We start from the raw sequence: 71496 nt of genomic DNA, 5'->3' as shown, positions 1-71496 counted from the left end.
GATGGGGAAATGCATTGAAAAATGTGGAATGAAAAAATGATGAACAGGAAGCTGTATTACCACCCCCACAAGCAAATCAGGATGAGTGCACAATAGATGATGTCCCCAAAATAGGGCCCATCGGGACTGGCAAGTTGGAAAGGAGGAAGATCAACAGTAGGTGGCGCCAGAGCCAATGCTAGCCAAAGCCAATGAGAGGCAGAGCCAACTGATTCTAGTTTTGAGACTAGAGAGGAGGAAGTTAGCAGGTAGCGCCAACCCCTTGGACTGCTTGTAAGTATGAAATCAGACAGGTGAGGAGTGACTGGGGGCAGAATGAGGCTGGTGGGGCAGTGCCCTATTTCCCCCAAGTACTCCCCGCAAACAAATCAGAATAAATGCTCAATAAAGACTGGATATGTTCTACCTCTTTTAGGACTACGAGTACCCCCTTCATTCCCATGGAACGCCTTACCAGAAGAACGACCGCTGCCCCCCTCCACCGCAGACGCTGCCTGACCGAGCGTGCGAGGTGCCCAGCTGTCGCTCGGACTCCGAGTGCGAGAGACACAAGCGCTGCTGCTACAACGGGTGCATCTATGCTTGCTTGGAGTCGGTGCCCCCACCTCCAGGTATGCCAGCCCATAATATGTCGTGCTGGACCAGATGAGGGGTGAGAGAGAGAAAGGGTGTTATTGATTTCTAGCATAAAATATTTGATCAGAGGAATACATGGAGGTCTGCCTTTGGCAGATCGGAATATGGTAAGTGCTGCTTCCAGCTTCAGCTGCATGGTATCAGATGTTGAGTGTTAAGGCTGAATTCCCACAGCAGTTTATTCTGTTTCCCCAGTGTTTCCCTACCTGTTAATTCCCACTTTATATTTGACCCTGGATAGCTCAGTGTGGTGCTAATGATGCCAAGGTTGCAGCTTTGATCTCTGTAAGAAGCAGCTGCATATTCCTGCATTGCAGGCGGTTGGACTAGATGATTGTCAGGGTCCCTTCCAACTTTGTGATTCTATGATCTATGAGATTTCAAATGACATAAAAGCCACTTCTGGAAATCTAGCAGAACACAGTGGAAGCTTATCGCTCAGTTCTGTGTTAATTACTTCCAGAAAATATCCATTTGGAAGCCCATAAACCGAGAAAACCATGGGAATAAAGGCCTTTCCTGTTTTTTTCATGGGGGGATAATGGGGGAACAGAAGCACACATGTGCTGAAAGGGTGTGGGAGAACACACGTTGTCCAACAGTGTGTGTCAACGTTGTTCGTCGCCATGTGAATGACATTTAGCATGACCTGCAGGTATATTGATCAAAAAGCCACCGTTCCCCAATGCTACAGGTACTGCCATGTGAAAGCAACGTTAGAAACCAGAACAGAAGCACTAGCATTATAATCAGGAAAACTAGTGCAATGTTCTGCATGTCTGAATGCAGTCAAGGAGGAAAATACCACCACCATCCCCCTGCTCATGAACTTCCCTGGAGTATCCATCTGCCCACTGTCAATTGACAGATTACTGAGTGGAGTGGCAGTAACCAATGATCCATCATAGCAAAGCAATCCTTGAGTTCTTCTATTCACTTTTCAGTGTTCTCATTCTCCATAACAATGTCTGGTTTCTTGGAACAGTTTTGGATTGGTTGGTTCAGCCCAAGCCACGCTGGCTGGGTGGAAATGGCTGGCTTCTCGACGGACCGGAAGAAGTTTTACAAGGTCAGAAAAATGTGTGCATCATTTGGAAGGTGTCAGAATATTGATAGTGCTCTACAAATATGTTTCCAAATTTGGTTATAGCATTGTAGGATGGTGAGGATTCTGATAAAATGGTTAGACCAGTCTCATCCTTAAGTTCAGGACTCTAGCTAGGCCTGCAAAGTATTTCTTTGCATGTCTAAACAGTACAAATACTACTAGCTAGAGCAGGCATCCCCAAACTTGGCCCTCCAGCTGTTTTGGAACTACAGTTCCCATCATCCCTGACCACTGCTCCTGTTAGCTAGGGATGATGGGAGTTGTAGTCCCAAAACAGCTGGAGAGCTGAGTTTAGGGATGCCTGCGCTAGAGATACTTCCAGGAGGCAGGGCTTCTCCCCTCACCTGTCTGGGGGTGATGCAATAAACAAGTGTAAGACAACAGACCTGAGCTGGTCTTGACTGGAGCTAGGAAGACACAGAGGTCTGGCTTGCTCTCTGTGCTGAACCCCCCAGCTGTGGCTTTGGGCACAGACACACACCCCGCAAGAAACCTAGTGGAGAAGCAAAATCTGTTAGAGTTTTAATACTATGAACTCTTCCATCTTATGCCCAGCTTGTGCATATGTGTAAACAAATAAAAATATACCATCATCTCTAGTGACCTTCATTCCAAGGAAACCCAAACTGACCAATTTGCTGGAACCCCTGAAATCTCCACTTGGAGAGTGGAGTGTGTGTAACAATAGGAAGTTTCCTCCCATCCAGACCAGTAATGTCTACTTTGACTGGCAGGCAAAGACTCTGTCTGCTCTCTGGTCCTTTGAAGTGGAGACACTCTGACACTGCATGAGGGTTCTCTGCTATGGCTCCCCAGAGAAAGGCAGCAAAAGCTAACTTAACCTGGTCTCTTTTCTAGCAAGATTCTCTCTCTCTCTGTCTCTCTCCCTCTCTGATGTTACCAGTTGATCATGAAAAAATGAATTGGCATGCTCTTGTGCTTTTAAGCACACTTCAGTATGCAGAATCAACTCACAAAACTTTTCACAGCACAGAGAGAAACGTGATCCCCTGCTAATGCCCACACACCAAGCAGCTGTTAAAAAGCAGAAGAGGCTGGGGCAGGATGAAAGCTGGCAACCTTGTACTCTTGGGCCAAGGCTTTGGACTTCCTTTGGAAAAGCTACTTTAATTCACACAGCCTAATAGAGATGAACAATCAGGGTTATCTAATGACTAGGAAAAATGCCCCCCCTCCCCACAAAGCCAATTGATTTGCAACTGTCCCTGGCAGAGATCTGAGTTCAAGGCTCAAGGGAGGAACATTAAAATACATAGTGGGCCAATAACTGAGCAGAGAGGTTTTGTGGGCACATAACTGCATCCATGTCATGTTCTTGTCACCTGAGAAGGCAACCAGCAAACCAAGCCAGCAGGGAGGATCCTTGAACATGGCTTGGTCAACTCAGCAGCCTCAACACACTAAGCCAGATGGACCTTTGTCCTGGCCTGGTGGGGGCCTTCTCATGTTCTCCTATGACTCTTTCCATAGCCGAAGCATGCAGCACCACAGAAGATGGAGATGAACCTCTGCACTGCCCAACAGGATATGAATGCCACATCATTAATCCTGGCAATGCCGCTGAGGGCATTCCCAACAGGGGCCAGTGTATCAAGCTTCGTGGGAACTCTGGTAGGTCTACACCTTCTGGGGATCACATGCCCTTGACCTTCTGAGGGTCAAGAGGTGGAACAACAACAAACGTGACTCTTGTGTACAGCAGGGTACATTTCTGCCAGACACAAATCAGAGGTTTCTATGCACACACCTCTCCATTTTGGCAAGCAGGATTGAAGACACATTCCAGCAAAAGTGCTTGAGAAGAGCACAAATGGAGGGTGGGGTGGCCTGGGGGCCACATGGCCTGAGGTTCCCCACCTCTGATCCATACACATAATGTGCGAGTCAATGCTGATCTGTTCTGATTCTTCTGTACTTCTGGCTTCCAGACACTAAGTGTGACTGTAAGTGTTCTGCAGATCATTGAGAAGGAAAAGCCAACATGGTGCCCTTCAGATTTTTTGGGACTTCAGCTTCCATCATTCCCAGCCAGCATGACCAATATTCAGGGATATTGGGAGTTGTGGTCCACAACTTCTGGAGTCCACTGCATTGGCTACACACTGGTATAGAGGAAACTGGGTAAGCTCCCTATATTGTCCGGAGTTCAGATTTGTTACTGCCTCATTTCTAAAGGGCTATGCAACATAATGGTTTCAACAAAGTCAGGAGAACATCCAGCCAGCATGTTGTGGTCAATGCAAGATAGTCATTCCAATTTTACTATCTGGAGCTCATTTTCATTTGTTTTTCTCCCCAGATGGGTGGAATCTAAGGCCTAAGTATTACAAGGAATATTTTGGTAAGACTCCACCATTGCGATTTGGATCATGACAAATTCAGCTTAAATGCATATTGCTGTTTGTTTGTTTGTTTGCTTGCTTGCTTGCTTGCTTGTTTCAAAACGTGTATATATATTGCTTTTTTGGTCCTGAAAAGTGCCCCCAAAGTGGGTTACAATAGAATAATTAATGCATAATAAAAGTCAGTTTAAACACACACACACACACACACACACACACACAAATATATAAACCAAGAGCAGAATGAGATAACCAAGACATATTAACAATCATCCAATGGTCCACTTGAACCACCACGAATTCCTTCCTAGGATTCCAAGCCAGTTGCTGGAAACTACAAGTGGGGAGAGGGCTGCTGCTTTTGGGGTTACCAAAGACTAGGCCCTATGAGAACAGGTTGTTGGACTAGGTTGGCCTTTGGCCGGATCCTGCAGGTTCTTCTTCATGCATTGCGTGGTTAAACTATGGAAATCATTCCAGGGGAGGCAGCGATGACCATTAACTTGGATGGCTTTAAATGAGGATTAGAAAAAATTATGCAAGAGAGGGCCATCATTGGCTATTAGTAATGGTAGCTATGCTCTGCCTTCACAGAGGGAGGCAGCAATGCTTCTGAATACCAGTTGCTGGAAACCACAGGCAAGGAGAGGTCTCTTGTGCTCAAATCCTGCTTGCAGGTTTCCCACAGGCATTTGGATAGCCACTGTGAGAACAGGATGCTGGGCTAGATAGGCCATTGGCCTGATCCAACAGGGCTCTACATATGTACCATAAACAGCTGCTATTCTCTTCCTATCCCACTCTCCTGCCCACGAAGCAGGTCTTCACCTTGTAATTCTATAAGGCCATTACACTGTCAGGAGTTCAGCCTACACTCAAGTAGGACTTTGGCAGAGACACATGCCCATCTGGCATCTTCCCTCCCTCCTGGTCGATCGTTCAGGAGCATCATAAGCTTTCTTCTGCCCGAACATCACAGCGACTGATGCCAACCGACACTGGCACACTTAGGGATCTGCAGAGTTTGCGCATCATGCGTGTGACAGATCTCAGCAACTCAGTATGTTGGCTAATCTACTTTATTTACATATAAACACACATGGAGCACTGCAACATGGCTCCCTCTCTCTCTAGCATCAGACAGCAGAGAAAAAGGACAAAGGACAATAGTCCCACTTCACGGAACACAGTAACACAAACATCCTGTCTCCGTCACTTCCCACTCTGTGGAGTCAAAATATATCACGTCATGTGAAAGACAAAAATCCCATGACTGCAATCATAGATCAGGAATTCTAACATACACCATGATATTCTTGAATGGATTCTTGAATGTTTCCTGCTTGGCAGGGGGTTGGACTCGATGGCCCTTGTGGTCTCTTCCAACTCTATGATTCTATGATTCTATGATTCACATTCTTAAATGTTCACGTTTAACATCTATTCTGCCCATTGTTGTTTTACAGGAGGCAGTTCCAATAACGTGGTGGGCTACGTCAAACAACAGCAGAAACACCTTGGTTAATTCCGGCAAAGCCTTCAGGGGGTTTCTCCCAATAAATGGGGACACGGCGTGAAAATGCGCGGCGATGCCTCTGCTTTCTGCTGCAGCTCTCAGGTCTTTCCCACAATCTAAGATCCAGACCAAACAACATGGCACCTTCGAGATGTCGTTGCACTAAAGCTCCCATCAAACCCCAGTGGCCAAGGACCATGGGAGTCATATAACAGCATCTTATTGAGGGCACTGCATTAGATACCCCTGTCCTGAATTCCTGGTGGTGCCCTAACATTGTTAGACTCCAACTCCCATCAGCCCTGGCCAGCATGGCCAATAGTCAAGGATGATGACAGCTGTAGTCCAAGTACATCTGGAGGGTCCATCACTTTGGCTAACGCTGGCCCCGACCAGTGATAAGACTCAGATAGGAAACCATGTCTTGTAGAGAAATGCAGAATAAACACAGACCTAAACTTCTAGTTTCCTGGATCACACTTTCACCTGTCACTTTGCACTGCATTCTTAAAAGCCACTGTATTCTTTGTGTTTTCTGAGCTTGACCTTTCGCTATCATTCATATTTCGATAATAGAGTTTCTGATTGGCAGTAACGTCTTCTCATCTGCACACACCAAATAAATGCATCTTGTCCAGGGGAACTGCCCTGTCTATTTATTTCTTTTGGTGTATTTCAAATGGAGCGGCCCTATATGATATAGGTGAACAGATTTCCATCCCCCTGCCCTTGCCCAGATACCAACTACTTTCGAAATACAGCTAATCTGCACATGCCAAGTGTATTATCACCATTCCTTCTATTTCCAGTGTCCAGGCTGTGATGGCAATATAGGAACAGGTGGTATGGTATTATGGACTAGGACTATGAGACCAGGGTTCAAATTCTGCTCACAGGGTGATTGTGGTCCAGTCGTTGTCTCTCAGCTGAACAGGGTTGTGAGGAAAGGATGGGGAGAGGGAGGACTTGACCTCCTTGGGGGAAAAGTTAGGGCAATAAATGTTAAAATAAATGCAAATAAAATCAGCAGCATTTGCACAGAAGAAAGAAGTTATCAGCAAGCTTGCGGAGATTCCAGATCTATGTAAACATACACATAACCTTTAGGAAAGGTTGGGGGCAGGAATAATAGCCCAATGAGGACTGAGCATGCTCAGTAGCCTCCATGCTGATGGACTATTGGGGCAGGGCAATGAAAAATGGTGGTGAGAAATGGAATGGAATGGAAGGGTGAAATCCTGAACAGCATAATGCCCCACTGCCACATTTTGTGTCAATGACCTGTTTGCAAATTCAATCCATTTGTATGCAGATGATTCATTTATAAAGGAGGTGGATGTCAGGCACCCACTTTGCTTTGTCCCAGCTCCTGCCAACCTAGCGTCTGAAAGCATACCAGTGCACGTAAATAGGGACCGCTGTGATGGGAAGGTAAACAGCATTTCCGTGCACCCTGGCTTCTATCACTGTGTTCCGTTGCACCAGAAGCAGTTTAGTCATGCTGGCCCAGAAAGCTGTCTGTGAACAAATGTCGGCTCCCTCGGCCTGAAAGCAGAGATGAGCACCGCACCCCATTGTCGAATTTGACTGAACTTAACTGCCCAGGGATCCTTTACCTTATCCCCAACCAAGGACCCTCCAGTGGTGGCAGGTGCCCATTGAGGCTGGTAGGGTGGCAGACAGGGAGCTGAACAGTAGGTGGCGCCAAAACAAATGAGAGGCAGAACCACTTAATTCTAGTTTTGTTTCCATCCTCCCTGCTGAGTTCTATGAGGGCAATACTGAGACTAGGAGGAGGAGGAAGCTGACAGGTAGTGGTGCCTCCCAGATTGGGTGTAAGTAAGAAGGCAGACAGGAGGGGCTGCCCAAGGACCCACTGCTCACTGATGGCTAGGGTGGCCATGTGCCCTGCTTTGCAGAGGTCACACCTCCGTGGGAAGACATCTCTATTTGGAGGGCTGTTTGATGCTGGGTACATTTAAAGATAAGCCTAAGAAAAGGGCTGCAGCTCAGCAGTAGAGCTGCCAGTCAGTGTAGACAACACTGAACCAGATGGACCAAAGTTCTGCTTCAGTATAAAGGCAGCTTTCTGCTTTTCTTCTAAGGGAAGACAGAAGCTTGGCTGGATCAATGCTGGATAAAGTTTCCTACAGAAACCTTTCAGGAGGATATTTTATGACCCATTCTGCTGCATGCCTCATCATTTTACAGAATGACTTTCCTTCCTTAGAGAATCTTCTCTTCTGTGCCCAGAGGGAAAATGCCTTTTGTGCAGACATAAAGGAAAATGAGGGGCAGTGACCCCCCCCCCCCCCCGCAGCTCAGAAAACCTGGTGAAGTCTTGTGGCATCTTGTTCAGGTTCTTAACTAGGAATGCAACCTGGTTTAGTCAATGAATCGATCAAATATGTTTGTAAACAACTAAAAATTATAAGGAACATTTATTAAATCTGTTAGATGGTTGTTATGCAAAAAGGTCTCCCAAGAGTTGTACACAATGAAACACACAATTACCAGAAACATGTGCAATTCATAAAAATAAATAAATCCCAAAGCAACCTCCAATTAATGGCTCGAGCCAACCTAGCAGTTCGAAAGCACGTCAAAGTGCAAGTAGATAAATGGCGTTTCCGTGTGCTGCTCTGGTTCACCAGAAGCGGCTTAGTCATGCTGGCCACATGACCCGGAAGCTGTACGCCGGCTCCCTCGGCCAATAAAACGAGATGAGCGCCGCAACCCCAGAGTCGGTCACGACTGGACCTACCGTAATGGTCAGGGGTCCCTTTACCTTTACCTTTACCCTTCCTGGCCATGCTCTACCTCTGCCCATTTCTCAGTCCAACAGACACACAAATTGCTGGAGAAAGGAGAGCTGCTTTATCCTATATAGTGAGAGTGTAAAGGCAGCCCACACTCCTTGGGTCTCACCCAGATCTCAGAAGAGCATGCTGGTCTCTTACAACTCTGATCCTAAGCTTCCAGCAGCATGAATGCCAAGCATCAAACCCGAGGTTGGCAATCACACACTTCAGCGCTTCAGTCAGGAAATGTTATTAAAAATAAAAGATACAGTGGTGCCTTGCAAGACGAAATTAATTCGTTCCACGAGTTTTGTCGTCTTGCGAAGCACGGTGTCGGGAAAGTTTTGGAAAAGCTTCAAAAATCACCAAAGTCTTTAAAAACCTCAAAAAAGGCTCCTCGAAGTCAAGTCGCAACTGTATTAACGGTGTTAAGAAAAAGGAAACAAACTTGCAAGACGTTTCTGTCTTGCGAAGCAAGCCCATAGGGAAAATTGTCTTGTGAAGCAACTCAAAAAACCAAAACCCCTTTCGTCTTGCGAGTTTTTTGTCTTGCGAGGCATTCGTCTTGCGAGGTACCACTGTACAAGGAAAAGCAGGAAAAAGTTCAAAACAGAATGCAAAATAAGCCAAAGAACTTTGGCTCTAAAAATCTACTAGTGTTAGCCCATTTACTACACCCTAGTTGGTCTGGTTTACTCTCAAGGAAGCAGTGAGGATAGTCAGCGTCTTACAAAGTCCATTCTGGATACCTGATGGTGGTGGGAAAGGCAGCTATGAATTTTTTTCAGGATCCAGACTCAGTTACTCAGGTCTCTCATGTTTCTCAGGTAGGCATCTGAAGTTCCCTTCTTTCTTTGAAGAGGATGTCTGGAAGATATGTGACAGCTTAACTTGGAGGACACCAAATTCCTGTGTGACAGTAACCACAGCCTTTTTCTCTCTGACATTTTCCCTCTCCCTCCTTCTGTTAAGTGAGTAAAATACCTGCTTTCTCTTGAAACAACATTCTGCTACCATCTAGTGACAAAATGTTGTAAATGCAGCTGCTTTTTACCTACTGCTGCTGCCCTGTGACCCAGTACCGTACAGTTCAGTGGTACCTCAGGTTAAGTACTTAATTCGTTCCGGAGGTCTGTTCTTAACGTGAAACTGTTCTTAACCTGAAGCACCACTTTAGCTAATGGGGCCTCCCACTGCTGTCGCATTGCTTGCCAGAGCACGATTTCTGTTCTCATCCTGAAGCAAAGTTCTTAACCTGAGGTACTATTTCTGGGTTAGTGGAGTTTGTAACCTGAAGCGTTTGTAACCTGAAGCACATGTAACCCGAGGTACCACTGTATTGCAAAATTGCTTTCTCTGTTTACACGCTGCTGCCACCTGGTGGTACAGCCTCTTTTTACCCACAGCTGCCATCTGGTGGCATAATAGTGCAAACTGCAGCCTCTTTCTACATGCTGCTGCCAGTTGGTGCTTGCTGGACAGGTTTCCCCAAAATGAGCAAGAATGTGGCCCATCAACCAGGACTTCAAATAATGAACAAAAATGTGACCCATGATTTTGTTTGTTTTTCAGCTCCTACCCAGGTGGGTCACATTTTCACTCATTTTTCAGAGTCCTCACCCATGAGTCATATTTTGGGATGAGTTTATTGCTGTTTTTATGTTTGATATCAACACCTTTGCTCTTTCTATTTTTATTGTGTAAGTTGCTTTGAGACACCTAATAAATATTTATTTTTATTATTTGGGTTGTTTTTTTAATTGTAGCAATGCAATTGCTATTAATCACTTCCCTGCTCTGCTCACATAACTGCAATGGAAGACCATGGAGAGCTACACACTTGACTCAGCAAGGATTTCTGCCTGAGAGCCAGTGAAGCACACTTCAATGGTCAAAAAGTGGTATATTTAACTGCTAGTGTCCAAGCCTGGATTTAAAGTGTCCCACTAGGACCGTACTTATCAGTTAATAGGTAGGGGTTTCAAATCTACTCTGCTCTCACCTTGAAAATCAACATGGCTGTAGTTGACCTAAAAAGGTAACAATATCTAGGGTTGCCATACGTTTTGAATTTCCCAGACATAGCCGGTATTCGGCCCTCGTAAACGGCATCCGGGTGGAAAATCAATGAATGTCCAGGAAAATCCGGATGTATGGCAGCCCATGCATGACGGAAGTGTTGAAAGACCATGACAGAAGATGAACAATGAAAAACTCAATAACTTTTGTGTCCAGATTTTTGCACTTTGACATATGGAATAAAACTCATTATCTCAAATCTAAATTATCTCAAATCTAAATCAAATCTCAATCTCATTGACCCATCTAGTCTTGCCAGCTGTTCATTATGTCAAAGATAGAAATACTTCGGCCAACATGCTTTCCTAGGAGTAAAATTCACAGAACCCAGCGGGGCTGCTGTTCTGAGTAAACATGCAGAAGATTGTGCTTCTCAGGGATATTTTAAACTGCGATTTAACCAACCTAAAGTAGGGTGAAGGGGAACTTCTGGCCTTGGGGCCGAAGGCAGCCCTCCGGGCCTCTCTAGGTGACACCCCTCCTATTGCGACGGTCAGCAGGACATAGAGACCTAGGAAAGATAGGGAGTCAGACCATTGGTTCATTGAACTGAAGTCTCTTCTAGACAATCTGTTTACTGAAAAATTGCCCTGATTTGCTTGCACAAAATTCTCGGGGAGGTTAGGCAGCACCACCTATTTTTCAAGCATTCATCCTGATTTGTTTAGATCACATTTGTGTTAAGCAAATGTCATCCCACACTTTCCAGTACATCTTTCCATCACTTTCCTTATTGCAAAAGTCATTTTTTTAAAAAATAGGGGAAGCAGGTTTGTTGTGCAATGAGAGCTCAAAATCGACTCCAGTTGCACAATGTGAACTTGCTGCTATGTGATTGACTGCCATCCGCAGAACAGCAGCAGTCTGGAAATGCCATCAGTACTGGGACTTGCAGGAGCAGCTTTCTGGGGTTCACATAGGAGTCTTTTCCCAGCCCTACCCGGAGATGCCAAGAACTGATTTTTTTTCATGCAAAACATTTCTTGGGAGACAGCTGTTCATTTGAACATAGGAAGCTGCCTTACAGTGGGTTACACCATTGCTCTTCTGTTTTTCTTTTTCTCTTACAGCATTGTACACAAATCATAAAACATGGCATTGACAGAAAATGGATCATTGGGGTGGGGATAAAATTCTAAACATATTATTTTGCAATACATAATAATGAGATGATTACAGTAAACCACTTCAGTGGATTCCTCAATAAATCAACTCTGAAAGCACAAGATAATAAGAGTGAGCTAAAGAGTACTGACTGCTTATTTACACCATATTGCAATGTCAATTGTAGGAATTTCTCATCCATGTGTTGTTTCATCTGTATATTTAATGAAATCATACCATACAGTGTAAAAATGATATTGTTTTCTCTCTCCCCTTGCCACCTCCCGTTTTTGCGACAGCTTTTCCATTATGGCTGTTTGCCGGAACAGTGAACAATTCATTAATTGCAAGGTTTTCCAAGTTCTATCCCTATTCTAGCTGAAGTTAATAAATGTGCCTTACTTCTTAAACTCCATTGCTCTCTCCAGCTCAGTACTGTCAGCAGTGACTGGCAGTGGATCTCCTGGGTTTTAAGACACTGTTCTCTCTCAGACTCACCTGGCAATCTCAAGTATGGGACCTGGGATGCTCTGCATGCAAAGCAGATGCTCTGCCATTCAGCTACAGCCCTTTGCAGTGTGTCACATTGTCTAGGGTTGAGAGATGGGATGTGGGGAGGAAACCTGGGCATGCAGAGGCGTGACAAACCAATTTATTAGTTGTTGTTGTTTTTTTTTAAAAAAACTCTCAACATTAGGCTACTTGGCTCGTTCTTTTAAAGTACAGTGGTACCTCGGGTTAAGTACTTAATTTGTTCCGGAGGTCCGTATTTAACTTGAAACTGTTCTTAACCTGAAGCACCACTTTAGCTAATGGGGCTTCCTGCTGCCGCCGCGCCTCCGGAGCACAATTTCTGTTCTCATCCTGAAGCAAAGTTCTTATCTTGAAGCACTATTTCTGGGTTAGCAGAGTCCAGTGGCGTAGCGTGGGTTGTCAGCACCCGGGGCAAGGCAAGTAATTTGCGCCTCCTAACCCGTGGATTTGTGCCCCCTAACCCTAACCCCCAGATGTTGCGCCCAGTGCGGCCGGGCCCCCCTGCACCCCCCACGCTGCGCCACTGGCAGAGTCTGTAACCTGAAGCGTATGTAACCCGAGGTACCACTGTACTGATGTTCAGATGTAAAGAGTTTTAAATGCAGTTTTTAAATTAAAAAGAGTATCTGCAAACTTCTTTTTTAAATCAATCTCTCTGCTTTTATTCATCTTCTTTTAAAATTTGGAACTGGAACAAATGAATAGCAATCCCTGCCTGTCTACCCTGCCTGTCCATCAAGAAACCAGCAGTAAGTCCAGCTGGAGAAACGGAACAGACGGAACCCACCAGCCATCCCCTTTACGTGCTGAAAGGCTTTCTATGCCTCCATACTGCAGCCAATCGCTAGCGGGGGCTAGGCCACATTTTATCCAATTAAAACCCACCCTCGGCTCCCCACTCCCCACCCCCGCAACTCTGACAACGACTAATGGCAAAGGGACGTAGGCGGGAGCACTGATGATTCAGCCAATTTAACCAGCGCATCTCTCCTCTTATAGGTGGGAGAGGTGCACCCGCCTTCTTCCCAAACAACCACTGAGCAGGCAGGGACCCGCCGGCTCAGCCAATCCGAGGGGGCTCTTTGGTTTTATTTATTTATTTTGCTGCGCCTGCAAGCAAGCTTGGCCTTGGAAATTCCCTCCGTCGGCGGAGAGCAGGGGCGGGGGTTGGCTTGGGCCAGGCAGCCAATAGGCAGGAAGAACCGGCAGCGAGCGGCCAGGAGGCGGGAGGGAGAGCTGGAATGGCAGCATCAGCGGTGGCAAGAGCAGGGTAGGGTGCGCGTCTTGAAGCCGCTGCCTGCGCCTCTGAGGGGACGAGGATGGGGAAGGCGAGGAGGTGGAGGAGGCGGAGGCGGCGGGTGAGGAGGAACCCCTGAGGCGGCGGCGGCGGGGAGACGGGAGGGGCAGCGGCGGCGGCTGCGGCCTGAGCCGCGAGGGAGCAGCAGGAAGATGGTAATGCCGGCAGCGCCGCTGGGCCGGAGGCGGAGCAGGGGTTGGGGTGGCGGCGGCGGGGAGACGATTGCAGCCTCTTCTGGGGTGGGGCTCCGGCGGCGAGTAGCATTCGCGGAGAAGGAACGTAATGGAGCGCCCATTGCGGGTCCCGGGAGGGAGGGAGGGAATACCTGCGCTGCCTCCCCCTTCATATTTCCTTTCGCTTTCTGTATTATCCTTATTATTCTTAGTTACGGGCCAATGTTGGTGCTACTCAGCGTAGGCGCATTGGACGCGGCTGGTCCCGCTCTGGACCAGCCTCTGAGCTTGAATTTTAGCCAAGTGCACATGTTTACCCGTGATGCTGTTGATGATGACCATAAAATTATTATTGGCTTAGTTAGACGGTCTTAATCCTTGGCCTAGCCCTAGACCATAAATGGCCATGGTTGGCATAGCAGGTTCATTGATTTCAGGGAGTCTTCTCTGGAATAGAGAGTGGTTGTACAGTACTGGCCATTATTATTTTATTGTTACCAGTATAGAATAATTACTAGCCTAGTTTTACTCAGAAGGAGGCCCATTGAAGTAAGTGGCCATGGCTGCCTTAAAGGGTCCAGTCGTAGCAGATTCTGGGGTTGTGGCGCTCATTTCACTTTATTGGCCGAGAGAGCCAGCGTACAGCTTCCGGGTCATGTAGCCAGCATGACTAAGCCGCTTCTGGCGAACCAGAGCAGTGCACGGAAACGCCGTTTACCTTCCTGCCGGAGCGGTACCTATTTATCTACTTGTACTTTGGGGTGCTTTCGAACTGCTAGGCTGGCAGTAGCAGGGACCGAGCAATGGGAGCTCACCCCATCGCAGGGATTTGAACTACCGACCTTCTGATCAGCAAGTCCTAGGCTCTGTGGTTTAACCCACAGCACCACCCGCATCCCTATGGTTTAACCCACAGCACCACCCGCCTTAGGTTTGTTAATTTCAGTGGGTCCATTCTGAGCTGGAATTGAATAGTTGGGTGTGGATATTATATATTACAATCAAATTATTATTGCTTGTAGACGATCTTAGTCCTCTTCAGACTTGTCCTGTTGAAGTAAGTGGACATGGCATAGGTTCATTAATGTCAGTGAGTCTACTCTGAGCTAGAACTTGGATACAAATACTACCTATCATCCTCACCATCATTGGTTATAGACAATCCTAGTCTTATTCACAGCAGATCCACTGAAGCAAAATGGACATGGCTGACAAGTTTATTAATTTCAGTGGATCTGCTCTGAATGAGAACATAGTTGGATACAAATACTACTCATTATTATTAAATAAGTAATATTGGTTATAGACAATCCTTGTTCTACTCAGCCTAAACCCATGGAAGAAAATGACCACCAGTGGCATAAGAATTTAGTTGGATACCTCAGCTCCCACTTCCCTTCCGTAGTGTTGAATTTTTAAATTTTTTACTGTATTTAGCATATTAGCTGGCCACCATGTCAACAAAGGCCTCTGAGTGGTTCACACAGGCTTCAGGCAATGTACAATTATAGCATTAAAATGCTAAACTCAGTTTTAATTGGAGACGTCTTCAGGGCAGGGACCTGCCCTCTTGCACTTTGTAAAGTGCCATGCACACTGATGTTGCTGCTTCATGATCATTGTAGTAGTAGTATTGGCAACAAATATTTGTTTGTGTCCTTACTTGATTTTTATTTGGGGGAAGTAGTTTCTTATTTTTTCTTATATAGTTTGGCAAATGTGTTCTTATTTTCATGTGCTTTTTTTGGGGGGGGGTATTTTTCATCTGTCTTCTACAGTATTTAGTTATCTTACTTTGGTGATTCTTTTACATTTAATTCTGATATCAACTGCCAAACAGCTTTTTCCATACAACATGCATAGTTAACTTGTTCCAAGTGGGTAGCCATGTTTGTGTGTGTTGCAGAAAGCCCACAAAATTGAGTCCTTTTTCACTTCAAAAGTCTGACATACTTGTGGCAGAAGCTTTTGTGGACTGGTTCAGATCCCTCTTTGTAAGATGTGTGAACTGTTTGCCTGATTTATTTATTTAGTTTGCATTTATATCCCACCTTTGCTACAAGGAACTCTCCATTCTATCATCACAACAACCCTGTGAGGTAGGTTAAGTCATGGCTGAGTGAGGATTTGAACCCTGCACTTCCAGGTTCTAGTCCAGCACTCTAGAGCTGGTATACCCAACATGGTGTCCTTCAGATGTAGTTGGGCTACAACTCCCATCAGCCCCACCAATCTGACTAAGGGTGAGGAATGTTGGGAGTTGCTGTCCATCATGTTGAGAGATGCAGACAGATGCTGCAAAGGAGTGTTTAACAATGTGCCCCGTAGGTCAAGAAATTCATTGGGTACAGAGAGTGTGTACCATTTCTACACAGAAATCAAACATGTACAATCACAGTAACCATTTCCCACAGAAATATCTGGCAGTAACATATTCCTACCTTTGATTCTGTGTTATGGCCAGATCCTGGCATGTTGCACTATTACTGTGCTTTTCCTATGCTTTGCATAGAGGTACCACAGACAGTACAAATTTTGAATATTGTAGCCTATGGGGCTGAGTGTTTCCATCCTCTCCGAAGGTGTGCGCCTACATATATGTGCATTCATGTTATACATTCACTGATAATGATACTTCATTGGATACACAAAGTGAGTTATGCTGCTATACCACAGTGGTGCCTTAGTGTTGCAGCTCGGGCTGGGGAGACCTGGGCTCTGATTCTGCCCTCAGCTGAAGAGCTGACCTTGAGACTGAGCATCTTTCATGCCAACCTACCTCACGGGATAAAATGGACAGGTGGCCATGTTTGCTGCCTTGAGTTCTTGGGGTGGGGAGAAAGAAAGGTTATAAATGTAGCTAAAAAAATAAATAGCAAAAGTGTATGCCACACAGTAATTTTTTAAGGAAATAAGAGTCTGAGGAATTATATCCCACAAGGTGTGGTGATGGCTTGCCTAAGTGGTTATTTTAAAAAATAAACAAATAAAAATAGAATTAGGCATATTTATGGAAGAGGAGGGTAGATTTATAAATGGCTGTTAGCTGTAGTAGCAAAATAGAGCATGTTCAAAGGTTGTTTACCTCTGAATACCAATTGTGATACTAATAAATAAAATGAGGGAGGGCTATTGCCTTCATGCTCTTGTTTTCAAGTTGTCCTCTGGGTAATGTATGACGTAGCATAAGAGAACAATGAAACCAGAGTATAATTAAACATGATACCAAAAATAAACAGAATAAAAATCATAAAATTGTAAAGCCTGTATAAACATCAAATTGCCAGCAAACAAAGCAACCCCAGGTTATTAAAATGTAACTTTGCTGTGCGCTCCCAAATGCCTGCTGAAATAAACTTTCATCAGTTTCATAAAACAAACATTAAGTCTGGCCTGCTAAACTTATATAAGGGAGAAAAATCTATAGTGAAGGTGCATCTGCCAAAAAGCCTCATTCATACCCCACCCCTGTCACTTGTGGATTATTTTTTTTAAAAAAAACTCTTCTAATATACAAGACAAGGGCGATAAAGAAAGAGTCTACTGTACTCATTAAACCACTTCATCATCAATATGAGCTGCCCATATGTCCTAAATGCTCCCCAAACGAAGAGAGAGAGCAAGTCATAGTTCAGAGGCAAAGCACACACTTTGCATTCAGAAGACCCGAGGTTCGTCACCTGGTACAGCTGGGGAATATTTCTGTCTTAAACACTGGATAGCTGTGGCCAGTCAGTGTACAGCACTGATGGGGGAACTTTGGCCCTCCATATGTTACTGATCTACAACTCCCATCAGCACCAGTAAGCATGACCGTGCTTGCTAGGGATGATGAGAGTTGTCGTTCAGCAACATGGGGGGTGGCACAGGTTCCCCATTTTTTGTACAGACAATATTGAGTTAGATGGAACAGTGGTATAGGGCAGTTTCCCTGTTCAGAAAGAAACACACAGTTGAGTAGTATTTCTGCTCTATATTTTCTCTGTTTCTTGTGTCAAAAGATTAAGAACTGTCTTGCTGTATCAGACCATAATTAAGCATCCTCCTTCCAACAGCAGCCCCACCAGATTCTTCTGGGTCAATCAGAAGCACAGTGATGACCTTTTCCCATCATTTGTTCTCATCCTGCAGCCTTCTGTGCAGTAACATTTAACCACCATGGCAAATAGGTGTTAATACGTTTGAGGGTGCATATGTAACAAATAACCAACTTTCCCTCATATAGCTTGCTTTAGGTGTGTACATAAAAAACAACCACCCAGGGACATTTTTTGGGGAAGGAACAAGTTGAAGGGCCAAATTTGACAGGTGGATGGAGCCACCCACTTGTCAGGCACCAAACACCATAGTGACAGCAGCTGATGCTGCCCTTTGAAACCCTGACTGTCAGGACTTCAAAGCAAAGCATGAGGTAATTGAAAGCACTTTTGCAAACAGCCCCGCACAGCATGGGAAGAGTCGCATAGACAAACTGAGCAGTTAAATAAGCGTGTGTATATTATTTATACATGGTAGTGTTTGTTTAATGGTCTTGTAAGTTGGGGGTGGGGATCCAAACCTCCCTTGATTCTCATCTTAGAGGATCCTTTTACAGCCAGTTTAGCTGGAAGGCACCTATAAAGAACTTTGGTGCCCTTTTCAATCTCTAATAGTTAAGTATTTCGTCTCTGATTTATTTTGTTCTGTGCTTCTTTGGGAAACATGTCATACTAAGAACAACTTTTGACTCAATCTGAGGATGACTATTGAGTTCACTGCCACCAAGCTATTTCTGGAAATGGTTAATCCACTTGCTGCTTTCGTGAAACTGTATTGTGAATTGCTTTTGTGTGCAAAAAAATAGAGCTGTACTGTGAACTTGCATTGTAGTCCTCTGTGCGGTGATATATTTCTTGTTGTCTGTCTCTTTCCAAAACAATAAACAAATGAATCCTGTATATTGGGTTCATTCTTCTTAAAAATGGGGAAGCTATTCTAGTCTGCAGTAGCAAAGCAGAAACAGGTGTGCACTTGTTCAAGTTTTAAATAAGGATTATATAGACCAGATATCTCCAGTCACAATGAAGGTGAGGCTGCAAATATAGCATTAGGTCAGTTTTATTATGCAGATGAAATCTTCAGCATGACCTTTGTAGCTACCCAAGTATCTCTCTCTTGCCAGCTGGTTGCTGTCATAGATCTATAAAAACCTTTGAAAGTGGTTTGTTTTCTTTTGCTTTGTTCTTACTATGACATCCTTCAGCTGCCACTGATACTATCTTTTATTTTTGTGTCCAGGTCATCCGTTCTGGATTTAGCTCATTAGGACATGGATGAAGAATCATTAACTCACTATGGGAAATCGAACAGGGGCCTTTAGTAGGAGCATCTAATTCCTTGGCAGTTATGTTGGCAACTTGGCTTTCTTGAACGTTTCTTCTTTGTACTCATACAAAGCTTGAACCATATTGAATCTAGGTTTGTGGAGTTAAAAAAAAAAAGGCAGCATGTCCTATTGGGAAGAGCGTATATTTTATTTGCTTCTCCAGGAATGCAGCATTGTAGACAAACAGACTCAAAAACTGTTGAAAGTACCCAAGGGAAGCATTGGCCAGTTCGTTCAAGACCGTTCTTCAGGAGGACACACCAGAAGCAACCCTTCGTCAAAAAGCAAAAAATTGCAGATAGGAATCAAGATTTTGGAGCAGCCCCATGTGGTCCTCTTCGTGGAAGAAAAAGAAGTTGTTGATATAGATGAGAAGCGAGCAGAACTGCTGTTGGCAATTACCAATTGTGAGGAGAGATACAGTATATTTAAAAGTAAAGGTAGACTGAGCAAGGGTCTCCACATTGATGTCGGCTCACCGGTGAAAGTACAGCTGCGATTAGGAGATGAGAAATATCCTGGAGTTGTTCGCTTCAGAGGACCATTAATACAAGAAAGATCACTCTCTGGGATATTTTTTGGAGTGGAGCTTCTGGTAAGTTTTCTTCTTCTAAGGCTCTATACATTGGGTCAAACAGACGCCGTGTGTTGCTGTAGAAACATTCTGAAAAGGTGCATAGTATGAGTCTTTTTATTTAGTATATTTGTATCCTATTTCTCCTCTGAGGAGCAGAGGCCAAGGTTTATTGATCCCCACACCATTTTATCCTCTCAACTAACTTGTGAGGTAGGTTGGGCTCAGAGTGTTGAGCAACCATCCTAAGATCTGGATGAACCTCATGACCAGGCATAGGTTTCAACCTCGGTCTCCCCGAAGACCAACATTTTAATTACTCCTATGACAGTTCTTAATGAGCTATGTTTTTTTCTCCTGCAAACCTAGGAAGAAGGCCGTGGTCAGGGTTTTACTGATGGACAGTACCAAGGCAAACAGCTGTTCAGATGTGACGAGGACTGTGGAGTGTTTGTTGCACTAGACAAACTAGAGCTGATGGAAGATGATGACAATGAGCTGGAGAATGACTATGCAGCTCCAGTTGACTCAATGCAGGTAGAACTTCCTCCTTTGGAGCTCAACTCCAGGGTTTCTGTGAAGATAGGAAAGAATATAGAGTATGGGACAGTTATATTCTGTGATGTCTTACCAGGAAACGAGAGTTTAGGATACGTTGTTGGAGTGGACATGGTAAGAAATTAACCTGATTCTTAACTTTTTGCATGTGTGTTAAATAGAAGTACATGCAATAGTGGTGGGGAGAGATGGAATATTGGCAAGCTACTTATGGCTCTCGATTGCTATGTATAATTGCCACCCAGCAGCTTTTTTTAGCATTGGGTAAAAATGTATTGAGTTAGGCTTGGGAACAGCCACTTGCCTGATCGTGCATGGCAAGAAAGAATCTCCTCCAGGGGATCAGATGGTGCAGCTTTACTAAAGTTTTATTTCTCCCTTGCTGAGCCATAAATGATTGCCCATGTGTATCCACATTAGGCAGGCTAGTAAATTTATTGTATGCGCTAGTAACTTATGTGGGCTTATTTACAGGGCCTTACTAAATCTTACCTGACACTAGCCAGGCAAAATACCCGTTTTCTTGCTTCTAATGACCAGCCTGCTTTGCTAAATAATGTTCCAGGGTTGGCACTACTGATCTTTTATAGTTTTCCTCTGAAAATACAGCCACGTCAATTTTTGCCTGCAAGGAAAATGCGAGGCTCTGGCGTAATGTAATTCTGTATGTTGAGTGCAATTCTCAAGCACTACAGTAACATATGCTGATCCTCGTCTTTCTCCTACTTGTGTTTTGAAACCAGAAGACTTACTGAGGTTTGAAATAAAGAGAATGAAACTGAACTATTACACCCTTAGAATATTAGTAGGCATTCAACATGAAAAAAATTGCACCTTAATGTACTTGTTCACCCTTGCTCTTTAAGGAGGTAGGCAAGTCTTCCCAGTGCTGGAAGCTGCCTCTTAATGCCAGAGAGATGAAATATATCCTTCAGGCATGAAAGCCATTTATGTACCTGTTGTGAATGGCTTCTTCAGTTGTGAAACTTCTGTGCTGCTGACAAACTTTGCTTGGCTTTTCTCCCACCACTTGGGAGGAGTGTTTTTTGCTTTTGTTTCAATGTTGCCATCATCAGTGTATTAGTGTCTGTGGCACATTTGTAACCAAACAACATTGCAGAATGCAATCTGTTTCTCTAAATGTGGAAGACGAAATGACAACACTACAAGTGTGACACTTGAAATGTTGTTGCAGAGCAAGTGTTTGCATTTCTTGTGAAAGCTCGTGCTTCCTGTCTGGGCTGCATGTAGCCAAGAACTTTAATTGAACCATGTAGATGGTTTCTTGAGTATCTTCACTTGGGCAACGTGTAATGGTGTTTTAAAACGATTTTTAGGATAATCCAATTGGAAATTGGGATGGAAGATACAATGGACAACAGCTCTGCAGTTTTGCAAGTGTTGAAAGCACACTTCTCTTGCATATCAATGATGTTATCCCAGGTACAATTTGTATATTTTGTCTATAAAAGAGAAAAGTGAGCAAACCCCAGTTCTTAGCACACATCCTTGTGTCTAATCATAGTTTTAATGTTGCTCAGGATTCAATCATTTTGCTTTAGTCTTAAACATATATGGGAGTGGGGTGGGGACTCCACTAAACTATTGATTGGTTATATTATTGCTTTGCTGCCTTGTCTTGCTTTATTTCTGGATATGCTCCTGTGACTCCTACATGCTTCTGTATAGACATCTCCCTTCTTTCCCTCTCACTACGATGTGCCATAGTAACATAGTGCTGTATTTTGGTATTGGTGGTTCCTTGGCCCTTTCCTGGTGTTAGAATTTGAAGGTTGAAGGCTTATGGTCACTGCAATGTGGCACTGGGTTTTCTCAGTTGATGAATTTTACTGCTGTATTGTAGTACAGTCATACCTCGGGTTACAGCTGCTTCAGGTTGCGTTTTTTCGGGTTACGGATCGCCAAAACCCGGAAGTACCAGAATGGGTTACTTCCGAGTTTTAGCAGTCGCGTATGCGCAGAAGCGCTAAATCGCACTATGCGCAGAAGTGCCGAATTGCAGCCTGCGCGCAGATGTGGGTTGCGAACGTGCATCCTGCACGGATCACGTTCGCAACCCGAGTGTCCACTGTATTGTATGTGGTAGGGGAAAGGCAAAACCGTTCTTATTTGCCGCTAATAGCTGAGTCTACATAATTACTTGTCTCCCAGTCAGTATTTTAAAGGCCGTACATAGATAGTGAAAAATAGCACATAAATGCAGTAATATTTGCTTAATCAGAAGGGCACTGTGCACTGGATTGTTTTCTTACACTTTCTTCAAAGGAATATGTTCCACATTCATATTCACATTCAAAGGAATATGCCCACATATGCTCCGACAAAAGAATTGGCACTTGTGAGCAGTGCTTGGAGCCACAGGCAATCTGTTATTTCTTCCCTGTTATTAGAGTGCTGCATTTTCTGTTCAGAAGCTCTTGCTGCATGGTCACTTCTATGCTGCATATGGGGCTACAATATGGAAGCTTTTGCTGCTTGGCTTTTTGGCTGTGTGGCAGGGTTAACAAATGCCCTCCCTGAACAGGGAGAGATTTGGTGGTTTGCCCAGTCAGGATCTACCAAGTTGAACCACAGGGAGGAATAAGCATAATGCTAGTTTGTTGGACAGACCTTGTTTTGACCCTTGCACTAAACAGAAAAAGTCATGGCTAGGCTGCCGGGGTGGCTAGAATTTTGTACAGCAGTCTTGTGAGATGATGGTGTCAGAAATCTAGAGTTTCACCAGGGAAAGGGGAATTGGAATTTAAAAGGGAGGCCAGGCTGCTGTCCGAGGAGAGTTTCTTTCCTGCAGCAGGAAGTTCCAGGTGCAACTAATGCTGTTACATTTGAGCTAATACCGCTTTGAGTTAACTGAGCTGGATGGGTCACTGCAATGTATTACTCAAGTGATAGGATGCAGCAGGATCTGTGATGTACAGTACATGAACATTAGAGAACATGAGAGCAAATATTACCGTCTTTTTCGCTCTATAACACACACCAGACCATAACACGCACATAGTTTTTAGAGGAGGAAAACAAGAAAAAAAATATTCTAAACGAAATAGTGGATATATGATTTTTGTGGTTCATGCTGTGGCCACAGACATGTAATCTGATGGTGAGTTTGGAGTAGCCCAATGCAAAAATCCTGAGGATCCATGTGGATCCATGCTTTGTAACCACGGAGGAGGGAAGGAAGGGGAACCATGGATCCTCTGCTCACGACTGCAGCAGATCCCCCCCGCTACTCGCAGGCATTCGCTCCATAACACGCACAGACATTTCCCCTTACTTTCTAGGAGGAAAAAAGTGAGTGTTATGGTGCAAAAAATACGGTAATTTGGAAACAACACACTCTTCAAAGTGGTTTTTTAAAAAATGAAATAGGACTTTTAATTGTAAGGAAGATGCTATAGACAGATTGCCATTTTAAGCATAATTGTCATATTGTACAAACTTGAGGCAGTGCTTTGCTCCTGCTACTTCTTTCTTAAAGAAACCTACTAGGACAGTTTTCTTGAAGGATCAGTCTTTTGAAAAGATGCTTTCTTCACTTTCTGGCTAAAGATGAGCTCCAGTGAAAGTAACTGAAGTGTTTTAATAGAGTTATTCCCCAGGGGCAACTTGGTTAAAATGCAATTGAACAGCTATATTCCGATTATGAAACATGAAGACACATTTCATTTGAACTCTTTAGTGAATACATGGCATGGTTAAAAATCCTCAGATGTTATGCAGAGTAAATGGCAATCTTCTGTGGGTATGATAACCATACTATTTTGGTGAGGAATCTAATTTAGCAAAAAGCACAATATTTTCTATTTGAATTACTGCTTTTTTATGCATGCCTAGCTTTCTTCTCCTCAATCTTTTTCTTATTGTTGTTGCTGCTGCTGTTCAATCACATCTCCAGTAAAAATATTTTTTTTAAAAAAAGTTTCAGTGATGGGGGCTTTTTATCTTTTTTTAAGTTTGATAAGTATTTGCTTCTTCCAAACCACATATGAAGCAAATAAACTTACCATGACATGAAGCCAGTGATCACTTTGGAATTTTTCTTTGGCTGCATTATTTCTCAATACAGCATTTTACAAGGTTCACCATAATTGATTGGTGCAGTGTGGGAGGAAACATATTCTAAAACTTCTGTGAGAGCAAATCCAGCTTTTTTGCTTCAGTGTCAGTAAAACGGAGCTATGCCCTGAGATTTTGGAAGAAAAAATAAGGCTAGGCTAGATGTCCCATTGTGTTTTAAAAAGTATATATTAATAGCTATAATCATCCTTATTTAACTTTTTTGTATGGGTCCCAAGGGAGGCTGCCTTCCATATTATGGTTTCTACTTATGTGAGTGTTCCTGCAACTGATTAATTTTGTCCAAGTGACTATCTGAAAGAAATTCTGGATTTCACAAGTATTACTGTGACTTGCTTTATATCCTAAAGGTGCGTCTATTTTGTACTAAACTGATGCTTTAAAGCTAATGCTATCTATACTATGTACTGTGTGGTGGTGTAAGATATCTTAACCTTCTACTCTATTTTAGAGGCTGTGTCTCAAGACAGGAGACCTCCCAAACTTGCCTTTACATCTAGAAGTGGCTGTGACAAAGGATTCAATCATAGTAAGCCAAAGTCTACAGGTACTTTTACTCAACTACTATTTAGCAAAGTGCCAGGTATTTCTACTGTCCTTGTACATGAGAATTGCGACATGCAGTCCCTTGGGGTTGTGGGTTCAGAGGTGGGTTTCCACAGAAATGATCCCACATGTTTTGTAGAACAGTGGCTCCCCAATAAGTGGAATGTGTAACAAGATACTACATTCGCTTGCATAGTTAGCATACAAAGGAGGTTAGATTGTACATCTTGTGAAACATTTCTGAGGATTTTCCTGTCTCGCACTTGTTTTGTAAAACTGTGGGAGGGATTTCTCTTCCCCCAGACTGAGTGCACGAATAGCCTACACATGGCTATGGAAATAGAATTTTTTGCTTGGTTTCAGTCGGCTCTGACCACAGTGACATATGCCTTAGTTACATATTGTTTGTATTACTGTAACACGCTACCTGTGACTGCCTTTAAAGAGTGTTCAGAAATCAGCTGATTCAGAATGCTGCAGCTCAGCCTGTTGACCAGGGCTGGGTATAGGGAGCATGTAATTCCCATGCTACAACAATTTTGCTGGTTACTTGACTGTTTTCTGGTCACAATACACTGTGCTCATTGCTACATATAAAGCCCTACTTGACTTGGGGACCAGATACCTGAAAGACCGTATTCCTGTTCAAGCATGCCTGGTTTGTTTGTTTTTTTAAGATCTTTGGTAGAGGTCCCTCTTCCTGTCTTACCAACATCTTAAGTACGTCCGTTGGTAACTCAAGAGAGTGCTACCTTGGTGATTGCTTCTAGACTATGGAATACTTTGCCAAGGGAGGCCTGACTAGTCCGTCTCTGATGACCTTGTGCTGGGAAGCAAATACACTTTTATTCAGACATAACATTTAGCCTCATAAGTTGACTGTTATAGCCAAGGTAAAAGTTGCAGTTTGGGCAACTGGCTGTTGTGTGTGTTGGTTTTAAGGGATGTTTTTAAGCTTTGTATTTTTTCTTGTTAGTCACCTTCAGCATCTTTTGATGGAAAGGTGAAATATTAATTTAACAAATAAAAATAATAAACGGATAAAGCACTTTGTTCCATTGCTCTGGAAAGCATTAAAAGTGGTTATTACTGCAATTTGCAGCCTGTTAAAGGCTAACAAATGTATTATGGCAGGAACCTATGTGGGCTAGAGTCCATTTCATCAAATGTGTGAACCTTATAGAGGAATCAATGGAAGCTGATCCATTAAGAAATGTGTTCATCCCATTGCAGCAAAAAAAACCACAAAACCTTATAGCATCTTAGACAGCTACTTCTCTAAGAGCAGAAAGGTCAAGTAATTCTAACCTAAAGTGGCCAATTAAATCCTCCATGTACGTTCCTTTGGAAGTAAACATTCTGAAGTGAAAGCTCCATATTTTTGAATTGTTCCTGCAAGTAATAAAGGGAACAGAGTTCCACTGAATAGGAGATGGAGGAGGTTAAAGAGGTACAGTTAATTGTTTGCAACTTGAAAGGTTCTCTCTGTGTAGCTTGAAAATGCAAGCTGAGAACATTAACAATATGGGTGCCGAGGGGGTTATACCTTTGTTGCAGAGATTGGACCAGATGATTGGCAGGTTTCTTTCTTAAAGTTGTACAAGTTAGACTCTGGTAATGACATTTTTACAGACCCTACTCTTAATAAGCTTAGCAGGAAGACTTGGTTTAAAGGACTGTAAGGCTTGTTTTTTTCCATAATGCAGCATTTTTTATGTTTTTTTCCTCCCCTTTGTCTCCTTTATGACATGGTTTGTGTCTTAGGTGCCCTCTCAGACCCTGGAAATAGAAACAGATCAGAAATTTTCTACACTTTAAATGGCTCTTCAGTAGATTCCCAACCACAGATGAAATCAAAAAACACATGGTGTATTGATGAAGGTAATGAGAGACTAGACATTAAGTTTGATCACAGGCGTAATAACAAATTATATGATGATTAAATATACTGCCTTCAGATTATTCTGGCCACATTTTGTGTGTACTCCCTAACAAAAGACTTTTTAAAGGGCTTACTTCAGTTGAGATGTGTATTATTATCCTGTGTAGTGGCCAGAATCCAAAGAGCTACTTAAGCTCACATGAGGGGCTTGGTGCTAGCCCAGGGGAATTTGTTTTCCTGTCTCATTTGCACAGCTGACCCCTATACAAACTGCTTTTGAAAATTGCCCTCTTTTTCTGAAGCAGTTTGCTATGGTTGGGGGCTCTGAGAAAAATGAGTGGGCTCACAATGTTAGTTTTCCTTCTTCTTTGGATCCTGGCCTAAGTTTATTGAATAACTCAAGGCATTTTACTTGGCACATCTCACATAGTAACTTGAGCTTTTCAGCCATAATAGATAATTCCTTAGGCTACATTCTGTGCACATTTGAGCCTAGTCTTCTTATTAGACCAGCTGGACTGTAGGCACAGGATGCAAGATGCTTATAAATAGTAACTTACCACTATCTCAGCTTGTGATCTCATATGCTGAGCATTGACTCATGATTTATTTACATATCTTCAGGTAGTGTTGGTGACTTTATTATTTGGAACCTCTGAGTTGACAGGTCCTGCCTTTGCTAGAATTAGGTTGGCGTGCAAACTTACATTTTTGAATTACAGACTTTTCCATTACAGAGTGGCAGCATTCAGTTTTTTTCAGACACAGGACCCAGCTAAGTCAACATGCATCATGAAATTCAGTTTAAATCTTTCTGTTGTATATGTTTTCCCCAGTTCCTTCATTTTCTTTTTCTGAGAACATTTACACTGCACACATGCTAGGTTTGCTTCTCCCCAGGGAACTTTGGGAATTGTAATTTGGGGATGGAGGAAAGAGAACAGTATTTTCTAAGTGAATTCTTGTTAGCTGTGCTGAATTACAATTCCTAATGTTTTAAGCCACAACAGTTAAGCTAGGAGTGTGTAACCAGTGTAAATCTGTAGTACAAATGCATTGTTTTCCCTCTCTCCGCATATGGGATTGTAGTTAATGAGTTGCCCAGTAGTCTTCTTTAATAATAATAAACTTCCAACACAAATGCAGAATTCACCCTGGAAGTTACATTTTGAAGAATACAGAACAGTGGTCTCCACACTTTCTATGTTCAGGGAACCCTTTCCGTGCCAGCTTGTCTCCTGAAGAACCCATCTGCCATAGGAACCCTGTGCACTGGAGAGGAAACTGGAGGAAAGCTTTATAGGGTGTACGTACAGTTCGTACAGAGCAAAGGCCAAACTTGTATGGGACTTCTGATGCCTGCATGAACTGAAAGCGTGCAAGAACCCCAACAAGCACAAACATCCAGTGCAGGTTGGGATCAACGCAGAAGACTGGTAGCAAGAACACCAGTTTCATAGAATTTAGTAGCAAAACCACTCCTTTAGTTGTAATTAAAGTAACATCCTTACATTGCAGCTAAATGTTCATCAGTTTTGTTGACTGGCAAATTAAAGAAAAATCTGATGTCCTTCTGATCTTTCTGCTTCCTCTGAAGATTTCTGTCAGTGTAAGAGCCTAGATATTCACTTGGAAGTAGGTCTCATTATGTCCAATGGGGCTTACTCCCATAAATGTGTGTATAGGATTGTAGCCTGAGTCTCTTCGTTCTCTCCCCCATCCCTCCCTTGGAAAAATGATGGGGGAAATGCCTGTCCCTTGTTACCTCATCTCGCTTGGCTTTTTCTGAGCAATTGTCAGAGTATGCTGTTTTAAATATAAGTAGGTCATTCTTTCAGAATAGAATCTAGTGCAAGAGAGAGATGCCATGCATATTTTACTCCTTTTGTGTAGAAAGCACACAGCATTAGTTCAGACACTTAGTAAATATTATTCTAATTCATATGCTTATTTACTGTTTTTCTAAAAACAATTCAACAGTTGCTGAAGATTCTGCAAAGTCCCTTAACGACTCCTCTACTGGGTTTGGGCACTCTTCGCCGCCGCTGCAGCCTCCCCCAACGAACACTTTATCTGCCGAAAACAGATTCCATTCCCTGCCTTTCAGTCTGACTAAGATGTCCAGCGGCAGCAATGCTATTGGACACAGTCCGCTCTCTTTATCTGTACAGTCGGTTATTGGAGAGGGGAACGCAGGGGCCACCCAGGAGAGCACACCGCCGATGGTAGCGCCCATCAACATGCATGGGCTAGAAGCAGGTTCCTTGGCGGAAGTAAAAGAGAACCCACCTTTCTACGGAGTAATCCGTTGGATTGGGCAGCCTCCGGGAGTCAACGAAGTGCTAGCGGGGCTTGAACTGGTAAATAATGTTCGTTTCAAAAGTTTGCCACTCCTGCCCATTTTATGTCCAGCTACTTCTTCTTTTCTTTTAAGAAACACCTGAGCCCTATTCAGGTGTTCTCCCCTCTGCGCAGTTACAATCACATAGCGATTGGGAGAGCAGGGCGTGCTTCTTGTCCCTGCCGACTCTGTATCGCAGTCACCACTTCCACAGTCCTCCAGATCATAGTTCTAAACTGCATGTGGAGCCCTCATGAACAGAAACATCTCCCTGCTGCAGAGGCTTGGGGGCTGTTGGCAGAGTGGGGTGGGACACAGAAGCACTCCCCTTAAAAAGGTTGGTAATTGCGTGGGGAGGGGGACGACACCTCAGAGGGCTCTTGTTCTGCTGAACTTTGTAGTTCAAACTTGTGGCGTCAGTAGAATCTGATTCTTAGCAGTGTGAAAAGTTGTCGCGTGGTTCACAGCACAGATTTACCTTGCCCCACTTACCTCTTCAAATAGATGTTCAGTTTACCTCTTGCCTTCCTTGACAGAGGCAAGTGACAATTATGTTTCCAGGCAAGCAGAAAAGTGGCAGAATTGCACCTCTCCTTTCCGTGCTGCCCCTTTGGCTTTGGCTGGAAAGAGTAGCATGAAGATACTGTATCCAGGTCAGTTGCAATGATAGAGGTGAATGAGCAGCTGGAATAGTATGGATCCAGTGTGTGTGTGTGCATACACTCAGTGATTCCATGACTATTAGAAAAGCTCCGATTCTTGCCTTGCTTAATGGCCTTGAACCTGGAGTTGTCTGACCTTTTCTGTTCATGTAGCAAGACAGTCTCAAAGGAAGTGCTTTCTGCCAGGAATTCTAGGTTAAAGAACTGCATTTTAAAAACTTTTCTACTTGAGGGATCCCTTTCCACATCAACATTGAACCCCTTGCATGCTGCAGAAGCTTCTGGGAAAAGGCATTTAAGAAGTGTGTGTGCAAGGCACTGGTGAGATCTGTTGGGCCTTGCTGCCATCCTGCCTCAGCTGGGCATTTTATAAGGTACACTTGGCAAGCTCCCTCTGCAGCTTCATATTGCTGGGGAATATAAGCAAGCTGTTTTCCAGAGAAGCCTCTCTGCCATTATTGGACCTTCTCCTTCCTGAAACTGTTGAAAGCCACTAAATACCAGCAGGATGATAGTATTTTAGGTGCTGGATACACTCGCAATGTAAAACTTGTTTAATTATCGTAGTTTACATGTACTCAGTATCTGCTTTCTCCCTGTAAAGAAGCAAATTACAACAGGAAATTTAAACTGGTGTTGAAACCTGTTGCTTGTATATGTATTGCTGTATTAGCTAGTAAGCTATTTTCTTAGCAAGTGGCAAAAAAACTTTTGGGCATAATGAATTGATGTTGACATTAGAGAGAGATTACACTGCACAGCATTCTTAAAATCATTGCACTTAAGAATTAATAGCATGCATGCTCAACTCCCGCATGGCTAAACAATGCATACAGTAATTCCCCATGGAACTTGCTGTGGGCTGATGTGTTTTGTGGGAGGGAAGCAGAACAATCTATCATCACACTTGGGGAAAAAATGGGGTGGTGAAAAATAGAATGCACTCATATTTTCATTTTCCCCCATCACCTACAATGGGCTAGCAGACTAAAAATGAAAGTTTTGAGCTATCTATTCAAAATGTACGCAAAGCACTTGGATTTGCTCTCTCCAAATGCCTTATTAAATTTGCATTTTCAGTTCTATGTTGAGCTGTCCATGAGTTTTGAGTGTTTAGTGGTCTCTTTCTCCGTTGACTTAGGTTTTCCCCACCAAAATAGTTTTAAAATTGTAAATAGAATTTTCAGAGAAGATGGCATTGCTTAATGTGGCTTTTAGCATGATGTTGCTGTGGCTTAATCAGGTCAACCCTTTAGAGCTGATATGGCAGACTCGGCACACACAGTGCAACCTTGTCAAACACTGCTGTTGCTTGACTGCCATTTGTTTTGGCCATTTGTCGGCAGAGGCTCTTGGGGAGACTGGAGGATGTTTACAGGATTGCACCCAGTTCATGGCTTCATAGCCAAAAAACTATTAGGTGCTTCAAATATAATATTAAGGAATAGCTTCCAAGGTGCTGCATGTGTTAGTTTTTCCATTAAGGCAGGTAAGTCTGCCTGTTTGCCTTTTCCAGGAAGACGAATGTGCAGGCTGTACTGATGGAACATTTAAAGGAACTCGATACTTTACCTGTGCACCCAAGAAGGCTCTCTTCGTTAAGTTGAAGAGCTGCAGGCCAGATTCCAGATTTGCTTCATTGCAGCCTGTGTCCAACCAGATTGAACGCTGCAACTCCTTAGGTATTGCTCTTTTCTTTCCCTCTGTTTCCTATTTCTATCTAGCCATGTAAAGTCTCTCTCCATTAGGAGTAAATTTAATACATTTCCATATCAATTTATTTATATTTAGCACCTTCAAAAGGCTTTTAAAAAACAAAATAAAACCTATTTGAAATGGGTAACAAATGAAAAACACTTGAACAAGCAGATTATTGTTTTATTGTTTACTAAATTCCTATCCTGCCCTTCATCCTGAAGGAGCCCAGGACGGTTACAGTAGCTCCAGCATCCGGGCAGGTTGATGTGGGGAAAAGCACTGTCAGGTATTTCGGACCCAAGTCAATTAGGGCTTTATATGTCTGTGTTGAACACTGGGCTCAGTAGCAAATTGGCAACCAGTAGACTTTATTAAGTAAGAAATGACTGTAAAAGAAATGCTCGTTTTCATGCTGTTGCTTCCTATACTTAAGGCATCTGAAGTATATTTGAAATTAGTGTCAGTTATAGCTAGTATTTGGAAGGATCAGCACGAAGATGGCCTCTGTGGTTTTAGATCCTTGTTTTTTATGGATACTGAAGATGAAAAGTACTACAGGCTTGGGACACTTGAGCTTTTTGATGTGTATAAACTGTCCTCTTTAACCTCACCCTAGCATCTTCAGTGTTGGTTCATTATTTCTAGCAGGTTACCTTTGTTCTGTATTGGAAGAAGTTATTTTCGTGTTGCACAGCCCCCTGCCCTATCCGAGAGCAAAAAAGTCTGGCGGGGGGAGGCGCTGGAGGAAATTGCAAGAATGTCCAGGTGCAAAGGGAGGCAGGATGGTCAGATATTGCTTGGCTGTGTACGTGGGAGAAATTAAACTGCCAAAGCCAAGGGAGTGAGGTGGTGGAGGAGGAGCAGGTAGCTACTTCTATGCAAGCCATACCAGTCAAAGAACCCCTGAGGCCTCACCATCTGCTTCTCAGTTCCTCCAAGGACAAACACTGCCACTTCATTCTCCCTTGCTGCTGCAGCTCTTGGATCCACGAAGGAGTTTGAGTCCCTTGCTTACTCTCAACCTTTTGTCTTTAAGCTTTTGGGGGTTACCTAAGTGAAGTGGTTGAAGAAAACACTCCCCCCAAAATGGAAAAAGAAGGTCTAGAAACAATGATTGGAAAGAAGAAAGGAATTCAGGGTCACTATAACTCCTGCTACCTGGATTCCACCTTGTTCTGGTAAGTATTTAAGGAGCTGTCCTTTAAATGCCTAGATGAGGGGAAAGGACATGAGTACACAACAAACAGCGCAAATATTTCAGATGAAAGTTCAGTAGAGTGACATTAGCCGTCTATTATGCCTTGCTGTGCAATGAATGGAGCTCACTGAAACTAGCTTGACCAGTAAAGGTGAGGAATTCAGTGTGGGTGATTTTCTCAGTGAAGCCATTTCCTGATGCTTTAATCTTGATCTGCTGTGTCAGATTTCTTTTTGGGGAGGCTGGGAAGCACCTCACTGCCTCTTACATGGCTGGATGAGTGGATGGGGAGGAGGAAGTAGTGGCAGGTGAAGGTCCATGGGGAAGGTCATGAATGGATTAAATGAGGTGACACTACTGGGGTTCTGCTGTGGCCTTGTCCACAGTATGGGATGTAACACGACCAGCCTCTGTATTTATATTGCACTTATAGAATACCTAGCTCTTTGTGATAGATGGCCATTACAGTGGAGTCTGAAGTAGCCAGAAATTGCAAAATCAACTCTGCTTTGTTGTGCTTCCTTGGCACAGCAAACACACCTGTCTCAATAATGCAAAAATACATGTTTACAAAAAAAACAAGCAAACTTGAGAGTAGCAATAGCAGCCAGGCAAAAAAGCACACCATCTACATTACCAGTTGGAGGGCTCCTGATCCTTCCCTGTCATTGTCTCACTCCCTTCTACAGCAAGGAGGGGGAACCTATGGCCCTCCAGAGGTTGTTGGACTACAACTCCCATCAGCCCTGGTCCTTATGGCCAGTGGTCATGGATGATGGGAGTTCATCAGCATCCGGGGGGCTGCAGATTCCTCATCCCTGTTCTACTGGTCTAAAACTTTCCATAGGTTTTAGAGTTCTTCCCCTCCACTTTCATATAGGGTGTGGTAGCAGAGCCACATCTGCTTCCTAGATCTCATAAAATTGTGATGTAGCAGCCAGCCCCTTAACCAGCTGTTCTCTCCAGGAAGTAGATGAGTCTGAGTTCTCTGCCATAAAGCTGTCAATAAATAAACATAAAAATAAAGGAAAAACCCTGTCTGCAGGCCCTCATTTCATTGTATGACAGTTGTATTGACTATCATAATCTCTTGAGAGTGGGATTGCACTTCTGGCTGCTGTTTGACAGCTTTGGCTAAATCTTACCCTGGCAGCAAGCTTGCATTTTCCCCTCGAGAAACTGGGAGGGATGGTATGCTTTTGATGTCTTGCAATCAAAATTGGCTAACTTCAACTCTCCTACTTCTAGTCTGCTCCTTATTCTACTTGCTGCTCCTTTTAATATTTGATGGTAGAGTTCACATTCTGTATACTATGCAAAGTGGCTCAAACTTCCTTTGTAAAGGGTACGGTAGTACGCATAGTAGCCTCAGCTTTTGGCAAGACTGGAATAATTCCCTGCCAAAACTCATATCCTCTTGCTGGCAGTAAGGAATAGTTCTAGTTTCTTCTGTTAGTAGCAGCAGTCCATAGTGGCAATGCAAGAGTGAGATGCCCTTCACAAGCATCTCAGCTTTAGGGTATCCTCTGTTGTTGTTGTTGTGTTTCCAGATTGAAATTGGCTTCTCCCCTCTTTCAGCCTGTTTGCATTCAGCTCTGTTTTGGACACAGTCTTGCTTAGACCAAAAGAGAAAAATGATGTAGAATATTACAGTGAAACTCAAGAGCTTCTGCGGACAGAGATAGTGAATCCTCTCAGAATGTAAGTACGGGCAAATGAATTGTTTCAAAATTTTCAGTAGTTTTCAAAATGTATTCTTGCTTACCATTCTAGTCTTCCCTGTACAATGTATAGATAGGTGGAGAGCCGAGTGTATTATTGGCAAATACAGGCAGATGGTGAAGGCTTAGATATGTGGCCGCACCCTAGAGCGTGATCCAGAATCCTATGTAACATGCAGGTATTTCTTTGGCAGAATTCCTTGAAAGCAGAAAGTTTGGAAACGACTTTGCTAAATCAACCTCCCCAGTTTCTACCTAGCCCTTTCAACTCTTTTCTTGTTTAACCCATACTGCTTTTTTATATAGTTCCAGCTCCCTGTGTTTTGTCAGCAAGGTGTGGCATTCCTGATGTGGAACTCAATATCATTTCTGCTGGGATGAGTACAATGAGAAAATGAAAGGGCCCTTTGTTTTCATTCCTAGAAGAGCAGTTGGAAGAATGTTGTATAAATTCAGAATATGTATAGAGCCCTCAAAACAAGTTGGCTCTGAGTATAGCTGCATTGCCCTCAAATCAGAAAACCGATATACTACTTCAAAATGTGGAGCTCAGAAACAGAGAGCCCATTCTTAGGTTACCTTAGCATTTTCTTTGTGGCTTGTTCTCATTCTGCTCTACTAATGTGTGAAACGAGGAAGTTTTATAGTTGCCCATTCTGCCAGTTCTGTGTATCCCCATGTGCCTTAAAGCTCCATATCCCTTTGAGGTTCACCATTTCTCTCTCTCTTCAGACTCTTCATCTTTTTATTCTAGATATGGATATGTGTGTGCAACAAAAATAATGAAGCTGAGGAAAATCCTGGAAAAAGTGGAAGCAGCTTCAGGGTTTACCTCTGAAGAGAAAGGTAACTTGATTTATTTCTTTTTATTTAAGAAGTTTATATACTGCTTTTCATTGTGTATCCCAAAGTGGATTATCAAAAATAAAATGCAATTTTATTTGAGCTTTACCAAACTCTGTAGCATTGGTGAGGGAAAGGGAGTGAATAGGGATGGGTGTTTCGGTTACAAACTGAAAGTTATGAATTGTGAGTGATATTGAGAGAGATGGTTCTGAGCTGGTGCCAAATTTATTAGTGATTGCCAGAATGTTACTATTTATCAGCAAAAAATCTGAAATACCCCCAATTTCAGAGTTAGATCAGAAAAGTTTGAAACATGATGCTCCTGACTAAATTGATGTATTTTTCCAGGAGCTATTATAGAAAGCAAGCGGATAAGTTTGTGTAAATATGCTTCTATTTATTTATTATGCTTTAGAACAGTCTTCAAGATCAGGAAGTGGTGGATCCAACAAAGTGCAAGGATTTCCATTTGCTCAACAGAACTTCTCATTCCTCTTCTCCCTGCTGTCTGACCCTACCTCCAATCTGTTCTGGAGGTTCCTCAGTCCTCCAGAGCTGATTTGGGATTGGTGCAGGGGGCATGTGGGAAGAGGAGGGGGAGGTTCCATTGCACAATCCTTGTGCTTATGGAATGACCTGATTGGATACAACCCAATCTGTTTCTGCCCTCAAAGTTTTAGTTTAACTCTCTTGTGCTCTTATACTGTGCTTATACTATATTTCTGGCTATATGGCTTATTAAGAGCAAATTTTAGAGATAATCCACTACATGTTTTGGAAAGTTGTTTGTTAGCTATGCATTTGGATATATCTTAAGATATTGCAACCAAAGTTCCTGAAATCATTTGGATACCATTGGGTGCCATTTTGAATATTTTGAAATGGCACTTATTTCAACAAGTGATTTCATAACAGCTGGGTTTTTTCTGCTTAGAATTCCTGAATGATGTTGGGTATGAGGTGGCTAATGCTTAATATAGCTAGGTTAATGTACTATATTCTTCTGTGTGTGCATAATAATGTCATTATAATATTGGAGAGTTTCAGCTAAGTTTGTATTTTTTTTTATAATGATAATGGAGAAATTGAGTCTTGATAATCTTGACTATTTAACTGTTCTTATAAATCTTGTATTCAACTGTTTATAAAATATGCTCCCTGCTCTTTGCCAGTTTGGTTAAAATGGATTTTTTATGTGAACATTTATTTTAAAATTATTTGGGTCTTACATATTAGTCTTTGTTTGATATACAACTCTCTTTTCCCCCAGATCCTGAAGAATTCTTGAATATTTTGTTTCATCATATTTTGAGAGTAGAGCCACTGTTAAAAATAAGGTAAAATATTCCTCTGCTTAAGTCATGTTTCAAAATGAAGTTTCGGACTTCCAGGAACATGAGCTTTCAGAGAATGTTTGGTTGAATTCAAACCTGCTTTTTAGAGGTATAAAATTCTATAAGTCTGACTGCATTCAAGACATCGATTTATGGTGGAAATTCTGTGAAAACTGAGTTGAGCTTAATGCTTTGCCTGGTGATTATAGGCAACAAGGAACTTTACACAGGCAAGTGGGTTACAGGATGCTGGTGGGGGGGGGCAGGACTAAGCGCTCTGCCCCTCCTTCTGGCAGCCCCCTGCATTTCCATGACTGCCTTGTCTACACCCCACATAAAAACACAGCCTACATATTTAGTTTGCTATTAAAAAAATAACAAAACCCACCACCAGCCCCTTGTATCACTAAAAGCAGACTATTTTTTTATTTTATTTTTTAAGGCATCTAGTAACTAGTGGTCTTTGGTGTATGGGCCTTTAGTTGTGCATCTCTTTACATTTTGTACTACTGTTTATGACATTGAGGATTTCTCCCCATCACCACCTCTGTTCCAAAAATTGCCATGATTTTGGGAGGGGTGTCTGTGAGTTGTATTGAATGGCCATAAAATCCAATTTTTCACACATGTTTACACTGGGCCAAAAATTTAGCTCTGTCTAATAGGCACACAAGGGACGCGGGTGGCGCTGTAGGTAAAAGCCTCAGCGCCTAGGGCTTGCCGATCGAAAGGTCGGCGGTTCGAATCCCCGCGGCGGGGTGCGCTCCCATCGTTCGGTCCCAGCGCCTGCCAACCTAGCAGTTCGAAAGCACCCCCAGGTGCAAGTAGATAAATAGGGACCGCTTACTGGCGGGAAGGTAAACGGCGTTCCGTGAGCTGCGCTGGCTCACCAGATGCAGCTTTGTCACGCTGGCCATGTGACCTGGAAGTGACTCTGGACAGTGCTGGCCCCCGGCCTCTTAAGTGAGATGGGCGCACAACCCTAGAGTCTGTCAAGACTGGCCCATACGGGCAGGGGTACCTTTACCTTTAATAGGCACACAAAGTTGCTCACCTGATAAGAAACTAGTAGCTTGAATTTCCCCTGCATTGAATTCCTGATTGGCTATGACTACCAGGCAAGTTTGTAAATATGAAGCAGTTTTAGTTTCATCCTTGTCATATCAAGTGTTTGGGATGCCCCCACAAGCTCTCATATCCATTCCTTCTTCACAGTCGTGCAAACTTTCCCTTCCCCAGCTCTCCCTTGTTAAGTATTAAATATGATTAAATATGATTCAGCAGTACAAATGACCCTTGTTAAACAGCTGTTACAATCTGTATAACTGAACATTCATTTTAGAAGTATGGGAGTCAACATTACTGTATTTGCTTTGCTCTGAATGGTCTTAATTGATACATAATAGTGAAAGGGCTGTCAAAAAACACTGAAACCCAGGTAATCCAACAGGTATTTCTATATCTCCTAGTTGGAACATCATAGCTGACAAACCGGTGGTAATCTGTTGAGAGTATTTAAACACTGTCTTGAACATCCATGTAGGAAAAGAAGGTTGGATTAAGACTAAATTAGTTGGATTTGGATCCCACAATGTGACAAATCATGACTTAAATCCAGTTTGAAAACAATGGGACGTGAGATCAACTGACACAATCTGGATCCAGCTCTGTTTTTTTTTAATTGCCTTACAAAATGCTTAATCTTTTCCACTCCTTTCCCAAAGTTATTTTTTAGTTTTTGTAACAGAAGACATTTGTCCAAATGGATGAAAGAATAGTTAAATGTCCTCTTGTTCATCATTAAGCTTTATCATTTTTTATCAAAATCTGTTTTGAAAATACTCTCTTTTCTTAGATCAGCTGGTCAAAAGGTTCAAGACTGCTACTTCTATCAGATTTTTATGGACAAGAATGAGAAGGTTGGAGTTCCTACAATTCAGCAGCTACTGGAATGGTCTTTTATCAACAGCAACTTGAAATTTGCAGAGGTTTGGAGGATATTATTTGCTTTCATAAAATTTTACCCATTGGATATATAATTTCACTAAAACAGCTGCATTTTTTTCTTGGCTCTTGCTAGGCACCCTCATGTCTGATTATTCAGATGCCTCGATTTGGAAAGGACTTCAAAATGTTCAACAAAATCTTTCCATCACTGGAATTAAATATCACAGACCTACTGGAAGACAGTGAGCATAAAATATTGTTCATGACGCTATGGCTGATCATAAAGTATTTAGAAATAGTTTTATTTCTTCTGGTATTTGGTGGTGTTTGGCTACTGCACAGACTGGTGGTGCTATGAGCCATGTGAATCATATTTTATTTGGCATATTTTATTTCTGTTAACAGAAATTTTGTCTAACATTCTGCTCACAAAATATTAGGAGAACTGCATATTGGTGGTTGACTGTGGACAGGCTTTAGGGGTGGTCCAGCCTTGACCACTATGCCTTCATTCTCTTTTTGTCAGGATAGATGACATTTATAAACATACAAAACTGGACCCATTTTTCCAGACCTTACCTGGTAGTCTTACCTGCCATCAGGAAACTTGGAACATATACAGCAGGACTGGTGAATCTGTGGTTCTCCTAATGCTGCTGGCCTCTAAACTCCCATTAACCCCTGGCCAATAAACAGGGATGCTGGCTATAATTTATTATCCACTCTTCGCCCTAAGGTTCTGGATTGCAACCATTAAAGCACAACATGTAAAAACAGTTTAAAACAACTTAAAATCACAAAAATAAGGTGGGTTCTAAAAATATGCACCTCAAAAACACGTAGAGGTGTTTTTTTCTACAGTCAAGTTGTATATAAAGCTTATGAAATAAAACAAGTGTCAAAAGCCAGCATAAAGTGGTGTTTATTCAGCATTCACCAAAAGCTGTATAATGAAGATGTCAGATGCACATTTGTGGGGTGGAAGTACCACGACTTAGGGGCAGCCACCGATAATACCTTTTCCTGGGCTGCCACCTAACCCCCCTTCAAGCTTTTGGGAGTGGTCAAATGACCAATAGGGTCTCTCCGCTGATCTTAACACCTGATTGGGTCTGTAGGAAATGGTAGTCCAGCAACATCTAGCGAGTCACAAGTACTTCACTCTAGGTGTGTATGGAGTTCCCTGGCAGTCTCCCATCCTGTCCATTCTGCTAAGTTTCAGAGGTACATTGGGTGCCTTCAGGTTCTTCTTCTCTATCAGCTTATTAATTGTTAAGTAGAAGAAGAAATGAGCTTAATTTCTGTGTGCAGCCCTTTGGAAAAGTATTTTCTTTTTCCCATCAAAATTATGAATGGAAGCATTCCATCCATTTTGTTCACCTTCCCTCAACCAACCAGTTGGGTTTTTTGGCATGAATTTAAAACTGAAGGAATTCTTTATGGCTTGTGTCTGCAGAGTAGAGATTTATTTCACTGATGCATTTCTTTTATAAACATGCATGAGTGAAATATATGTGCTGTAAACATGGCTGTTGCTTTTCTTTTTGCTTCAGTGTTGGAGAAATTCTTGCAGGAGTGTCACCTTGTTCTGTTTCAACAATATATCAAATTGTGTTAAGTCTTTCACTTCACTTTTTTTGTGCACAAAATCATAATTTGCTGTAAAAAGCACCCCTCCCCCCTGTTTATATTAAGGCGTGCCTATGTTTGTCTTAACATGTTCATGCTGACTAACACAGCTTTGAAGGGATGGCTGATTCCACTGTTCATACACAATTTTGATAGTTTCATCTTGCTAAATACAGCTCCTAGGCAGTGCCGTATCTGTGGAGGACTTGCAATGTATGAATGCCGAGAATGCTATGAGGATACCGACATTTCTGCTGGGAAGATCAAGCAGTTTTGCAAAACCTGCAACACTCAGGTAAGTTACTTTTTCAGAATGTCTTGGGACTGGTGTCTGCTCAGAGCTCAGCGCCAGGAATCTCTCCAGGGCCAGTGGGTGCCTTCTCAGAGAACTGTGAGATTTAGTTTCCTTCGGAAAACAGTAAGCCAGAAGATGACCTTGCAAAAAACTTATTCTAACCCTCCTTATCAATTACAGGTTCACCTTCATCCCAAAAGGCAGAGTCATAAATTCAATCCAGTGTCTCTCCCTAAAGATCTACCAGACTGGGATTGGAGACACGGCTGCATACCTTGTCAGAAGATGGAGTTATTTGCCGTTCTTTGTATAGAGACAAGCCACTATGTGGCTTTCGTTAAATACGGCAAGGGGGACTCTGCTTGGCTCTTCTTTGACAGCATGGCTGATCGGGATGGTATGTCTGTTCATTTGGCCTCATTTCCTTTCTCTGGGGTTCATGTAGCTTTGAGTAACCTTAACCGTAACCTCGGAAATACACTTTCTCCAAAAGGTTTCCACAATTTTGGCCACTACAGTGAATTACAGTGGTACCTCGGGTTACATACACTTCAGGTTACATACGTCAGGTTACAGACTCCGCTAACCCAGAAATATTACCTCAGGTTAAGAACTTTGCTTCAGGATGAGAACAGAAATCGTGCTCTGGCGGTGCGGCAGCAGCAGTAGGCTCCATTAGCTAAAGTGGTGCTTCAGGTTAAGAACAGTTTCAGGTTAAGTACGGACCTCCGGAACGAATTAAGTACTTAACCCGAGGTACCACTGTAAACTTAATGTAGTGAACCTTCTCTGTTTAATAATATGAATGAGCAGTGTTAATAGAAACCCAAAATATAGTAAAAATAAGCTTGAAATAGAGTAGTGAGTGTCAAGACTAGAGCTAGGGAGACTCACCTTCAAATCCCACTCTGCCATGGAGCTCAGTGGGTGACCTTGAACCCGGCAGTCGCCTACCAATCCCGCCTCACAGGGCTCTTGTGAAGAGACAAGAGAGGGCAAAAGTACATATACCACCCTGAGCCTTTGGGAAGAAATGTAGGGTAAAAATGTGATAAATGAATGGATACTGGATGTCAGATTTTTGAGTCCAGCATAAGACACGCACAGAATATGTGCCCTTTATAAGAGCTTACCTTCAGATATATAAAACTCTTTTTTAAAAAAAACCCCAGTAACTGAAAAAATGACAATTATAATAGGTGGAGTATACACAGAAGGGCAGTTTGTATACTATGAATGTCTCCTGAGTGGATGCAGTACATCTCTTCACCCGGCAACCTTCCCTTCCAGTGAAGAAGCATTTGTTTACAGGGGAATTTTTTTAAAAACAGCCACAATCTTCTCTTGCTGATCTGGGGTTGCCACTGCTCCCTGCTCTCAGTGCCTCCACATGCTTAAATGTTGAGCTTGCTTCTCTCTCTTTAGCCCTGAGATAGGGAGGCTGTGGCCCTCCAGCTATTGTTGGACTCTCAATGCCTGTCATCCCTGGTCAGCAGTGGGCAGAGATAATGGGAGTTGTAAGTCTGTCAGCGTTTGGAGGACTACAGGTTGCCTACCCCGATTCAGTCCTATCCTTTGTCTTCATTTCTTCATTCCCTGGTCATGTGGAGTGGGGACCTGAAGTTGAGAATTGGCATTTAAATAGATTTATAATTGAATGTCAAACTGATTTACAACTTTTTTTAAAAAAAATGACATGGTGGTGATTTAACTGGCATCAGGGAGAACTCATGCTCCTTACCATTGCACACCAATGGGAGGCTACAGTCTCAGGACTGCATAGTTGGTAATGAACTGTGTCCCCCCCCCTTGAATTAACCCGTCTGCCCTCTCCTTCTCTCAAAAGGAGGACAGAATGGCTTTAATATCCCTCAAGTGACTCCATGCCCAGAAGTTGGCGAGTACCTGAAAATGTCCCTTGAGGAATTGCATTCTCTGGACTCCAGAAGAATTCAAGGCTGTGCACGAAGGCTACTTTGTGACGCTTATATGTGCATGTATCAGAGCCCAACCATGAGCTTGTACAAGTGAAAAGTTGTTGTCTGGAAGAAGGGAAGCAGCTTCCCAGCAACTTGACTGTGGCCCAAGAAGATTCAGCAGGACTGTCGGCGCACTTGCTCGTGCATCTGTTGCCGGCAATGGATGCTTCAAAGGGGGTGGAAAGCAAATGTCTATGGCAAAAGAAGTGCATATTTTAAAGAAGGGGTGAAAAAAACCTTACAATGCAATGTTCTGTTGCTAAAGTACTTAATAAGCATTTTGCACTCTAGGAAGTGCGTGTGTGTGCGTGTGTGTGTAGGGTTTTTCTAAAAAAATAAAAAGTCTAAATGAAGCTATTAAAATGTTTAGGCTGCATTTTCAGAGGAGTTGTGTACATGGAGTGAAGTTTTATGTGTTTCAAAATTGCCTTGTGGAATTTTCTGCATAGACCTCATCCAGGGAACCACAAAGCCTAAGGAAGCGGACTGTATTAATATGTGTGTTTTCTCCAGCATTGTATAGGTTGTACAATCAAGGCACTTCACCTCTGTAATACACTGGATGCTGGCCTGAATCTTGGCACTGAGGCTTTTGTTTTGCTTATTTTGACCTGGTATAAGTTAAATCACAACAAGAACAAAACATTTTTATTGTGTTGAGTGAGTGTGCAAAACGCATTAGCTGTCTGTTTCCTCCATTGTATTCCCCTAGACCAAGAATGCTCAGTGTTCCCTATGTAGCTAATGGTTGCCTGCTGGAAAACGGCGAAGATTAAGCTGGTGTAAATGTTTTGTAGCTACAAGTTGGTGTTTAGACGAATTCCCATAGCTGGAAGCATTTCAGTATTTTCCTTTATCCACACAACTCACTCAGTCTATTCTGTGAACTGGATGCTGTTTGCAGGATCATCTCTGAGCAGGTTGTGTGGATGACTCATTCTGATGTCATGCTTTCATAATGGGTGCACCCACGTAAAATTCTTCTGAAAGGTATTTCCATTACATTGGCACTGTGTTCAACCTTGACTTTCATTGGAAGTTTGCTTTTAAAAACTGCTTCTTATACTCTGGTATTCTCCTACGTTTGGAAAACTCCTTAGCAAACTTCCTGCATGTTTGCTTTCATGAATTTTTTAATCCCCCTGCCCTGACACTGCCCAATCACTTGGAACTTCTGACTCCAGTGTAGTTTTACTTCTGAGAGTCAAAGACCATCCTATGACTTGCAGCTGTGATTGGTAAAAAGAAGGTGGCAAAGTTGATTTAGAAAGGTTCAAAAACAGCAGGGATGTTAAAGAGCTAACCTTTTTAAAGTGTCTTTTTCCAGTGTGTGTGTGTGAAAATCAAATCTAGGTCACATAAGGAATTCAGCCGTGTAGTATATGTACACCGCAGTCTTTCTTTGAGGTGAAACAATGTCTCCACTGCTCACTATGCTAAGGCATTACTGGTGAGGAAGTTCTGTTGCTGTGGTTTTCCCTACGGTTGGTGTGATTGCCAATCAAGGTAGTACAGAATAATAGGCTGGGGCAGCCAACCTGGTGTCCTTCAGATGCTGTTGGACTACAACTTACATCACCTGTCACCATCGGCCAGGCTGGTTGGGGCTGATGGGAATCCTGATAACAGTTGAAGTCCACCATGTTGGCTATCCAAAAAGCAGTATTTTGTCATTCTTATTCTGCTTGCCTGTATGGGACTATGAGGTGCACCTTGCTTGTGAGGTGGATTTGACAGTATTTGATTTGAGAGTGCAATACATACCTTCAAGTTGTTGGGATAAAATATCCTCTCCAGACACCCATGCATAATATTAACAGGTTCAAGGCACAAGGCAGCATCGTTGACAGTATGTTCAGCTTTTTGCCTCAGGGAACATCATTGGCTCAGAAGTCTGTAGTCTATAAAATGGAAGCTGATGCTTTAGACTGAATTTATTTTCTTTCCTTTTTTTAGGAGATGGCTTACACATTTATCATATTAAAAGGATCAAGTAAGGTCTGTGTGTAGTCAAACCATTTGACTTGCTGCTCAGTACATATGAAAAGTTACTTGTTGCTTTCAAGTATCTTGTAGTGTATTTAATATTTTTATGAACTGTTGAGTCTAATAGTTCTCTGCAGTGGGAAAAATATCTCCTGTTGTAGTTGCCTTAAGTATTTCGTTTTTAAAAAGAGCAGCTAAATGCACATCCAGTACAAACAAAATTTGAATGTGGCAAGGAGAAATTGTAGTCTCTTTTTTTTCTTTTTTAGCTAGGGGTGGGTGAATGGGTAGACACCATGAGTAGTCTTAGGTCAGGTTGCTGATTGGAAACGGGAGTAAGAGACACTTAGGGCTGCTTTGAATGAATTTTTGCTGCAGTGCAGGCTTGCACCCACACACCTGGTTGCCTCATAAGCATCCAGGCCTGCTAAACACTCACACGTGGGATGCAATGTCTGCATCATCTACATAGGACTAAATTCCACTTGGTTTGGGATGCGAATTGTGTATTCATTAAGTCGCATAAAATGAAATTGCCCTCCTTCTCCCCACTTCCACCTTGTGTTGGTTCACTTTTAAGTTGCCACTTTGTTTTGCTGCAATATAGCAGAGGTGGCAAAAGCCCCTGGAGCTATGTAGTGAAATGGCTGGGACTCCTACCCAGCGCCCAATACCTGCCACCTGCTTTCTCAACCCCAAGACAACTCCTGTCATTTACTTTTCCCCTAGTCCGCAACTGTCTCACAACTTCTTTCCTGCTACTTTGGAAGTGGCTGCTGTTTCCTCATTGGCTGCAACCGTTTGGGTGAGGGTATAAAGGAGGATGAGACAAGGCTTCATCTTGAATAAGACTTTTTAAAAAAAGTTCAGTTTTAAATTGCACTCAATTTGCAGACAGTGGCTCTTAATTTGTAAAAAAGAGACCTTCAGGCAAGTAACAGTACAAGTTCAGCAGCAGACGCAGGGCTCAGGCATCATGATCCAGGAGTAGGGAAAGAAATTCAGAAGTGACAGAAGTTGCCCCAAGCTTTTGAAGATGAGTGATTTGTTCCTTTGCCTTGTGGAAATGCAGTTTGTAAGGTCCTGCTCCATTGGGGCAGTCGCCTCTCATCCCATCTGCAAAGGGGGCACCTAGTTCTGACCAGGAAAGGCTGCACCTTCCTGTTCAGGTGTTGTTCAGTCCTCACCACCTCTTGTTCAGCCTCCCCCCCCCCAAATAATCAAAGCCTTCCTCTGCTTCTACTGAGACTTCATGCACCAGCCAGCATGCCTGCTTCCCCTGCCAAAGCAACTGAAATCAGAGTGGGACGGGGATATCTTCCCTCTTTTGGCCCAAGTTCCCCAATTCCTCTCTTCCCCCACCCCCGTTTCTTCCACTTCGTCCTCTGCCTGGTCCCGACTCCATATAGTACCCAGGCTTTTTGAAAGCTGCTGTATTCTTTAGTTCTATTTTGGTAACCCTAATACAGATTTTGGGATATTTCTTATAGGCCAACACCGCTACCATTTATACTAGTGTTTGTTCTCATTTATTTAGAACAAGATTGCACCGTTCCCCCTTTTGCATCTATGCTGCTGTTATCTGTAAACTATTAACTGTGGCCCTAAGGTTTGTGTGTGTACTTCCCAGTTTCCCTGAAGATACCAAAACAGTTTGCAAAACTACTGTTTCTGATAGAGAAATTGATCGACTTACAAAAATCCAATTTTATACACTTTCCACTGTATTCACAATGCTCAGGGCAGCTGACAGTAAATCTAAATAATTTAAAACAGTGCAGCAAAGAAACCCACCTTTGGCAAAATGTTCTCTTGGAGGTCGTTCTTACTTGCTGCGGACTGTTGAGCAGGTAGCCTATGCTAGAGGCATGTGTGAATAGGGCCTGGCACAACACTGCTTCCTGGTCTCCATCAATTGCCGCAGTTTTCCGGTCTTAAATCTGAGGCCAGACGTAAAATTGAATCATGGTGAGACAATGGTAAAATGTTAACTGACAAGTGGATAGAGCATTTTAGAGCAGAAATGTGTTGGATACATACTTTAGGCATCTCTCTGATGATTCATATTTTTAAGGGAGGGAGAACTTTCCACTGCAAAAGTACACAGGGTTTGTTCCTGAGACTTGTGGATGCAACAGGCTACAGATTTAAATGCATGTTAGAACTGTACAGGTCAAACACCTTTCATAAACCTTTGGGAAGGAGATTAAACTATATGTGGTGGTGGGCTGTTGTTTTTTTGCAGTGGAGGAGCTGTGACTTGTGAACTTAAATTGTCCAACTTTCTGGAAATCAAATTCAGACTACTACTTATACTGCAGCCACACATAATGATTTGCCCGGTTAGCCCCTTGATGCAAAGCAAACAAAACTCCCTTAGGAGGGGTTGCTTAAGATCAAGGGTAACCTGGCCTTCGTCAGTGCTTTAAGGACCTGTGTTTGCTTTCGGGTATACTGCTCTGGGACATTGGATGGAGCTGAGAACTGCTCCCCTTCGCCCCTGTTCTGTTGCAAAACACCTTCCCAAGTTTGCTTTGCAATGGAGAGGAGATTACCTTGCCAGATATTACCTGTGGCTTGCCATAGTTTGGCTTTTGCAAAATATGTATGGGCCACTTGCAGGAAACAATCGGAGACTTGGCTGCCCCATTTATCCCACCCCACATGGTCTGTGAAAGGAGTAGAAGACCTTTCTCTTGAACCTTTGAAAAACACCCTCTTCTTCATTTGCAGCATTTTCTGGTTCTGTTGCTCGTAATCCTAGTGTTTTGATACTTGTTTTCTGAATGCCGTTGCAGCAATCTTTCCCACTTTGCTTTTGTGGCTTCTGTTACTTGACTCTATGAGAAGCCTTAAATATTTAAAATAAGACCCTGTGGAAATGTGCAAGAGGATGAGAGACACGGTTGAGGTGGCTAAGTCACTGCTTATTTATGATCATGTACCTTGTGGAGCTTCTGCTCCTGCTCCACTGGCTGGGGAGTTGGTGGGGAGTAGCAAAATCGAACGTATCTGTACTTTAGGGGCCTTGTTCCTTATGCCTTTCTTATTTTAAACTCAACAAAGCATCGAGAGCTGGCATTGTGTACAGTGAGACAGCATGCATCCCAATACTTGGGCTGCCTCCATTGAAAAGTGCTGTGTGTGTGTGTGTTGAGGTGGTGTATATAATAAGCCCTGTTTTTTGTGGTGGTTTTTGATCTGTGGTGGTGGTTTTCCCATCTTCAAATCATCATCACTTGCTGTCGCAGTTCCTCCCTAGCAGTTATGTATCTGTGAACTCTCCTTTCTGACTGTGATGTGAAATAGAGAAGAAGAAGAAAAAATAATAATCTAGCGCCATCTTTACATATCTCATCCCCTCAAAAACAACCAAACAAAATCCTCACACGCACCCTGGTTTCCTTCCTCTTTTGTATTGCGCATCGTAGTTTTGGCATTCTGAAACTGTCCTTTTAATCCTCTCATGTCAACTGTACAAAGGTGAACATTTAAGCACTCACATATACAGAACGAAATGTCTACGGATGTGGAATCATTTTGTTTCTAGGTCGTGTTTCAGGTTTTCCCGCAGACGTTGCAACGTTAGCACGGTACCCAAACCCTGGTGTCGTGCTCCCAGGGCTCAGATGGTTACAGAAGAGCTGCGTTTGTGTGAACGTGAAGGTGGAACTTTTTATTTTTCTTCAGAATTCCTCTCTTGAGGTTTTGGGTTTTATTTATTCCGCAACTGTAACAAAGCGTGTTTTGCATTGGCCTGCAAAATTCCTGATGTTTTTGTTAAATAAACATCCTGTGCTCGAGTGCAGTCGTCTCCTCGGTAGATTGTCTCCACCAAGAGCTTAGAGAAGTGTTTTATATCGGGTTGCTGTAATTAAGCCTTAATTTCCCAGAGAAGAGACTGTACCATATCCTATTTCTGTATTAATATTTATTAAAACTTATCATTTTTATGGCTGTCTAAATTACTTGGGGGAGCTTTGAAAGGCACCTGATCCTTGAAAGGGATTTATTCTGTGGTGTTTACATGATCTTCATTGGGTGGTTTATACACAGCAGAGGGGCAGACCGGTGCAAGGGAAAAAATAGGATAATGTATAGCACAGATGGGGAGTCCTAGGGCCTTCCTGAGGTTCCCCATTCTTCTTTGACTTTTGGCATTGCTCATTTGGGCTTACGGAAGTTGGCATCTGGTAATACTGGAGGACCACAGGTTCCCCGCCTGATGCATAACTTCATCACTCTTGAGACCCAAAAATTTGCACATGTGACTCTTCCTGTGACTCTTCCTTCCACGTTTGAAATGTACTCTAGCCTCTGTGCATTGGGTATAGCATGTTCAAGGACTACCTTGCACTAACGGGGCGGCCCAATCCTTCCCTCAACCCACACCTTGGCTCTAGTATTTTGTAATTTTATTTAAAATATGTTTAGCTGTGGAACCATTGTTTCATTATATATCTTGAACTTGGAATGGCAAAACTTCTGTTTTTCAATTTTGCCAGCTTCTGACTGAAATACATGCATCAGGTGCCATCTTGTGGCGAAAAGAGACAACTGCTGCCTGCTTCCCCTCTCTGCTGAGATGCTCTGTGAAATGCAACTAATTTGCATTAATTTTTCTTAAGTGCCAATTAATTTGTTCACATTATCCCAGTTATTTTACATACTCAAGCTGAACAGTAGTTATAATTGCTTATATATATTTTAAGCATGTTTAAATAAGGTTTTAATGTGTATGAGTTAATCACATTTTAATCCTATGCTTTCCTACCCGGGAGCATAGGGTGGTATAGTGGGGGGGGCTATCTCATATTATCTTCATAACAGTTGTGCAGAGAGACAGAGCGATAGAAGTAGAGTCCCACTGTATCAAACCACAGGCCTTAAGTAGATCCATGTGCAGACCACTTCTTGAACCAGGGTTCAGGGGCATAAACTCTAGTGCATAATGGGATGCATAACTCTAGTGGACCTCCATAGCACAACCCAGTTCCTGCCTAAAGCATGAAACTTGCTATAAGCGCTGAACAATGCTTGCAGCGAGTCTGGCAGGGAAAGGTTGCCACACGGGCCAGTGGATGCCTCAGCTGACGTTCTGATGCTCTCAGGTGATTGACAGGTGGCTGAATCCAAGAGTCAGAGAACAGGGGGATCTGGCCTGTCAGCTGGATCCAACTCCCCACCTCTTGTTGAAACATGGATGATTTAATATGGGCATGAAGGGAGGCGGGATGTACTTGGGATTAATCTGGATCATGGTGCTTCCTATACCTTAAATGTGGTTTACAGAGCATTGCAGAGTTTTGCAGTTTTGTGCGGGAGCTTGTGGGAAGCAAAGCTTGCATCTGCAGAGGGGCATTCTTTGAACTTGACGGTTCCATCTCCACCCAGGGATTTTGTCTATTGCCCACCAACAGATAGATTAATTGGCACAACTGAGAAAACTACCTAAGCTCCTCTAGATTTTGAAATGTACGGTAGTTCTCAGACCATAAAATTGGGGGGGGGGTATGTGGGGGAGGGGAGTGTGTGCAAAAATGTGGGGATTTCCCCCCTGAATAACATATATAAATATGCCCTAGAAAGGTGCACAAATGCTTAAATGAGCATACAGTATTAGGAGAGATGTGCACAAAAGTGGGTGTGAATTTTTCATGCTGATTTTTAATGTCGTGAAAATGGGATGAACTGAAGAGGTATTGCATTTTTTTGGTAAGGCATTTTCCTTCCTGGCTTGTGCAAAACTATCCCATGAGTTTTGTAGGACCTTGTTTGAGCCTGTAATGGCTTCATTCAGACCTAATGTTCTTTTCACTATTCCATGGGCCTCTTACTGCATTTTGGTCAACAGCAGCTGAACAAAGATCACCAACACCCCATAATTCCCGCTGGATCTCTCTTTATTTCAAAACACAGGGCTGGGAGTCCCAAATATTGGCTGTTTACAACTCCCCCCTACCCTCCACAAATGCCATTACTTGGCTGAACTTCAGAAATTTCCTGGGTTGTTTTGTTTTGTTTCTAAGAGATCCTAGAAAAGCATCGGCTAGCTTTTGAACTCTGTGATTATTTAAAATAGGCCAATTTTGGGTGGGGGTGGGAATCCTTTTGATGTGAGCTATATTGAAGAGTTGGGCTTCAGGCCAGCTGCAGGTTTCAAACAATTCTTTAAACAGGAGAATTGGGACACTGCTTTTCCTTAACAAGACCTGCAGCGACAAAGCAAAATGTTAAAGAGAGTAGATTTACAGGTACTGTACATTCACCCATTCTCTTCTGCCATGTGCCAGGGACCCTCAGAGAGCGGGGAAGAGGAGGCTAGAGTCTCCCTAAGGTGACTTAGTGTGGCAGTGGGTGAAATTTTACCACCAAGTTCAAGCATAGGAGCAGCAGGCCGAAGGACCACTGGTGCAACTTCCCACACCCAGCAATAGAGAGGGAATTTTGATTTGTGGGGCAGGAGAAACCTTCCAAACAACAAGCAAAAATCCTGTGTGGATGGCCTTCAAACCTGCCATTGCCCTTATGAAAAACTGGTTTATTGTTACCAGCTGTGTTTCTATATAAAATGCAACCTAACCTACCTTAAAATTGGTTTTTGCTCCACAAGCTTATTTTTTTGGGGGGGAAGGAAGTCTTGTGGAGTGATGACTGACTTTTCAGGCAGCACCATTTAAACAACCCCCTTGGCCAGACTAGAGACAATTATTTTTGGAAGCTGGCACCTGATAGAGCTTTCCCTAAGGAATCAGAACCCAACCATCAGTTGCATGAACTTGAAAGAGACCCATTGCTGCAACAGACTTGTACCGGCGATCCGTAGCTGGTGCTTTGTAGCATTCATCGCTTGGGATTCTGTATAGGTTTGCTTTAAATAAACAGCATTTCCTCCCAAACCAATACAAAATCCCAAATACCACAAATGCTGTGAACCACCGACTATGCAGAAACTGGCTGTTTATCAATAATCCAAAGAGTCTCAAGTTCATGCAGCTGATTATGCCTTTAGTGAAATACAGAAGCCGTTTGTATATATTTGAGTCTCTCTCTTCATTGTGGTGGATTTTAATCTGCCTTTGGCAGCAAAGAAAATACTGAGCCCGTCTTGCGGCTTAGCATTATGGTTTCTGCGGACCCAGTTATGGAACCATTCCGAGGCTCTGCAGTCATTGGCAGGCCCAGGCTCACTGGGCGCTCTGTGTCCCCTGCTCAATGGACATTGACAGAAACATTTGCTTGCTCTCCGAGTGTCTGGCAGACAGGAGCACTGGGATGCTAGCCAGCTGGCAGCGATTCTCCTCCTTAAGACTTGAGAAAGTTGGCTAATTAGCCAGAGGAAGGGCTTTGAAGAAGTAGCAAAGGGGAGGGAGGGAGCTTGCTCAAGATGAGGGTAAGGACATGAAGTCGCTTCATGCTAGATCGGACATTTGCTCCACCAGATGCTCTCGTTTGTGGTTGCTCTCCAGGCAGAGGCTGTCATGAGTCCTGCAGAGATGTCCTGGAGAGAAAGGTCAGATCCTGAAGAGGCGTGGGAGGAGATTGTGGAATTTGGGACTGGATAGACATGGAGAAAAGGGACACGCCACCAGAAGCGGCTTAGTCATGCTGGCCACATGACCCGGAAGCTGTACGCCGCCTCCCTCGGCCAATAAAGCGAGATGAACGCCAGAACCCCAGAGTTGGTCACTAATGGACCTAATGGTCAGGGGTCCCTTTACCTTTACCTAGACATGGAGAAGGTCCTAGAAGGTTGGGGAGGTGAAATCAGGGCTTCAGGAAACGTCAGAGCTGGAGGAGAGAACCAGTGATCAAGGGGAGGGACCACAAAGTGTTCTGCCCCTGTGTTATTGGACCCCCGCCCCTGGTCAGGCATCTCATACAGTAGAGACAGTGCTGGCTCCTATCTGTGAGGAGCCTTCCCCTTTAGGGTGGTGGTGACTGGGAGTAAGATACTGAACTGGTACTGAGGACACCAACAAACTTCACAGGCCCAGCCCACTCAAAGGAGTGCCTGACTGCTTGCCTAGTCCTGCGACTCAAGTCGTTTGCTGTGTGAAGAGCTGTGCCCACCCCATTCTTCAAGAGGAAGAGGAAGAGCTGTATCAAATTGCAGCTGCATCTTCTTCCTTCGGCTTTCTTTCCAAACTTGGATCAGTTTTGGTCATCTCTCAGGGAAGAGCCATAGCTCAGTAGTAGAGAATCAGCTCTGCACTTAGAAGGATCCAGGTTGAATTCCTGACATCTCGAGATAGGGCTGGGAGAGAACCCAGCCAGAAATCCTGGGGAGCTACTGCCAGTCAGTGTAGACAATACTGAGCTAGATGGACCAGAGGTCTGACTCTGAATAAGGCTATGTCCTATGTTCACTCAGTCTTTTTTTTTGAAGACACCTTCCTTTTTTAATGACAATCGTGCCTGCCTTATCTTTTGTGTTGACTGCTGCACATCTGTGAAGCAAACTGGAAGCTTACAGCGCATGGATTGGTCCTCAGACACAGTCTCTGTAAACGCAAGTGTGGGGAACCTTTGACCTTCCAAAAGTTGCAGTTGGCCATCTTTGCTGGGGTTGATGGGAGTTGTAGTTCAGTAACGTCTAGAGGGCTAAAGGTTCCTCACACCTGCTGTCAGGCAAGCTATGAGGGTTGCATGAGATGATCATTTATGAACCTCTGAGCATAGAAGTAATTAAAATCTAGTGTATATTAATGCGCAGAGCATGTGTCAATTCAATTCATAGCCAATTACACTAGAGCTGAAAGAGTATTAGCCCAAATTGAAAGGGAAATCATTTTATTGAAACAGAAGGTTGAAGATATGCGGTCTTGGTCGTGAAAACAATGACGGGCCTATAATGAAGTTGCAGCAGTGGTGACTCTTGATGGCCACACATCGAACCTCATTTGTACCTGCTGTGATAATATTGATTTTCCTGCAATTATTTGACAGTCATGCCTTTTTTGTGTAGCTCTTCCATTATTGCATGTTCCTACTGAGAGGGGTGCCTGTTGAACTTCTGTCTGTGATGCACCTTTTAAAAAGCAGAGGTACTCTGCCAGGAAAATAGGTTTTCTATTTTTGCATGGTTTGTATAACTTAGGTTTTCCATTCTTTTGTGGCCTGATGTAATCAGGATTGTATGCAGGGATAGCCAAGATGATGCTGTCTAGATCTTCTAGGCCTACAGCTCCCACCATCCCTGATCAATGGCTGTGCTGTCATAGCCTCATGGGAGCTGTAGTCCAGCAACATCTGGAGGGTTCCTAATTGGCTATCCCTGATTTAATCTGTTAGGAAGCAGGAGGAAGGAACTCACTCAAGTGTGCTGCATGCAGAAAGTCCTAGGTTTATTCCCTGGTGGAGCAGGGAGAGCCCTCTGCTAGAAAACAGGGCACACACTTACTAACTGCAGTTGCGTCTAGCATACCCTCCAACATTTCTCCGATGAATGGCTGTCCCATTCCATAATGATGATTTTACTATTTATACCCCACACATCTTACTGGGTTGCCTCAGCCACTCTGGGCAGCTTCCAACATATATAACATATATAAAAACATAATAAAACATTAAACATAAAAACTTCCCTATACAGGATTGCCTTCAGACAGCTTGGGGGTCGGATAACTCCATTCCAGGATCAAATCAGAAACCGGGGTGGCTTCTCTAAATCACAGGCATCCCTGGAAAATAGGGCCATCTGGAGGGTTTGGTCTAGGCCAGGTAGATCAGGTAGACTAGCAGCTGTATGGGGTAGCCACAGCTTTTGCAATGCATGGACCCCTGCCTGTATTGTTTTTATATAATAAATAACTAAACTCAGAGGTGGAGCACATGCCTTCTGAGTCAGGCACAGGCAAACTCCGGCCCTTCAGTTGTTTGGGACCACAATTCCCATCATCCCTGACCACTGGTCCTGCTACCTAGGGATGATAGGAATTGTAGACCCAAACATCTGGAGGGCTGGAGTTTGCCTATGCCTGTTCTAAGCAGAAGGACCAGCACCCATCTAGTCAAGCCTCCTCTAGTGTGGTCCAGAGCTGAAACTGGAACCTTGGGTGATCACGGCACCTCAGGAGAGAGACTGTGCTTAATGAACTGGATCTCCTTGGTAGTGTCCAGCCCCTGACATCTCCAGTTTTTAAAAGGATCAAGGAAGATCATTCTATTATTCTATCTTATTATGAATCTATGAATTACCTTTTTCATATTGCTCAAGGGGATTTGCAGTCATACAATGAAAACCATTTAAAAATGGCTTAGAAGCAATGCAGAAACAACTAAAGGTGGGTTGGAAAACAATACAAATAAGCACCCAGGCCAGATACTTTTTTAAAAATAAAAATCATTGAGCCAAGAAAGTTTGTCAAAACAAGAATGTCTTCCAATTATTTGCTGTAAGCAGAAGTAGTGGGTACCAGTCCTAGCTCACCAGGGATGCTGAGGCAGGTGCACTGAAAGCTCTGCTCTGAGTTGCTGTGAAGTGGCCTTCTGGTATTTGGGGGACTGCAAGGAGACAGACACCAGCAGGATGCATTGGGTGCATAAAGGGTGAGGCAGTCTCTCATGTAGCAGGTATGTCAAGACTGCCGTTAGTCAGAGTGGATCATACCTTGCTAGATCGATCAACAGCTTGGCTTGGTGTATGATGACTTCTTATATAAATTTTTGACCAAAGTTCAATCTGTATGGAAATTAAAGGTGAGTAAATTTAAGAAGGCAGAAACTACATAAATGTAGATTTACATGTGCAAGGTCTTCTTGTAAATGAGCTGGCAGATGGGAGACTTAACTTACCCAAATGTATTGCAAAAAGCTACCTTGGGGTTGATGCTCTGCGCCATTTTCTGCTGTTATATATTGCTCTTGCTTTTGGGGGAGAGCATCTGCTCTGCATGCATAAACTCTCAGGTTCAATCCCAGGTGCTGTGCTTGAAAAAATACTGGGGGGGGGGGGCACTGTGTTGCGAAATGGCATGAGATCACGACAACCAAAATGGCCACTGTGCTCTTGCGATAGAAAAGCGGGAACATAAAATTTAGAATTGGAACCCGTGGAGGGAGGGAAGGAGGTCTCAAGGTTTGAAAGAACCCCTTTTTTAATGTGTGAAAATGTTGTGTTTATGGTGTATAACCTTTATCCAAAACTAATAAAAAAGAAAAAAGAAGAAAAAAAAGAAAAGGGGAAACATGGTGTCTCAGATTTTGGCTTCAAAGTGTTGGAACCTATGCCATTGGACATGATGGCTGGGGCTGGTGGGGGTTGTAGTCCAAAATATATGGAGGGCTCGAGGTTGGGGAAGGCTGATCCAGTTCATTTATTTGCAGCAGGGATAATGAGCCTTTCTTGCCACAGTCCTTTCTGGGGGCCATGTGCTGGTGGTGGGTGGGACCAGAGGCAACAGTGGGTGGAGCGATGAATGTAAAGCTCATCTCTGTGCAGTCGTGGAGTGTCTACATACATTCGCATACCCCTCTCAAGGGCCAGCCCACCCAGGAAGCAATGTGGGGCGACTGCCTCAGGCAGCAGGATCCGCAGGGGCAGCAGATCCTGATGTAGATTGTTATTCTCCCCGTGGTTCCTGGTGTAGATCTTCATTCACCCCTCCTTCCCTGGTGGGAAGGGAGACGCCATTTTGTGGTTTGATTCAGGTACCAAAATGTATTGGGCTGCCCCTTCCTCTCTCCATCCTCCATCCAGGTGAGAAAGAGGCATCATCAAAGTTGTGAGTGCCTCACAAATGCACTCACAGAGAATGTGAAGTGAGGCCAGTAAGGAGGGGAAGGGGTGGTCCTGAAGTGAATCTCAAAGGCCTAATAGAGAGACCTGGAGAGATTCATTTGGCCCCTGAGCCTGAGATTCCCCATCCCTTGTCTAAAGTAACTGACAGGGACTCTGCACAGTTTCAGACAGCTTTTCTTGGAGACGCTGGGTATTGAACCTGGGATCTTCTGCATGCAAAGCAGATGCTCTGCCACTGAGCTACAGCCCTTCCCCGTCTCCATTTGAAGCACTGGCTGTATAAGAGACACTTATGCCGGCTATTTGGACTCACCATGCCTCTCATCGACTGGATTCTCTGTGCTGTTTTGATCTCATGCCTATGGAAGCAATTTGCAAAGGTACTTCTATTCCCAGCTCTCAATTACAATAAATTAGTGAATAAGTGGTGCATAATGCTGCATTTAAATGTATAATGATATGGGCAGCAGCAGCTATTAATCAATGCAGAGCAATATGCCCAAAGGTGGATAAACTCTTCCTCCCTACCCCCTTCTTGCAAGCCAGGTGATGATCTCTCAAGGACGGTGAAGCCAAGCAGCTGTTGTACATGTAAATGAACTTGCATGTCATATGGGTGCTACCCATAATACTCTTCTCCAGGCCACATTATCGCATCCATATCGGTTCTTCCACGCTTTCTTTTCTCCCTGAATAATCAAGATGCAGGAATTGGTAATTGATTGCCTTCAAAAGGCAGATCCCTTGGAATGAATTATTCCCTCAGAGTCTTCCACCCAACTCATGTTAGTAGATTTGCATAACTCCGTTCTTGTACAACAGTTGTGGTGAGAGGCTGGACTAGTGAATGGTAGCAAGACTAGGAAAGATGACAGCAATGGGATTATTTATATATCCACATTTATTAGTTGCTTCCCTGCTTCCCCCTTCTAAAAAAAGTCACCTAAATTGACTTACAAAACTTTTAAACTAAATATAAAAACCAAAACAAAATGAGAAACCAAAAACAGATCATTACATGCATGAGAATGTGGGGCAATATGAATTCAAATTTTTGCAAGCAATGTTGGAAGGAATTGCTTGAGAATGCAGGTGCAGAAAATGGAAAAAGAAAAGAAATGTAGTTACATATTTTAAAACTTTATATCCTACCCTTTGGCAGGAGACCACGGGGCAGTTTACATTGTAGACCATAATAAACAATGTGACATAATTATGCAATGCAATGCAAAAAAATCAAAATAATTCTATGGATATGATTCAAAAAAATAAGCCATACATAGTAATAGATAATACATAATGGTACATCATCCATAATGAGCAATACATGCTGAGCCACATATCAAACCATGCACATTGTCAACCCAGCAATAACCTCCACAACTCAAACCCTTCTGAAATACAGAGCCTCATAATGCATTGCCTACCCATCTCAAGCACAGCTATAAAACATAATACATATCTGAAAACAAGAGCCTTCTGAAGAATGAGAGAGTTGCAAAATCAGCAGCGGTGTGCCGGAAGGGCAGGAATGGTGTACACAAATCTCTGTACAAAACTAGTTTTTCCTAAGTTTCAGCCAACATCTACACTTAAGCCGGTTAGGTCTAATCCTGTTCTAAGGGAGGGTGAGAGGAAAAGTGAAGCTGAACATTGTGGCTTCCCTAACAGATATTTGCACTAGAGAAATCCTGGCTCTCACTCATGTTTGCCCAGAGGTTCTGCTGGCTTCAGTGTGTTCCGTCATAAATGTGCTTAGAATTGCAGCCTTGGTCATTGTGCTGTATCTGCTTTCAAGATGTGCATAAGGATGCTAAGGGGGAAAAATAAGTGAGATGCTGAGTACAGTTTTAGCCCAGTTGAGAACTTGGATGGAACATCTGCACTCTCTGGCTGGGACTGTCTCAGCAGCAGAGTGAGATGGTAGAGTGCTCAGTTTGTACAGCAGACCGTACCATTTCAGACCGCAAGTAGGGAAATACTATTTTTTTAATGTTCCACATCAGGTTGGGGTGGGGAGCACTTCAGGAAGGATGTGCTAATCTCTAATGTGCTACTTTTCTACCTCCATTGAGTTGTTGTTGTTGTTGTTGTTGTTGTTGTTGTTGTTGTTGTTTTTAAGCATTCGAAAATGGTGCCACTACCACCACCTGCCGTCCTGAAGTGGTACAGCCTCCTCTCCATCCCCAGCACTCTACCACATTGTTCTGCAGCACATCTAAATCTGGACTGTGATGGAATTTTGAGGCAGAGCGCATCAGGTGCAGAGGAATGAAACCATTACGCGGGGGAAGGGGAGGCGGAAGCCACCCTCGGTTCAAAGTAAAGAGAACTATGATAAATAGATCTGTGCATATTTCTTTACCCTCATTCCTCACTTGCCAAGTCGGATGCTATTTTCATTAGGTCATGTTACCCAGCCGTGTCATTTTATGCCAAGCTGCCGTATATCACGACTGGGAGGTAGAGGTGCTTGTAGTCGGACACGAATGAGCTTGTAATGGTCCATCTGCTTTGATTTTATTTAGTGATCCCTCAAGGGCTGGGAGCTGGAGTGAGAATAACAATGCTGCATCCCATCTGCTATTGTAGTATCAGCCCCAGTTTGAATTATCACATGTTCTGAGTGGCTGGCATATGCTGTCACATAAAGCTACAAGGAAGTGTTGCTCTCCAGCTGTTGTGCTGACATACTTTTGAGCCAGCCATTAACTTCAGCTCAATAACCGGGCTGGTGGGGCGGGGGAGGAACAAAGGGGGAACCGCTGCTAAAAGTTGGTTATTATTTCTTAAGAATTGCAATGCGAGGCGTGACTGTTCGAGAACTAATGACTGTGTGGTTTCTCTTGTTTCTAACGGATGGTGTCAAACAGATGAATGAATGAAAAGGATGGGTCACCTGGTTCGACCAGCTGCAGGTGTGCTGATCGAGGCGATCACCTTCCTGTGAATGAGGTGTTTGAAAATGGGCGGTGCTTTCAACAGCCAATGGTTGAGGTCCAAGGTTTGCATCTCCAGTTCCATGTATTTGGTCAAGGTCTGGAGGAAGAGGAGGAGGAGGAGATTGCATTGGCTGGGCCCTGCTCCAAATGTCCTGCTCCTCTACTGAATGCTTGGAGCTGAAGGCATGGCTTGAGATGGTCTGTATTCCACATTGGGAGCTGTGTGAGTTCATGGTCCCCGGTAGTGAGATTGTGCCTGATGCATAGAGACTGGGAACAGAGCCTGTTTGTGGGATCCTACACCTCCTAGCGCAAGAGTCGCCAACCTTTTGAGGGCCAATGGACACATTTGCAAACAGAAGAAACTGGCCACTCACTGCAGCCAAGCACACCTGTTCAATTGGCTACAATAGAAAACTTCCCTTAAACCTGTAACTGGCCACCTATAGTTGCCTCTAGGAGAGTTGCTTCTAGGAGAATATCTTCTAAAGGAAAAACACATGCTCAACTGATTTTCCTCTTCATTCATATTCTGCCTTTCCAAACTAGGCTCAAAGTAGCTCACAAAAGCATTAAGCAAATCAGCACTCAGGTGTATGAGTGGACCCCTGCAAAGTGAATGGACTGGAAATGGACTGTTCCATCCTCCCCTCCTCACTTTGAAGATGGGCATTTTGCTAGTAAGATGCTGGTATGAGCTTTGGGGCTTAACATCTTTGGAAACCCTATGAAGGGTGCTGAAACACTGAACCAGGTGGCCTTCTGGCCCGCTCCAGTCTCCCAACTTTGGGATTACTATCTTCTGGGAGGTTGTCTTGCAACAGTCCAGGAACAAACAAATGTACGTAAAGATACCAGTTTTGAAACAAATGACTTAAGTCACTTTGACTATTTAGCACTTACCCTGATTTGCTTGTGAAAAGATTGCACAACTTTGCAACCATCAATTGCCATCCCACATTGCCCAGCGCATTTTGCCATCACTTTTGTTACTGCAAAAACTCAGATTACTTTTTGGAAGTGGGTTTTGTTGCCTTGAATTTCCCAGTTGGGCATTGCATCCCACCTGCAAAAAAGTAACAGTCTGAAAGTGCCCTTAAAGTGGTTTCCTAAACACCGCTACTAGTGATGTGCTTGCTACTAGCGACATGCTTTTCCTTCTTTAAGCCCCAGAGTTCTCACTTGCAGGCCTTGCAGCCAACCAGCCATTTGTTACTTTACTTATTTATCTGCATCTATTGGCATGTCAAGATGCGACACTCTTGCTACATGTGGGCCAAGCATTTGAATCCTTAAATATGACTTATACTTGCGTTTGCGCTGCAAGACAATGGAGACGAGTTCATGTTGGCGTGTTGCAATTTGAGAGGTTTATGTTTCTTATTGTGTCCCAAGACCTGTGGGTACCAGCTGCCTTTGGGGCTGTTCCCGTATTCTGATCCCCTGGCTAGCATATGAATTGTTGATTAGATTCTCTTTGATTCAGTTGATTACCATGAATAATAGGGCAAGAAACGCTGTCAGCATTTTGACTTTAACTATAACTGTTACAATTAATTATGGGTTTAATTAGCATGCATGTCTGGCAGCAGCGAATATAACACTTCATAGTTAACAGATGACCCTGCAGCTGTACCAGCATGTATGATAGAGGCCCCCAGGACAGACAGAAAGAGTTATTAATAAATGGCTCCTATTGTTTGACGTCCTTATTTATACAAATTAGCAGGCACTACATAATCAACTTAAACTGTATAATTTATAATAATTGATTTCATTTTGACTGACCACCGGTCAGTCTCCGGAAGAAAAATGGCCCTATTAGGATAGGTTTAATCCTAAACATAGCTAATGAATCCTATTACTTTAAGGTCATATTTGAAGCTTTTGTTAATTGTCAGAACCATTTTAAATTGATTAGAGTTAAATTAAATCAATGTAATGTTTAGAAAAAACAATATTTCTAATGGATGAGGCCGAGCTGACCTCGAATAAACATATATATCAACCGATTTCAGCGAATGAGAAGGCTAACAGCTGGGCTCATAATTCACAATTGTCTATAATATGGGAAATGTCACTATCTCGGCAATTAATTATGTCAGGTTATAAATCTGTTGCTTACCGTTAACCATTTGCCAGTTGGGAAGGTTGACAGTCCTTGTAGCAAACGGATGATGTGGTATGACCCACCCCTTGCTCAAACTTTACTCAAGAGAAATTTAAAACACACAGGGGTTTTGTTTTGTTTTTTTAGAGCAAAGCCCTGGACTCCGCAATCTATTTTCCTGAAACATATTTCCCAAGCCAATAAGCAGCAGAATAATGTAAGCCTGAGTACCACATCATCAACTGTGGCCTTCCATGGTCTGAGAACCCAGCAGGTATCAGAGCATAGGAAGCCAGACCATTGCTCCATCTAGCTCATACTGACTATGCTGACCAGCAGTGGCTCTCCAGGATTTCAGATACCTGGCCCTATCTGGAGATGCCAGGGATTGAACCTGGGACCTTCTGCATGCAAAGCAGATGCTCTACCATCTTAGCTTCTCTAAGGGCCAGCCAAAAACATTGTGCCCCTGGAGGTAAAGGACAGAGGAGCCATCTTCTCGGGATGATTGAGGGGGCCCAATGCAGCATCCTGATGTTGTGCACGCAATGTCATGAGGAACCAGGGGACAGAGCCAAATGGCCTCTGAACATTGAGGGGGCCAGCATGGGGGACGATGACACAAAAGTGCCTCAGTCCCTAGGAGTTGGCACCTATGGTGAAGGAAGAGGTGCACCTCCTTTCTTTCCATGCATAGAAGCTGAGTAGATGAGCAGCTGAATGTAACATCAACACTGTTAATGGGCCAAGGTCCTCCGCCATACCTGAGGGCAGCAAACTACTTTAAGGGGTGAAAGGCAGGCTGTGTGGCCATTCTCAAATTGTGTGGAATGGACCTCCTGAAAATATGGGAATTGCAGGATGCCCTCTCCTGCGATTAGTTGCTTTATCTAGGGGATGTGGAACTCTGCTAGGTATCCTGGTCCCAAACTGTGTTGAGGTTTGTACACCAATACCAGAACCTTGAACTGAGCCCAGTACAAGGTGACTTGAAAATACCCGGGTGCTAGCCTGGGGAAACTCAGCCAGAGTGGCTGGGGAAACTCAGCCAGAGTGGCGGGGTATAAATAATAATAATAATAATAATAATAATAATAATAATAATAATAATAATTATTATTATTATTATTATTATTATTATTATAGCCTCTTTTATGTTGAAACTTCCTGCAATGGCTACAACTTCTTTAAAATGTCTGTGTTTTTCTGAACCCTTTAATCCCCACAACCCAACCTCCAAAGAATCCACAGGGTTCTTCACCAAACTCATCAAAAGTGTTGCTCAAGCTGTATCTATCATAAGTCAAACACCTCACGTTCCAGAAATTGATGTATTTTTTTAAAAACACACAAATGCCTCTCCTCGTCAAGATCACAGATACGTTATTACAGTACTGGTCTCATACACAACAGTCTTGCATGTCAATCCACCCCCACTTTAACCTTACTAGAGTGGTCCTTGTGTTAATTATAGTAACTCCACACCACGATATTAAAGTGTTCTATTCTCAAACATATTCTTATTTATTTTAGGCCTCTTGTTTTTTTCTCCCTCTCCCAGGTAATGAAATGTCAGAACCCTACTTTTTCTGGTTTTGTAGTATGTTGATCAAAGTGACCTTTGCTTGGCAAGCAGACACAAATCAATATCACGCGCCCGCAACGTTTGACAGAGAAAGGTGCAACATATAATAAATGACAATCACTGACGAGGGGAGCAAGAAAATACCTGCCAACTTCAGTTCATACCGGCAATTTTCAGACAATGCCGCATGTTATGTTCAAAGCGAAATTCATTTGTCCATCTAATAACAGAGATGGGGAGATATTAAAGGCCTCGGTTTTGTTAAAGAAATGTTTCATCTCACGGTAATAATTCAGGGACCAGCCAGGGTCTGAGTCACTGACGTGCAGGTAAAGTTATTACGTTTTGAAAAGCAGTGGAGAGTAGCAATTTTCCTCCGGGTAAAGGGAAAGCAAACTTTTGTTCAGAGAACCAAATTCAACAGAAAGTTCCCAGACCGTTTGTGCCCCTGCTCCCCCATCTGCACAAACAGGCCAGTCAAGTCCTACTAAAATTACAACCCTAACTAAGTCTACTCAGAAGTAAGTCCCACTGAATTAAATTGGGTTTATTACCAGGCAGGTGAAATTACAATTGCAGGCTAAATGTATGCCCCACCCACTCCAGATGTCCATTTTATTACGCATTCATGGTTATTTTTGTTCATGATGGTAAGGGTAATTTTTAAAATGTTTACAAATGCAATATAGAAGTGGCACAACTTATTTATTTTTGCATGGAATTAGAAACTGAGTTGTAAAGGTAATGAACCTCTGCCTCTGCTGCCACCCTCTTGTGTTTGGGATGACGTGCTACTCCTTTTTTCCCTTCCTTTCCCCACCTTTACTCTCCAATCAGCTACAGCTACAGCTAAATCCAAGGTACCTGAATTATTTTCTGTGGGGCATCAAACATTTATCTACAAGGTTGTAGACCAGGGCTGAGGCATCCTGTGGCCCTCCAGATGTTATTGGACTAAAAACTCCCACCAGTCCCCAGCCAGCAGGGCCAATAGTCAAGGATGATGGAATTTGGACTCCAAGAGTTGGAGCCAGCCAGAATTGGATGTGCAATGGTTGCTGCCTTAACTTACCTGAAGATCTGTCCACAAACAGGAAGCCACAAGTGTCAATGCAATGGATCATAAAATCACAGAATAGTAGAGTTGGAAGGGACCCTGAGGGTCATCTAGTCCAACCCCCAGCAATACAGGAATGCCAACTAAAACATCCATGACAGATGGCCAGAAACCTCCAGTGAATCCACCACTTTTTGAGGGCGTCAGTTTCATGGTCGAACAGATGTTTAGTAGGAATCTCCTGTCTAGTAACTTAAATCCATTGGTTCAGGTCCTACCTTCCATAGCAGGAGAATAGAAGCTTGCTTCATCTTCATCATGACAGCCCTTTTAGATATTGTGGAGTTGTTTATTTATTTCATAAAAGTTACGCACAGCTTGATTGTAAACAAAAAATCTTGAAATGGTTTGCAAAGAGAATGAAACAATTCAATCAGGTGTTTTTTTATAAAAAAAAAAACACCAGTTAAAAACAACTATTTAAAACATTTTTTGCACCACTGGTCGGAGTGGGTGCAAAAACTAATGGAATATGCAGAATTAGACAAATTAACAGAAAGAATGAGGGACAGGTCGAATCAAACCTTTACTACAAAATGGGGTGTATTTAAGAGATACCTTAAAGAGTGTTGTAACAGTATGAATAATATTTTAACTCTGACGACTGATAGGATTGTGCACTATGTAAATACTTGTTTAAACCATGTATGGAGAAGACGGGAAGTTGATTCAATGCTTAGAAGACCTAGCTTAAAATGTATTAGACAGTGACAAACTTTTTCGTTATTTATGTTATTAGATTTTGTCTTTGTCTTTATAGGTTCAATAAAGCATTGGAAAAAAACCATTTTTTAAAAAATGAGGGAGAGTAACCCAGCAATAAACTAAAAACAGATGAAATACACATCAACCTTCTATATATCTGGGTAGGCTTGTCTAAAGGTGAACCTGTCTGGTTTCAATAGGCAGAGAGTTCCAAAGTGCAGATGCTACCATACTAAAAGACTGATGTCTTACGAATGTGGGATGGATATTATATGTGGCACCCATGCTTGTTTCACAGATTGAAGTGGTTGAGTAGAGTAAGGTGATCTTGCAGGTGAACTTGAGTGAGGGACCAGGTTTGCTCTTGTCACCCGCAGTGAAATACTTTGGTAGTGCTTGTCAACTTGAGATGTGTCATTTATGCACAACTGGCAACTTATTCACATGATTTATGGGTGTCCAGAATCTATAGCTGCTCTACTCTAATCACATAGGTTAGTTTATATAAAGTCCATTAGGGCCGCCTTGATCCAGGGCAGTTTTAAAAACCAAAGCAACACGCAGCCCTGTTTCCTTCTCCCAAACATCTGCTCAACTGATAGACAGTGCAGAGTGCATCTTGTTCTACCTGAGATCACCTGGGGTGTGCACCGCAGCTTGCACAGCATATGGCTGTGCTTATGACATCAATAGCAGAGACTGAATAATGCAATTCTTTTCTGCAGTCATCTTTTATTACTATCATAGGTCCGTCTAGCTCTCTTTGTTTCTCTCGGCCTCCTGTAGATTCCGCCCGTCCCCCCCACCCTTATTAATTATATTGACAGCATGATTGAATTAGCCAGTGGGCTTTGCCAAGAGATACCAGATTGCTAGCAGTTAAGGGCCTTTTTCACAAGAGATGATAACTTCCTGTTGTTGTTTTTTTTAAATTTTCCCCATCTCTGTAAATCTAAAGAGCCACATGGTTCAAAAACAATGCACATTTCTTTGTGCTGCCCTGTGCTGCAAAACCACAAAGTTGTGTCTGGGTAGCCCACATTCTTCTACCTTGTATACATCATGCAAACGAAGGATATCTGCCTCTAACTTTTTTTTCTCTCTCATTTTGCACAACTTATACTCCAGTTTTGATTAAGCTGCATGATTTTTGACTAATTGTGCTAGTCAAGAAGATTGGTAAGAAGCTATGTCCATCACTGAATCCCTGCCCTTTGATCAATTCATATCGCCATTAGCAGGCATTAACCACATACTTCCAAGTACATCTCTGCAATCATAAGGACTAGGAACTTACCATTTTAAAAGAAAAGAGCGCTGACATTTTTAGGTAATTCTGCAGCTAATGCCACTACAGCTTTTCTCTGTGTGCGTTTTACATTCCAGTTTCTCCCTCCTTATCTAAAGCCAGGGTGGGGAAGCCTGTGGCCTTTCAGATGTTGGGATCCAACCCCCATCAGCCCCTGCCAGCATGGCCAATGGCCAGGGATGATAGGAGTTGGAGTCCAGCAACTTCTACTTTGCTGCTCCTGGTCTAAAGCAGACTCTCTATTCCATTTATGTGCTTGAAAGAACTTCAAAGGCTGTTTCTAAGTGAATTTGTTTCCTGGGATTCTGATCTATTCTTTCTGACGAAGGTGGTTAGACTTAAAAAGAAAATGTCACTGGGGCTGGAGATGTGTCATCAGGAAAACATGAAAAGAACAGGTGAGCCGCAGGAAGAGGCAGAGAAGATGCTCTTTCTCAGAGCCTTCATTGACCAAGGAACTAGAGGTAAAATGACTCCATGGCTGAGGATGGAACTCATTCTGTCTGTGCACAGGTGTTTTGCTTTATTTCATTAGAGGTAATATTGTCTTTGGAAATATCAGAGCCATTCTGTTAGAAATTATGGAGAGAATTAATTTTGGAAGCCAAGATGGAAAGAATAAAAATAATAAGAGTAATAAAAATAGGGCGGGGGGCGGGGCAGCAAGAGGATTTGAATTACTGAGCTGGTGCATTAGTAACGTCACTGAGATTTGCCTCTATTTTGATGCCTCCTGCATCTTTGTGCATCTGAATGTCTTTAAAAACAGCTTGCTTGATATCAATTATCCTGATGTCAAATCAATTGTTTATGACACTCTCATGTCCGGAGGGTGGGTTTCATTTCTCCATGCTGGGATGATGGATTGTGACTTTAAAAAAGAAGAAGAAAGGCTTATTTTAATTGGGACTACTGATCATAAATGCCGCCGTTTTGCCATTTTCTCTTATGCACCTAAAAAAAGGAGAAATGTTTGTTTTAGACTTTTAGATTGCAAACTTCCTGATGGCGGAAAGGTGCTGTGAATTAATGCAGAAAAACATCAGTGCATCTGTCAGAACATAAGAAGATTCTACTGAATCAGGCCAATTGCCCATCTAGTCCAGCATCCTGTTCTCACAATGGCTGACCAGATTCCTATGGGAAACGCATTTGATATCCCGCCTTTCACTCCCTTTAAGGAGTCTCAAAGCGGCTAACATTCTCCTTTCCCTTCCTCCCCCACAACAAACACTCTGTGAGGTGAGTGGGGCTGAGAGACTTCAAAGAAGTGTGACTGGCCCAAGGTCACCCAGCAGCTGCATGTGGAGGAGCAGAGACGCGAACCCGGTTCCCCAGATTATGAGACTACCACTCTTAACCACTACACCACACTGGCTCTCATAAGCAGGACCCAGGCACAAGAGCCCTCTCCCCTCCTGAGCTTTCCAGCAAGTGGTATTCAGAGGCATAGGATAGCTTTCATCATAGCCTTATGTTCCATGAATATGGCCTGTCCTCTTTAAGTTTCGAACTAATCCTGAAAGATAATGAGAGGGAGAGTTCGTATCTATGTACCTCTCTGCAGCGGAGAAGACATTCCTTCTCTCATCATTAGGTATAATGACTGGTGTTCCTTGCTGGCTTCCTTAGCCGGTCCGAAGTCAAAGATTCCAAATCTTTGAAAAGAGGTGCACTCTCAGCCCAAATTTCTTTCTTTCTTTCCTTCTGCATGTGACATTAATGCAGCTGGGCCTTGTGTCAATCATATGGTATTGACTCTCCGACTTGTAAACAAAGACACAAGACAATTACAGGTTCAATAATGCCATTGGCTCTGCCAAGGCCTGCCAATTATTCTTTATGGCTCAAGAGACAAAGACTTGCCCCGCAATAAAAAGGGGCTGTGCTAAGTAAATGAATCTGTTTAGAGTCGAAGACGACAATAAGGGGAGAGAAATTAAGGCAAAGGGAAAGACAGTTTTAAGATCAGAACAAATATGTGTTGTTCTGTTTTAAAAGAAAGCAAAACTCCCTTCTTCTATGCTGCTTACTGGGTGTTTCTGTGTAAGATGCTGTCCTTTGGCCTAGCGCTGCCTCACAAGACCATTGTGAAGACAAAATAAGTTGATAATTTTTAGAGTGCTCTGTAGTCCAAAAGACACTTTTGGAAAGAGGAAGAATGGTGGGTGAAGTAGGACTAACATCTAACCACCAGAGCTCACTCCCACAGGAGCCAGGGATGGCTGCCAACATGGATAGTTTTAAAAGGGAACTGGACATTCAGGGAGAATAATGCTATCATTGGCTATTAGCCGTGATGGCTATGCTCTGCCTCCATAGCCCAAGGCAGTAATGCTTCTCAATGCCACTGGCTGGAAGCCACCCAGGAAGAGGGTTTCCCACAGGCATCTGGCTGGCCACTATGAGAAGAGGATGCTGGACTAGAGGGGCCATTGGCTTGATCCGGCAGGCTCTTCTCATGTTCTTATTGGCTGTGCAGGAATGTTGGATAGTGCCCCAAGCAGCTCTCTACAACTGCCAGTTGCAGACTCCTTGGGGCAGGGATGTGTACATTTTTGGTCGTTGCTCTAAAAGCACTGCACACAGGGACAGTGCTGCATCAAACACCATCATTTTAGCAGATCCGTTTATGAATTCAAATGCCACGATGGAGCTATCGCAGATCTGCAATGTATGGATATGGGTTTTTTCTCCTCTCCTCTCCCCTCCCTTCTGGAAAGCATGTGATTTTTATGTGCAGTTTCCCTCCTCCCTGCATGTATTAAACAAATTGCACAGCTGAATAGCTTTTCTTAAAAACTGGACATTCACCAGAAAGTTTGGCAGCAGAGACAATTAAGCTTTCTTCTTTTAACAATGCAGTGACTGACTGGCACATTTGAAATGCAAGCGAAATTTTTTCCCCTCTTTGTTCCTCTCTTCGCCCTTTGAGCTGATAAACAGGAACAATGGGAAACAGCTGGGACAGGGAAGCGTTTGAGTTTTAGATTTCCAAAGCCAGCAAGAAATATGCGTGCCAGATCGCATCTTCTGCCTTGGGGGTAGTCTACAATTGGGTTGCTGTTTTTTTTTGGGGGGGGGATTGAAGTGGGGGAGGAGGAAGAAATACTATCCATATTTTTTAATCGAACATTACATATTTATTAATGTGCAGCTGTCCCATTGTTGTGTGCGATTGTTACAGCCTCCACACCCATCGGATGTGGTGCGTTGTGTCCATCAGGCAAACACAGCTCTATAGCTGAGATTTGTCTCTAAGAAACAGAGAGCTGGTCCGACTACTAGAGCATCCGGCGGCAAAATGGCTCTTTTGGTATTATTTGAGACACGTGACGTGGGAGCCATCTGAAGTAAATGCTATTTTCAAGTCCATTTTGGTGCACCTGTGATGCGGCAGACAAAACTGCATCTTCTCTACACCCCAATTTTGCAATCCAGACGGGCACAGAAAAAAATGCATGCAGTTCTTGGAAAAAATATGTGTGTGTGTTCTAAGCAAAGCAAAATGACAAAGATCAGTTAAATTCAATCTCCGTCCCTTTTATTCAGATGAAACTTTCAGCAGCGCTTTGCCGGTAGTAGCAAAGGTTTGGCTGTTCATTAGTTGTGGGGTTTGGCCTTGTCAATTTCCATTGACTGTTGACTAAAAGGCTCACTTTATCATCATTTGTCTGCCACAGAGGCACTCTTTTATTCTGCCTTGATTCCTCTCGGGCCGCAGCTGTCATAACTTCATTGGCTTTATAGGGGCGAGTCCTGTTTCACGAGCCCCCTCGGTAATTGCCTAATAGACTTCGTTCGCCTTTTAATATTTGTTATGCTATGCGGAAAGCTGCTGACATGGAAGTGCACGGAGGGGAGGGGTATGCAGACCTCTTCGCTTCGTGCATCTCAAGCTTTCCTGCCTAACACGAGGGCAGAGGCAAGGGGGCAACGCTTTTGCAAGGGAGAATCTGTGGGCAGCAGAAGATTGCTTAATGCCCATGGCGGCTGGGGCCCAGTGGAATGGATAACAGGGTGGAAGGCAGGGAGACCGGCAGTTGTGGGAGGCAAAGTTAACAGATTCTAGTCCCCACCCCCTGTCCCTGCTGAGATCCTCAAGGGCAACAGAGAGGCAGTGCTGCCTCCTCCTGGACTGGATGGAGGTAAGAAGGCAGGCAGGTTGCTGAAGTGGGTGGGGCTGTGCCCCTTCCATCCTGATGGACCAGTCACCACTGCTTAATGCCTTCCCCACCTGTTGCTTCATTACCTGCAATATCTCTTCCTGGGTTGCTCAGTTAGGAATGGGAGAGAAAATCGATTCTGTCCTCACTTAAAGGTAAAATTGCTTATTGTTTCAGAAAATGTGAATTAGGTAAACTGAAACGCAGCCATCCCTTGAAATTCACACACTTCTGAAATTTGTAATGCTGTTCTCCAGACAGATAACGTGGACAAATATGTGTATCCTATGGTAAAGTGTGCACAGAAATGCACCTATGTGTGAAAGCAACATGCAGAAAAATGCATTCTATTGGGGGGATTGTGCTGCAAAAAATATAGGGTACGTGTTAGCAAAATTGCGTACAAAAATAAGTGTCTTGGAAGAAATTCGCACGATTTGGAAATGTGGAGAACTGAACTCAAATTTGAAAGAATGGAAATGGGGGGAACCAAAAGGGACAGATTTGCTCATTCCTAGCTGTTTTCCACCGGTTGGGCTTCCCAGAATCTCAGATCCTGGCTAGGGTTTGTGGGGTGGGGAAGTGGCCAAGTAGAAGCACTTTGAAGCTGGGAAGTTAAGCCTCATTCCTGTTGCCCATCTGCTTGTTCCTTGTTAATGCAGGAGCCAAAGGTCAAGGCTTTAATCCAGGAGAACCATGGCCAGTTAGGGTCAACAACATTGTCTCTGAGCACTGCCCTGTCTGTGTATGAAACTGTGTCTTGCAATTGTCAGTCTTGTTTGGATGTCTATTTGGACGTATGGCCTGCTTATATATCAATATAGATGTTTAATGTTAGGGTTGATGGGTTACTCTTATTCTTCACGCCAGCTGCTGTTCTTTCTTTCTGTTAGATCTGCATTTAAAAATAAATCAAAGAAAGAAATAGAGCAAAGCTGGAAGTGACACCTACATTTCTGGCTTGTTCCACAACACATAGCTTAAACTATGGAACCTCTTTCTGCAGGAGGAAGTGATAGCCGTCAGTTTTGATGATTTGATGATTGGCTACAGTGAGAACAAAGTGCTGAACTAGATGGGATCTTCTCCTGATCCACCAGGGCCCTTCTTTCCTTAGTTCCTGCCACGCTTCAGTCTGCTTCCCATGGCCCAGCCAAGCCCAGGTTTCTCAGTGTCAAAGGAACGCTGTGATTTCCCGCTCACACACAAACCATCCCCAGGCCTACTGCAGCATCACTTACCGTAAAAACCAGATTATGACATTCCTCCCCAGTCACAATTCATCCCATGTGAAAACAGCTGGAGACTGCATACAATGGAGTCCACATGCCATGTTGTTAGCAGCTTTACCCCGAGACACCTTTGCCATTTATAATCTTTATTTTTTAAAGGATGCTGTATAATGTGCCACTGTAGCCAAAAGGAGTATATCAGGAGACGGCCCTGAATGGAGAGAGCTTTAAAAATATATAAAAATTATATTGGTCTGCACAGAATCCTCTTTTCAGGGAACTGTTTGAAGGGGGTGGGGGAACTTTTGCAGACAGAT

At 43.2% G+C, this 71496-nt stretch overlaps 2 protein-coding genes and 1 long non-coding RNA gene across 18 annotated transcripts in view; 2 read left to right on the top strand and 1 right to left on the bottom strand.

Annotated features, from left to right (window-relative positions):
* WFDC1 (WAP four-disulfide core domain 1) overlaps positions 1-6266 on the top strand; it is a 16372-nt gene extending 10106 nt beyond the window's left edge. The window contains exons 2-6 of the mRNA XM_083513840.1: positions 416-611; positions 1622-1705; positions 3236-3376; positions 4065-4106; positions 5574-6266. Coding sequence (XP_083369966.1) covers positions 416-611; positions 1622-1705; positions 3236-3376; positions 4065-4106; positions 5574-5632 — 522 coding nt within the window. The 3' untranslated portion in view covers positions 5633-6266. The remainder of the gene's footprint in view (positions 1-415; positions 612-1621; positions 1706-3235; positions 3377-4064; positions 4107-5573) is intronic.
* Positions 5573-11021, bottom strand: LOC310711696. The gene is made up of 2 exons (XR_014528597.1): positions 10909-11021; positions 5573-9291 (listed from the first exon to the last, which is right to left on the bottom strand). It is a non-coding gene; the product is annotated as an uncharacterized lncRNA (long non-coding RNA).
* Positions 11022-13284: 2263 nt separating this feature from the next.
* On the top strand, positions 13285-48223 carry CYLD (CYLD lysine 63 deubiquitinase). 16 transcript variants are annotated; one of them, XR_014528532.1, is made up of 18 exons: positions 13285-13411; positions 18889-19571; positions 19920-20087; positions 21446-21551; positions 24658-24753; positions 26517-26633; positions 28615-28994; positions 31154-31319; positions 32372-32513; positions 34112-34234; positions 35009-35100; positions 36371-36437; positions 38290-38422; positions 38515-38623; positions 40187-40305; positions 40486-40702; positions 42152-43747; positions 44056-48223. XR_014528532.1 is itself a non-coding variant. In XM_083513597.1 (17 exons), the coding sequence occupies exons 2-17, from the start codon at positions 19098-19100 to the stop codon at positions 42334-42336; spliced, it is 2694 nt and encodes an 897-aa protein (XP_083369723.1). In that variant the 5' UTR covers positions 13285-13411; positions 18889-19097; the 3' UTR covers positions 42337-48223. The 16 variants fall into 16 exon arrangements, 9 of the variants coding, with proteins under 9 accessions (XP_083369723.1, XP_083369726.1, XP_083369722.1 ...); XR_014528533.1 differs by having other exon boundaries at positions 19920-20222; XR_014528534.1 differs by having other exon boundaries at positions 13342-13499; positions 19920-20222.
* The last annotated feature ends 23273 nt before the right edge of the window (positions 48224-71496 follow it).

This window comes from Podarcis liolepis (assembly GCF_965112155.1).
Source record: "Podarcis liolepis genome assembly, chromosome: 7".
NCBI classification, from domain to species: domain Eukaryota; kingdom Metazoa; phylum Chordata; class Lepidosauria; order Squamata; family Lacertidae; genus Podarcis; species Podarcis liolepis.
Note: the sequence above shows the minus strand (reverse complement) of the source record. Positions and strands in the feature narration are given on the sequence as shown.

Coding starts and splice junctions, on each gene's coding strand:
- CYLD (XM_083513600.1), top strand. CDS start 19,098: ATGTCCTATTGGGAAGAGCGTATATTTTATTTGCTTCTCCAGGAATGC. Junction 24,754..26,516: donor TAGTAAGCCAAAGTCTACAG/GTACTTTTACTC, acceptor TTTGTGTCTTAG/GTGCCCTCTCAGACCCTGGA. Junction 40,306..40,485: donor GCAAAACCTGCAACACTCAG/GTAAGTTACTTT, acceptor TATCAATTACAG/GTTCACCTTCATCCCAAAAG.